At 39.2% G+C, this 72,089-nt stretch overlaps 4 protein-coding genes and 1 pseudogene across 5 annotated transcripts; 4 read left to right on the forward strand and 1 right to left on the reverse strand.

The window, feature by feature from the left end:
- Positions 1 to 23,767: 23,767 nt before the first annotated feature.
- On the forward strand, positions 23,768 to 26,312 carry LOC113345243 (epoxide hydrolase A-like). The gene is made up of 4 exons (XM_026589042.1): positions 23,768 to 23,855; positions 25,118 to 25,305; positions 25,479 to 25,714; positions 25,813 to 26,312. The coding sequence occupies exons 1-4, from the start codon at positions 23,768 to 23,770 to the stop codon at positions 26,057 to 26,059; spliced, it is 759 nt and encodes a 252-aa protein (XP_026444827.1). The 3' UTR covers positions 26,060 to 26,312.
- Positions 26,313 to 26,581: 269 nt separating this feature from the next.
- LOC113345408 lies at positions 26,582 to 28,265 on the forward strand (annotated as a pseudogene).
- Positions 28,266 to 28,393: 128 nt separating this feature from the next.
- LOC113345407 (epoxide hydrolase A-like) lies at positions 28,394 to 30,589 on the forward strand. 2 transcript variants are annotated; one of them, XM_026589182.1, is made up of 5 exons: positions 28,394 to 28,717; positions 28,801 to 28,983; positions 29,074 to 29,309; positions 29,396 to 30,249; positions 30,342 to 30,589. In XM_026589182.1, the coding sequence occupies exons 1-4, from the start codon at positions 28,430 to 28,432 to the stop codon at positions 29,694 to 29,696; spliced, it is 1,008 nt and encodes a 335-aa protein (XP_026444967.1). In that variant the 5' UTR covers positions 28,394 to 28,429; the 3' UTR covers positions 29,697 to 30,249; positions 30,342 to 30,589. The 2 variants fall into 2 exon arrangements, with proteins under 2 accessions (XP_026444967.1, XP_026444968.1); XM_026589183.1 differs by having other exon boundaries at positions 29,077 to 29,309.
- Positions 30,590 to 30,791: 202 nt separating this feature from the next.
- LOC113345244 (F-box/kelch-repeat protein At3g06240-like) lies at positions 30,792 to 31,286 on the reverse strand. Its single transcript, XM_026589043.1, has one exon. It carries the CDS (start codon positions 31,284 to 31,286, stop codon positions 30,792 to 30,794), a length of 495 nt encoding a protein of 164 aa, XP_026444828.1.
- Positions 31,287 to 44,704: 13,418 nt separating this feature from the next.
- LOC113345357 (L-type lectin-domain containing receptor kinase IX.1-like) lies at positions 44,705 to 46,954 on the forward strand. The gene has a single exon (XM_026589135.1). It carries the CDS (start codon positions 45,093 to 45,095, stop codon positions 46,785 to 46,787), a length of 1,695 nt encoding a protein of 564 aa, XP_026444920.1. The 5' UTR covers positions 44,705 to 45,092; the 3' UTR covers positions 46,788 to 46,954.
- The last annotated feature ends 25,135 nt before the right edge of the window (positions 46,955 to 72,089 follow it).

Genomic DNA, 72,089 nt, shown 5'->3' on the forward strand with positions numbered 1-72,089 from the left:
GGCATGCCGTGCCGGCCACACCTCCACGCCAAGGCATGCCAGCCGCGCCACCGTGCCAATGTCATGCCAGCCGCGCCACCGTGCTGATGGCAAACCAATTCAGCCAAGATTCTATGCCAAAGCCATGCCGGCCCCGCTGGCTGCCAAAACGAAGGGTTGCAATAATCAACGGTCACCCTTCCATCTGAGATGCAGATCTTAGCCTTCCAAGGTCGCCAGCCAACACATGGTAACCTTTGGCCCAACGCCAAAACCCTAGTTTTCTCCACGCCTAAACCGCGCCAACGCATGCCAACCATGCCACATGTGCCAATGGCATGCTGTGCCAGGCACCTTGCCGCGCCTAAACCTTATCATGCCGGCCTTCCCCTTACGGCTCCCAAAACGAAGGCGTGCGACAATCAACGGCCACCCTTCCATCTTAGATGAAAATCTTAACCGTCCAAGGTCACCAACGAACGCATGGTAACCTTTGGTCCAACGCCAAAACCCTTGTTTTGGCCACGCCTAAACAGCGCCAAGGCATGCCGACCATGCCAGATGTGCCAATGGCATGCCGTGCCAGCCACCTTACCTCGCCTAAACCATACCATGTCGGCCTTCCCCTCACGACTGCCAAAACGAAGGCGTGCGACAATTAACGACCACCTTTCCATCTTAGATGCAAATATTAGCCGTCCAAGGTCGCCAACCAACACATGGTATCCTTTGGCCCAACGCCAAAACCCTAATTTTAGCCACGCCTAAACCGCGCCAAGGCATGCCGACCATGCCACATGTTCCAATGGCATGTCGTGCCACATGTGCCAATGGCATGCCGTGCCAGCCACCTTGTCGTGCCTAAACCATACCATGCGGGCCTTCCCCTCACGGCTGCCAAAACGAAGGTGTGCGACAATCAATGGCCACCCTTCCATCTTAGATACAATTCTTGACCGTCCAAGGTCACCAACCAACGCATGGTAACCTTTGGCCCAACGCCAAAACCCTAGTTTTAGCCACGCCTAAACCGCGCCAAGGCATGCCGACCATGCCACATGTGCCAATGGCATGCCGTCCCAGCCACCTTGCAGTGCCTAAACCAGACCATGTCGGTCCTCCCCTCATGGCTGCCGAAACGAAGGCGTGCGACAATCAACGACCACCCTTCCATCTTAGATGCAAATCTTAACCGTCCAGGGTCACCAACCAACGCATGGTAACCTTTGGCCAACACCAAAATCCTAGTTTTGTCCACGCCTAAACCGCTCCAAGTCATGCCGACCATGCTACATGTGCCAATGGCATGTCGTGCCAGCTACCTTGCAGCGCTTAAATCATATCATGACGGCCTTCCCTTCACGGCTTCCAAAATGAAGGCTTGCAACAATCGACAGCCACATTTCCATCTAAGACGCAGATCTTAGCCGTCCAAGGTTACTAGCTAACGCATGGCAACCTTTTGGCTCGATGCCAAGCCCTAGTTTTGGTCGCTCCCAAACAATACCAGAAACCTAGATTTTGGGCACACCTAAACTAGGCCATATTAAAGCCACGCCGAACATACTTTCATGCCACTGGCTACCAAATGAAGGGTTGCAATAATCAACAGCTACCCTGCCTCTCAATATACAAAATCTCGACCGTCGAAGGTCACCACCGAGACGGCAATTCTCCCAAGCTCAACTTTCCAAACAACAGCAACATGCTACATGTTTTCCACGAAAACACTCGATACATCAACACATGTCACAAATTGGGGGATGCTCATTGGGTATTGGTTTTGCGGTTTACAGCGTGCGGCGTACACTACGCCCGTTTCAAGACAGTGTCATAAGGATGAGGCGGTTAGTAAATACATGGAGTAACGGTAAAACGCTTTCTTTTATGGAACATCAATTACATGCGTTACCGGTTACCACCTCCTCCCATTTACTCATCCGTTTTCCATTTCTTACGAGACCAGAGTACGTTTCACTTCGCTTACACCACCATCTCCTCCACCCATTCTTCTCCTCTTTCTTTCTTCTCCTCCACCCGACAGCTGCTGCTGCCTCTCTTGCACTCCTGCTGCTTGCTTTGCTCTCCAAGGCTCACTTCACTCCTGAGCCCAAGTCCAATTCAGTGAAACCAAAGGCTAAAGGCCCAACCAACTGAGCCCAAAGCTCAGTTCACTCCCAAAAGCCTCTGAAGCCCAGTTAAGGCCAAAGCCTAGTTCACTACTAAGCCCAACTCACAAGTGAATTGTTAAGCCCAACGCTCAAACCAGTTTCCAGAACCAAAGCCCATTTGCACTTCAAAGATAACTGAGCCCAAGCTCAGTTCATTTTATTTTTAACAAACCCACTAAGCCCAATTCATTCAAAGGGCATTCAAACCCATTAGTACTCAAGCCCAATTTAAGCCAAAAGGCTTCTAAGCCCAAAGCAAATCTAGGAACCCAATTAGCTAAACACTCCAAAACACACCCGATCTCTGTGGATCGACCCGTACTTGCACGAGCTACAACTGACGACCGTGCACTTGCGGTATTACTGTAGGCCCGCGTTTTCATCGCACCAAATTTATACGCCTTTCCGGACCCAACAAGTTTTTGGCGCCGCTGCCGGGGATAAATTCTATACCCTTTTCCAAGCCTACCAAGTTTTTGGCGCCGCTGCCGGGGATTGGTGCTGTGTTTTTCTTGTGTTTTTCTTAGCTATTTTGCATTTCACTGCATAGCATTTGCATCTGCATCTGCTTCACTTCATTTGCTGTTGGACCTGCTGTTCTGAACCTGTTCTTCCTCTGCTGGGACGCCACCAAGGAAAAGAACCAAAACCCAACTGGGTTTTTGCAACAATATCAGAGCAGCTGGGCTGTGCTAAAAAGGTAAGCCTAAACCCATTCATTGAGAGAACCCAACCTGTGGGCTTCCAAATTTTTTAATTGTGGGCTTGTAATAATTAACCCAATTTTTTGGGCTTTTTATTTTTCTATTTTGGGTTTGTAATAATTTATTTTTGGGCTTGTTGTTTAATTTGTGGGCTTGTATTTATTTTGTGTGGGCTTGTTTAAATTTTCCATTGGACTTGTATTTTGGACTCTGGGTTTAACCCAGCTGATAACCGATTGTGGGCCGCAGCCTTCCTTCCATTTCATTAGAGGCTTGCACAGTGGGCTTGCTCCCATTTCAAAAAACCAAATTTTATTTTCTTAATTTTATTTTCTTTAAAAAAAAAAAAAAAAAAAAAAAAAAAAAAAATTTGCTCCTAATTTCAAAAACCAAAACTTTTCTCCTTCTCCATTCAAAAACCAAATTTTACTTGCTCCCATTTTGACAACCAAATTTTTTCTAAAATATCCCATTAAAACCAAACTTGCCAAAAAAAAAATGTCTCCCACCAAAACCAAATTTTTCCCAAAAATCCAAACCCTTTAAAAACCAAATTCTGAGCTTTGTAACATAGTTACTTAGCTTTTGAGCCAATCATGTCTGGATATTGGTCTGCTCCTGGGATGGAAATAAAACTCTTAGAGAACTTGCTTATGGGCATCTGCCACGTTATGAACCTTCCACGGACCATGATGTCAATAGTCATAGGAATTATTATGGACATTTTCAAAGTCCCGAGCCGCAATACATGAACCCTAATGACTATTCATACATGCATCATTCGCCACAACGTGAAAATGAACATTTGCTAGTGCCTCACTCACCCAATCATCACTTATGGATCAAATAGAAGCTCGAATCACAGCTTTAGAAATGCAATCACATGAGGAATCTGTCACATCTAATTTTTTAGGCAACCTGAAATCTATGCATGTCCCGCATGTGGTAGTTTAGACCACCCTGTTGAGAATTGTCATATTTTGCATAATTTTAGGCAATCTAGAGAAAATCCAATGTATGAAATGCCCATAAATTGTGAGAATGGTAGTCATTGGGACCATAATCAATCCTTTGAGGGTTGCGATCAATTTTTAAACCCTAATGACCATGCACACATGTACCATTCACCACAATTTGAACATGAAGAATTTTGTACTCCCATGAATTTAGACTCCACCACAGAAGCTTTCAGACTCAGTGAGCAAAACTTCGATAGATCTACATCACGAATTCAGGCATATTTAGATCAGATTTTGCTTCACCTACAAAAGGGGAAATTCATGAGGAAATGTATGTTGTCCCTAATGAAGTGTCTAGTCCCATCATGTAAATGATGATTATGAACCTAATTTAGAGGAACATGAATCGACTAATGACACCACCACTTTTAATGAGGACCAATATGCATGCTACCATGATGATGATTATGATGATTATGATGATGTGTTAGAAGAACATGAAAATATTGTGGAACCTGTTGGTTCAATAACATATGGCTTCTCGCCCTCGACCTTCATGAATGTTGTTTTTTCTATACTCATGTAATTCATATGATTTTGATATTGACATGGGATTCGTACAATTATTCTGTGAAGATGAGCATGACATAGGAATAGTTGAATCTTCTGTAGACACTAATATGCATGAAAATATATTTGATGTGTCTGATTCTCTACCTAGGTCACATTGTGATATTTCTCCTGATTTGCCGATGCATGAGAATAAATTTGTTGATGATGTTGATGATTCTAAGTGTGAACTGCCAATGTGATTGATGATTGTGAGCATGATGTGACATGTGTAGATGAGTTAGAAGATTTTGATTTGATTGATAATGATATGCCTATTCTTCTACCTAAGTCACAATCTGATGGCCTTCCACCCAACCTAGATTTGGTTTGTACCAATATTGTAAAACCAATTTTTCTGAAAATTCCTAACCTAGGTTTGGAACTGTGTGCTTCCCAAGTCCTCTTGGACTATTTTGCTTCCAAATATAATACATTTGAGGAACCACAGTTGGAAATAGCATGTTTGCCCGTCCCTAGCACAGTTCATTTCGAGCTAGACCTTTTGCATGATGAACCCCCGAAACTGCGCGATTTTGTTTTCAAAACTATATCTTCTGTAAAATCCAGGTTTGGGGGTAGCTCATTTTGTTTCACAGTTTCACTTGCGTTTCTTTCCTATTATTATTGTGTGAAGCTGTTGAAATGTCTACACTTCGTCTTTTGGGTTGATCCTCAACTCTTTAGATTGTTAGTGTATGGTGAATTTTTGTGTATATAATCCAGTAGATAAAATTTTAAAAACCCTTTTGTTCCTTTTGTATATATTTTGCTAATCCAATATGATCTCGGCTGAAATATGTTGGATTTTTGCCTTGAATAACGGAGTTTTAATTCTGCTTTCGCCGAAATCGGGTATTCTCTCTCCTTTTACTCTACTCAGCATGTCCCTTTCCATATGTTGCATTTTAATTCTTTCCATATTTTGAAACATTGAGGACAATGTTTAGTTTAGGTTTGGGGGTATAGAGTAGATACCACGATAATATGCTATAATTAAAACGAACTCCTTCTTCTTTTTGAAAAAATGAAAAATTCCAAAAAAATTAAAAAATCAAAATTCAAAAAAATTAAAAAATGAAAAAATGGAGCTCATTTACCTTGAAATGTTGACTCTTGTGCAAATATGTATTTATTAGGAGTCTTAGTCTAGATATTTAGGCACCCTGATTCTAGCACAATTCACATAGTGATAAGAAATTTGCACGCGCACGATCTACCAATACATGTATGGCCTCGATCTTCAAGGTGTTGGATAGGAAGTTACGATTGCCAATCACTTTAGAATACTGAACGAAACTGACTAGCTTGTTCTTTGGTTGGTTGGGATAGAAGGTGGAGGTTACATTAAGAAAGACAACCATCGAATTTAACTGGGTGCATCAAAAAGGGCTACCTCTTGCAAAGTGTCATGTAATTTTTGTTTCTTCTTTGTTATGTATCAAAAGTGTTTCCTTGTTCAAAAAAAAAAAAAAAAAAAAAAAAAAAAAAAAATCAGAAAAATACCAAAAAAATCAAGTATTTATCAATTCCATCATCTCTTGTTCCAAAAATAAAAGAGATTTGTCAATGTAAATAAGAGTCATGTAAATAGTCATCTTTTGTTGTTTCTTTTGTAATAAGCAAGGAGGGTGTATGCCATTGATGTACAACGCGAGAATTGTGAAATACCTCCAACTCATTCACAATTCTCGTAAAGTCCGGACAGCTAGCTAGATTTCGACCTCAGTTCTTAGCCTGAGAAACTATCTCTTGGTGATTAGTAGTCATAACTTCAGATCTTTCTTTACACATGTGTAGATACACTTTACACTCTTATCACATGTCCTTATTTGTTATCAGTGCTAGGATTGTGCCTTCGATAGCTAGATTGACATCTCCATTTTGCTGTGAGCTTAACTGTTTTGCACATGTCACGTTTGATGGAATATGAGCTTATATTTTGTCCTTAGGTTTTGTAGGCACACCTCTGGTAAACCTTCACGAGACTTCAACTCGTCCACTAGGGACACTTAGTGGTTTAAAAGGCTTAGTGCATACGCTAAATGCATTCGAGAGACCAGCGACAGTGGTATAGTTAGGATTTCCTTAGTTTTGTTTTACTTGAGGACAAGTAAAATTCAGGTTTGGGGGTATTTGATGAGTGCCAAATATTGTATATATTTATCCCTTTTTGTTGGCATTTTAACTCATCTTTTGTGCATTAATTCTACATTTTATCCCATATTCTGTATTTTCATTGTTTTCAAGAATAAATATTTTTATTAATTAATTTTGCATTTTTAGGTAATAAATAAAGTTCGGATGAGTCGTGGAGCGAAAAGAGCAGAAAAGTAGTGAAAAGCCGGGAGAAATTACGCAAGGAAGCCGCGAAGAATGGTGCGCACAACCTCATTTTCTACACACAAAAGCGCCTCCGTTCTCAGCCATCAGATCAGTTCTCAGAAGCATCCGACGGTCGCTCCTTCATAGATCATCAAAATCGGATGTCTCTGCCGAGCACCACAGCGCTGAAATTCCAAGCCTTCAGATTAGATGGTAGTTGAATCCAACGGTCGCTCCATGCCTGTGCATCAAATCCCGATGATTCCGCCTTACACTACAGTACCTAACTCCATCTGGTGCCGTTAACTTCGTTGCACCTCAGAATCCGACGGTCGCTTCACACATCCTTCCATCTATCCGTTCGATTCCACTCAGAACCAATGATCCAACATCTCAGATTCGCCAACATCTAAATTTGATATCCCGCCTCACACAGTAGCAGACTATACCTATACCCTGACCCGACCCATTCTTCTCCTCTTTCTTTCTTCTCCTCCACCCGACAGTAGCTCTGCAACTGCAACTGCACCTCCCCTCTCTGCCATGCCGCTGTCGCTTACACCACCATCACCTCCACAGTTCTGTCACCTCCACAGTTCTGCCACCACCACCAGTTCCATCACTGCCACTACCATCCCCAACACCCTAGCCTAGCTATTTTCTTCATCTCACAACCTCTGAAACCCTAGGTTTTGGGGTGAGTAAAATAGCTAGAAATTAGGGGACAATAGGAGAAGGAAAGCATCAGAGAAACATCAAGAAGCATGGGTCGAGCAAATTTTGGAGTTTGGAAGCTAAATTTTGGGTAATAATTTAAACCCTAATTGTACTGTTGAGTGAGGACATTTGGGGAAAATGGGTGTAAACCCTAATTTGCTAATTTAGGTATAAATAGAACTGATGTATGAGATGTAAAACTTGTTCTTGGACTAGCCAAGTTTCCCCCTAATTGGGTTAGGTTTGATTTTAATTTCATTGTCAATTTTCATCATTTGCATATTTTTCTTCTTGTTCACTGTATTGTGTTTGATGTTGTGTAATTGTTGATGTGTTGTTAGTTTAATGCTCCTGTTCATTTTAATTGTTCCTGTTTAGTTCTAGGTGTTAGCATGTTCTAATTCACCACTAGGGTGAAGATGAAACCTTAATGCCACTGTGTAGGAGACTACAATTTTGGCCTCTCATCACTTTGCTCTCACATTGTATGTCAGGCATACATTGTAGTTAGGATACCCCTGTGATTGAAAGTGCAGCAGCCCATGTTAATTGATTATGGTCCAAACCTCAGACTAGTTATGCTCTAATCAGATAGCTAGTACCTTGGGAGGATAATTTGGTTGCAATTGGAATATCCGACTTAGTCTAGGTTAAGAGGTGGAATCAATGCCCTAGTTTGCCATCAACCTTCATTCTCATCCACAATCCATTCCATCTTCTACTGTTTAACTTTGCTTTCTTGTTTTCTTTCATTTGTTTTACTTTCACTTCTCATTTGCTTTACCTGCACTGCTGCATTACTACTTGCATTTCTGTTTTGCACTTTCTTTACTACTTGTTTGACCTGCAACTCTGTTGCATTTCTGCTTTGCATTTACTGCACTGCTGCTACAGCTCTGTTGCTACTGCACTGCTGTGCATTTTCTGTTGCTGCTGTAGCTTCTTCAGCTGCTGCTGCCTCTCTTGCACTCCTGCTGCTTGCTTTGCTCTCCAAGGCTCACTTCACTCCTGAGCCCAAGTCCAATTCAGTGAAACCAAAGGCTAAAGGCCCAACCAACTGAGCCCAAAGCTCAGTTCACTCCCAAAAGCCTCTGAAGCCCAGTTAAGGCCAAAGCCTAGTTCACTACTAAGCCCAACTCACAAGTGAATTGTTAAGCCCAACGCTCAAACCAGTTTCCAGAACCAAAGCCCATTTGCACTTCAAAGATAACTGAGCCCAAGCTCAGTTCATTTTATTTTTAACAAACCCACTAAGCCCAATTCATTCAAAGGGCATTCAAACCCATTAGTACTCAAGCCCAATTTAAGCCAAAAGGCTTCTAAGCCCAAAGCAAATCTAGGAACCCAATTAGCTAAACACTCCAAAACACACCCGATCTCTGTGGATCGACCCGTACTTGCACGAGCTACAACTGACGACCGTGCACTTGCGGTATTACTGTAGGCCCGCGTTTTCATCGCACCAAATTTATACGCCTTTCCGGACCCAACACTTGTATAAATAGGTCTTACCTATTTCGACCGAACAACAAATTCTGGTCAGGAGCATACAACACTCAGAAAACGTTTGCTAGCTTTCCCATCTGTTAGATTCCCACTTTCTGATGCAAGTCACAAGACAACTACTCTTCCAGGATCAACTATTCTGGTCTCAACACTCTCTTCACTTCCCTCCCTAAAACCAACCCTTATCCTCCTCTTTGTGACCGAAGCAAGTCTGGAACGGCCATTTCTTGGTTTAGGCCGGATTTGTACATATTGATATCTTGAATCTAAAGTACTCCCTAGCAGTACATTGTTTAGGTTTTAGACTCGTTTCTCACCCACACAACCGAAATTACCGAAATCAGCAGAAACCGTTTTCCCCCTCAAACAGCTGTAAACCGCCAACCAATACCCCATGAGCATCCCCTAGTTTGTGACATGTGTTGATGTCTTGAGTGTTTTCGTGGAAAACATGTAGCATGTTGTTGTTGTCTGGAAAGTTGAGCTTGAGAGACTTGCCGGTTCGGTGGTGACCTTTGACGGTCGAGATTTTGCATCTTAAAAGGAAAGGTAGCCGTTAGTTATTGCAACCCTTCATTTGGTAGCCAGTGGCATGAAAGCATGCTCGGTATGGCTTTAATATGGCCTTGTTTAGGCGCGGACAAAAGTTATGGTTTTGGCTTTGTCTAGGCGCGACCAAACTAGGGACAAAAGTTGTCACGTGTTAACTGGTAACCTTGGACGGCTAAGATTTGCATCTAAGATGGAAGGGTGACCGTTGATCGTCGCATGCCTTCGTTTTGGTAGCCGCATAGGGAAGGCCGAAATTGTATGGTGCGGCAAGGTGGTTGGCATGCCATTGGCATGCCTTGGCGCGGTTTGGCATGGCCAAAACTAGGGTTTTGGGCCGAAGGTTACCATGCGTTGGTTGGCGACCTTAGACGGATAAGATTTGCCTCTAAGATGGAAGGGTGTCCGTTGATCGTCGGACGCCTTCGTTTTGGTAGCCGCATAGGGAAGGCCGACATGGTATGGTGCGGCAAGGTGGTTGGCATGCCATTGGCACATATGGCATGGCATGCCTTGGCGCGGTTTGGCATGGCCAAAACTAGGGTTTTGGGCCAAAGGTTACCATGCGTTGGTTGGCGACCTTGGACGTCTAAGATTTGCATCTAAGGTGGAAAGGTGGCTGTTGATCGTTGCACTCCTTCGTTTTGGTAGCCGCATAGGGAAGGTTGTCATGATATGGCGCGGAGAGGTGGTTGGCATGCCATTGGCACATGTGGCTTTGAATGCCTTGGCACGGTTTGGCGTGGCCAAAACTAGGGTTTTGGGCCAAAGGTTATCATGCGTTGGTTTGCGACCTTGGACGGCTAAAATATTTGCATCTAAGGTGGAAGGGTGGCCGTTGATCGTCACATGACTTCGTTTTGGCAGCCGCATAGGGATGGCCGGCATGGTACGGCGCAGTGAGGTGGTTGGCATGACATTCGCACATGTGGCATGGCATGCCTTGGCACAGTTTGGCGTGGCCAAAACTAGGGTTTTGGGCCAAAGGTTACCATGCGTTGGTTGGCGACCTTGGATGGCTAAGATTTGCATCTAAGGTGGAAGGGTAGTCATTGATCGTCGCACACCTTCGTTTTGGTAGCCGCATAGGGAAGAACGGCATGGTATGGTGCGACAAGGTGGTTGGCATGCTATTGGCACATATGGCACGGCATGCCTTGGCGCGGTTTGGCGTACCATGTGTTGGTTGGCGACCTTGGACGACTAAGATTTGCATCTAAGGTGGAAGGGTGGCCGTTGATTGTCGCATGCCTTCGTTTTGGTAGACGCATAGGGAAGGCCGACACGGTATGGTGCGGCGTGGCTGGTTGGCATGCCATTGGCGCGGTTTGGCGTGGCCAAAACTAGGGTTTGGGGCCAAAGGTTACCATGTGTTGGTTGGAGACCTTGGACGGCTAAGATTTGCACCTAAGGTGGAAGGGTGGCCGTTTATCGTCGCACACCTTCGTTTTGGTAGCCGCATAGGGAAGGACGGCATGGTATGGTGCGGCGTGGCTGGCATGGCATGCCATTGGCACAGTGGTGTGGATGGCATGGTTGGTATGCCTTGGCGCGGTAGACATGCCTGGCATGGTATGCCATTGGCACAGTGGTGCGTATGGCATGGTTGGCATGCCTTGGCACGGTAGACGTAGCTGGCATGGGATGCCATTAGCACAGTGGTGCGGATGAAATGGTTGGCATGCCTTGGCGCGGTAGCATGAGAATTAGGGTTTGGCATAGATGATGTCGGTCAATGTTAAGGGTTCTGCCATGGAACATGACACATAAAAAAAAGGTACCCTGGTAATTCTTACATAGGCATGCTGATCGATTCAATAAATGTGTTAATGGTCATAGTAATGTCATGTCAGATGTGCGGTTTTACGATTTTAACCCTAAGCTAAAAACCACCATCAACATTAAGTCCCTTGCTTAGCTTGGAACGGAAGCATTACTGCGAGGTAAGCATAAGATGGTGACAGGCTAGGAAAAAATCGAAACGACAAGTCGTGAAAAGATGGTCATGAAGGTCCGACTAACCTTTTTCGAGAGGTAAGGAGCGTTCATGATCCTCGTGTCTGGCGGCCTTGCATAGATTCTATTTGTGGTGTAGACCGTGAAGTGGTGAGGTGAAGATTATCGGCTTAGTCTGGCCATGCATCACCTTGGTCGGGTTAGGGAACATCGTGACGCTGGCTTGGCGAGTTGTTGGTGTTGGAGCGGCAAGTCATGGTGCGGCACGGTGGTGCAAGGCATGACGCGGCTTGGTGAGGAAGGCATGGCGCGGACGGCTTGGCATGGAGGGGCCAAGGAAATGGCTCGGACGACTTGGCATGGTGGGGCCTACGAAAATAGTGCGGACGGCTTGGCATGGTGGGGTTAAGGCAATGGCGCGGATGTCTTGGCATGGTGGGGCCAAGGAAATGGCGCCGACGGATTGGCATGGTGGGGCCAAGGCAATGGCGCGGACGGCTTGGAAAGGCATGCGCGGACGACTTGGCACGATGGTTGTTTGTCTCTACGAGCCCGATTGCCACTTTTCCTTACTAGACTCAAATAGGAAGTCATTTCCTTATTCAAACTCCTAAGTGTTACGCCTATAAAAGGGGCCTGCCTCTTCTTTTATTTTACACCTTTGTTGTTTTTTTTTATTCTGGTCGTGTGGTAGTAGTAAAGAGGAAGAGCGAATCCCAGGTATGTCTTCCATAACTTCCTTTTAACTTGTTTTTCTTGTTTTCTTGTGTTAGTGCAAACCCTAGCCGTAGTCGTACCTTTTCATGAACTTGTAGAAATATTGTTCTTCTGTGTTGGTATGAATCCTAGCCGTATATATGCTTTTCCTGAACTTGTAGTAACATTTAGGTATGAATACCGTAGTAGTGTTAGCCGCCCCAATTACTGTGCAAAGTAGGCATGCATGAGCTAGTAACTGTCATTCCCTTCCCGTGAAAACCTAGCTTCTAGGGTTTTCTCCTTTTTCCTCGTGTGGCCGTGTGCATGGTTCCCATAGTGGGGAGCACTTTCTCGGCCGGGCGCCAACTTCTCGCTGCGGGGTACGGCCATGGCATGAGGTGGGGATGCAGGGTATGTCAGTCCTCATTTATTTGTCTATGCGTATTATGACTTTGCAACAAATTGTCTTACTTTCAGGATGGATATCCTGTGTCTGATAAAATAATTTACATGCGCTTTCCGTAATAATTTCTCTTCGTATTGTTCCATTGTAGTTATTTCGAAGGTGAAAGTAACGTGAGAGAATTTTCGTTAGGATGTCACTTTTTTCCGTACCGAAATATGTTGGAAATTCCAAGACAAACATAGACGATGAGTTCTTTACAACATCCGCCACAATTAGGAAGAATCATCCCAAGTATGTGTCGATTCTTCTGACTGGTCTAGAAAGTGAAGGAGAGGCCCGGTCGGTTCGGCCAGGAGGTGTAATAAGGTTTTTTCTTCAGAGGAAAGAGTATTCTTCTTCTCCCATCGACTTTAAAATTTGTGTGAGTCCGTTGCGTCCCTTTAAGCAATGGATGCAATTCATGATGAGACAGGAATGTTAAAAAGCCAGTTTGACCAAGGCGCAGATTATTGATGCTGTCGCGGCTTCCGCAGTACTTAAAATTAGGAAATATATTCCAGGCTTGGTTGCCTTTATTCCAGATGGTGTCCGGACACTCACACGGCCATATGCAGATGGGGTGAAATGACTATTTCCTTAGCGAGCGTGGTCGTACTGCAGAACCTTTCCGTGATAGGAAACCTCGATGTCAAATTGTCTGGAGATGAAGAAAAAATGTGCGCCGCTCTGGTTGCGAAATCAAAAGGATTTATCCAGAAAGAAAACGAGACGAGGTGCTTCTATGGATGGTGGGTATCTCAGTGGTTTCCTGATGAGTTGGAGCCAAATCAGAAGAATAGTACGCTTCATGTCGCGGCGTTCTTGTATCTTTGGTTATCCAGGGATATTTTCGATGACGGCTCTGGTAAGAAAGAGATAAGACAGGAACTTGTCAAGTTTGTCATAAAATTGGCAAAAAGTGTCGTTCTCCCTATAGGCGGCTTGTTTCTTAGTTCTCTGTACACACACTTGGATCAGCTGGTCGCAGACATGTGCCCTTCAAATGGATACATTAAAGTGGATTTGTATATTCATGTCGCATTTATCCAAGCATCGCTGTGGGAGAACTTCGCAAAGTATGTTGCGAAACCGTTGGACTTACTTCCGAGTCTTGGGGTGGCTCTAGGATACTGCGATGGTCGAATATGCTCCCAGGTTGGTTCAAACCTGGTTGGATTCCTTGAAAACTCACACACGGTCAACTTTCGCCCATGGGATCCGGTGCATGCGTCCACAACTCAGATCAATACCTTTGCTCCTGCTCCGAGCATGTCCTTGTCTTCTAATAAAGAGGATATGAGTGTTGGAGAGATGGTGTTCATGCGAAGCTGCACGCCTGGTCATGTGCCGTCATTCTTTCGGGGATTTTGTAAAGAAGTCTCTTACAATATCAATAGGGCGGCTCGGCATATGGGTTTTGACCAAGGGGTCCCACTCGTTCGTCATCTAGTTGTTCCAGAAAACTCGTTGCCAACTGTTCTCGATGCTAGTGTTCTTGTGTCGGGTTAAAGCCTCCCTTTTCTGCTCGCAGAACGAAATCCATCAACAACCTCCAAATATAACATATTCTGGCAGGATGAGTTTCTTGCTATTCATGGGTTTGTGAATGATGTGGTAGAAAACCGTCGCGGTAAGCCTTTTCGTGCGGTTTTAGCGGAGCACCCATTGCTGAGGGATCCTTCTTTAACCAAGCAAAAATCCGTTAGCCTGGACGTGTATAGTCCCTGAGTTAAGGAGCGAAGGTCTAAAAGTCGTGCAGATGGTTTCCAGTCAGATTCGGAGACTTTTCCGACTTTTAGTTCATCTAATATGCGAGCATGTATGATTTTCTCTTTGATTTTAGTTGGATTGCGTATATCCTCGTCTCTTTTCTAAGCGTCTGTCTTCGTGCCTTGCCCAGGGTCTCAGCAGCGTGAACGCCTTTACCAAACTTGCTAGTAGTCAGAAAACAACGTTTCTCGAGGAAGGAAGTGGCGGTGCTAAACCTGTCCGTGGTTTGGTGGAATCCGAGAAAGGATAAAGTTCGGAGTCTAGTGACGACGAGAATAGTTCATCCAACAGTAGCGCTGAATCTTCTTCTGGATGGTCTGAAAGCGGATCAGTGAGTCTTCTACATGTTTTTCCTTCTTCCTTATTTATTTATTCTCTTTGGAAAAGCATCTAATACGTGATATCACAGGGGGAAGTCGTTTCTGAAGATGAACCCGAGACGGAGGTTGGTGGAGATACAGCTTTGTCTCCAACTGTGGAAGCTGCACCGGGCGACCTTGAAATGGAGGTTGATCGAGGTGAAGACGTCATTGTGACTCATACAACGGAGAGCACCCCAGTGTCCGCAGGTGAAATTGTCGTTAGGAATCCCTTATCGATCGCTCATGAAGTCGCGGGCGCCACCTTCAACCCTCCATACCTAGTTCCTCATCCGGATCATGTGTTGGTCGGGGGATTTAGCGTATCAACCAAATATGCGGCGCTGTATACTAAGATATGGGAGAGCTACGTACATATCGCCACGACCAAGAAAACTACTAGTTGATTTGCGTTGGTTAAGCGTGTGGAGGAAGCCTTGTCTTCAATTGACGACATGTGCAACGTGACTGGTTGTACCGTTTCTGAGGATGTAATCTCAAGATGGAGGTTCCATCGTGACATTGCATAAATTTCGAGTTCAATGCTCCCTGGTTCGTCGAGGGTTTCTCTGAGGTTGAAAAGTTGCTGGTTGAAACAGCCGAAGGTCCTTCTGCAGATACGGTCAAACAGCAGGAAGCGGAAGTCGAAAAGTTTTCCAGGAAGCTGAAGTTGAAACGGGAGGCTCTCCAAAGTACGAAGGAGGCTTTCTCTAAGAAGAGCAAGCCGTTGTTGAAAAACTTTCCTTGAATGCATTTCTGTCTTCTGAACTTCTTATCTTAGTTTTTTTTTTTGAAAGGAAAATGAAACGCCTAGTTTACAGTTTTGATTTTCTGGATTTTTGGGTTGATAGACAAGTATAATGATGTTTTGGTTATGATTGTAAGTAACACAAACATCGCAGGAAAGATATGGAAACGTGAACATTGCGTGTCGGTGGATGACATGGGATGAAACATAACATGGCTATCGGTTTGTTCAATCCTGTGAAATCTTGAAATAGTAAACCATGTATTTTGTCTAGGAAGGACTTACTCGATTTTTTGGATCTGCTAACGAAAAATGAGTCAGGTGGAAGTCCAGGTTTTGTGGGAAGCACCGCGATTGCAGAAAGTCCCCAGTCGTCCCCGAGTCACTTGGTAATCGAGTCGTCCATCCCTGGGCGGATTGTTTGATTTTGATCTCTGGGAAGTCCCCAGTCGCCCCTTACCGTGTCATGACTGGTAATCGGGTTGTCTGGTAGTTGAGTCGTCCAATCCTGAGCGGATCGTTTGATTCTACCGTCGTGACGTCTGGGTCGAAATATGAGATCGAGGATTGAAAGTTGACATTATAACCTAAAGATCAATCTCCCACTGTGGTTGCCAATTGTTTGAGGGTGAAAACGATTTCTGCTGATTTTGGTAATTTCGGGTGTGTGGGTGAGAAACGAGTTTAAACCCTAAACAATGTACTGCAAAGGGAGTAATTTATATTCGAGTGATCAATCTGTACAAATCCGACCTGAACCAAGAAATAGTCGTTCCAGACTTGCTTCGGTCACAAAGTGAAGGAGAAGGGTTGGTTTTGGGGAGGGAAGCGAAGAGAGTGTTGAGACCAGAATAGTTGATTCTGGAAGAGTAATTGTTTCATGACTTGTATCATAAAGTGGGAATCTAAAATATGGAAAGCTAGCAAATATTTTCTGAGTGTTGTATCCTCCTGACCTGAACTTGTTGTTCGGTGGAAATAGGTAAGACCTATTTATATAAGTCGAAGTGAAACGTACTCTGGTCTCATTAAGAAATGGAAAACGGGTGAGTAAACAAGAGGAGGTGGTAACCGGTAATACCTGGAATTGATGTTCCATAAAAGAAATCAGTTCACCATTACCTCCTGTATTTACTAACCGCCTCATCCTTATGACACTGTCTTATAACGGGCGTAGTGTACGCCGCACGCTGTAAACCGCCAAACCAATACCCCATGAGCATCCCCAAATTTGGGACATGTGTTGATGTCTCGAGTGTTTCCGTGGAAAACATGTAGCATGTTTTTGTTGTCTGGCAAGTTGAGCTTGGGAGACTTGCCGGCTCGGTGGTGACCTTCGACGGTCAATATTTTGCATCTTAAGGGGAAAGGTAGCCGTTGATTATATCAACCCTTCGGTTGGTAGTCAGTGGCATGAAAGCATGCTCGGTATGGCTTTAATATAGCCTAATTTAGGTGCGGCCAAAAGTTAGGGTTTGGCTTTGTTTAGCGCGACCAAACTAGGGACAAAAATTGCCATGCGTTAGGCGGTAACCTTGGACGGCTAATATTTGTATCTAAGGTTGAAGGGTGGCTGCTGATCGTCGCACGCCTTCGTTTTGGTAGCCACATAGGGAAGGACGGCATGGTATGGTGCGGCAAGGTGGTTGGCATTCCATTGGCACATGTGGCATGGCATGCCTTGGCGCGGTTTGGTGTCCAAAACTAGGATTTTGGGCCAAAGGTTACCATGTGTTGGTTGGCGACTTTGGACGGCTAAGATTTTCCTTTAAGGTGGAAGGGTATCTGTTGATCTCCGCACTCCTTCGTTTTGGTAGCCGCATAGGGAAGGCCGGCATGGTATGGCGCGGAGAGGTGGTTTGCATGCCATTGGTACATGTGGCATGGCATGCCTTGGCACAGTTTGGCGTGGCCAAAACTAGGGTTTTGGTCCAAAGGTTACCATGCGTTGGTTGGCGACCTTGGACGGCTAAGATTTGCATCTAAGGTGGAAGGATGGTCGTTGATCGTCGCATGCCTTCGTTTTGGTAGCCGCATAGGGGAGGACGACATGGTATGGTGCGGCAAGGTGGTTGGAATGCCAATGGCACATGTGGCATGGCATGTCTTGGCATGTCCAAAACTAGGGTTTTGGGCCAAAGGTTACCATGCGTTGGTTGGCGATCTTGGACGGCTAAGGTTTGCATCTAAGGTGGAAGTGTGGTCGTTGATCGTCGCATGCCTTCATTTTGGTAGCCACATAGGGAAGGCCGACATAGTATGGTGTGGAGTGGATGGTTGGAATGTCATTGGCACATGTGGCATGGCATGCCTTGGCACGGTTTGGCGTGGCCAAAACTAGGGTTTTGGTCCAAAGGTTACCATGCGTTGGTTGGTGACCTTGGACGGCTAAGATTTGCATCTAAGGTGGAAGGGTGGCCGTTGATCGCCACACGCCTTCGTTTTGGTAGCCTCATAGGGAAGGCCGGCATGGTATGGTGCGGCGTGGCTGGCATGGCATGCCATTGGCACAGTGGTGTGGTTGGCATGGTTGGCATGCCTTGGCGCGGTAGACGTGGCTGGCATGGCATTCCATTAGCACAGAGGTGCGGCTGGCATGGTTGGCATGCCTTGGCGCGGTAGACGTGGCTGGCATGGCATGCCATTTGCACAGTGGTGCGGCTAGCATGGTTGGCATACCTTGGCGCGGTAGAAGTGGTTGGCATGGCATGCCATTGGCACAGTGGTGCGGCTGACATGGTTGGCATGCCTTGGCGCGGTAGACGTGGCTGGCATGGCATGCCATTGGCACAGTGGTGCGGCTGACATGGTTGGCATACCTTGGCGCGGTAGCATGAGAATTAGGGTTTGGCATAGATGATGTCGGTCAATGTTAAGGGTTCTGCCATGGAACATGACACATAAAAAAAAGGTACCCTGGTAATTCTTACGTAGGAATGCTGATCGATTCAATAAATGTGCTAATGGTCATAGTGAAGTCATGTCAGATGTGCGGTTTTACGATTTTAACCCTAATCTAAAAACCACCATCAACACCTGCAAATTCCAAAGGTTTTTCCACCGAAAAATAATATCCTCCTCGTCATTATTATTTTGATTGATGAGATAGTTGTAAATATTTTTTGCCAAAAAAATCCAAGAATTAAGGTGTTTCCATCTAATTCAATCTCTCTTGTTTTTATTCGGGAAAATTGCTAAAATTTTATCCTTAACTTCTGGTGGAAAATACTCCTCAATTTTTTCAATGTCCCAGGAACAGTCATTATTTAAGAGCTCATGGACCTTTTGAGGCAGAGGATCAGTGCTATCACTTGGTTGAGTTACTATATGTGTGTTGTGTACTTCTCATATCTTCGTACTTGCTCCATCTTCACTTGCCATACATAGTTTCCTTTTATAATATTGAGACCTTTCTGAATGCTTGTCCAAATCCACGAGAGTTCATAGTTTCTGGTTGGTTGAAAAGGATTTGAGTTATAAAAATATTTCGCTTCTAATAGTTTTACCCACAATTGATCTTTTTCTGTCAGTATTCTGCTTGCTAGTTTCTTTGTGAGGGCTATATTGAAGTTGTGGGGATTCTTAATTCCTAAACTGCCTTGCGATTTTGGTTTACACATGCCTTTCCACGCTTTTATATAACCCCATTTTCCTTTTGACTTATCTTTATTCCACCAAAAATCTCTTTGAATTTTGTCAAGCTTATCCAAAGTTTCTTTTGGAAGTGCCAGCATCTGCATTTGGTATGCTGGGAAGACTGTAGAATAGATTGGATTAAGACTGTTCTCCATGCTTGTGATAACAACTTTTCTTTCCAACCTTGGAGAGTATTGTAACACCTTTGAAGTAGAGGTTCAAAATTCTCTTTTCTATTGTTATCTATGAAGAGTAGGGGTACCAAGATATCTGTCCTTTTTTTGTCATCAGATGAACATTTAGGATTTTTGCAATTATCTTACCATGTTTTGGGTGGATTTTAGGTCTAAAATATATCCCAGATTTTTGTAAATTTACAATTTTCCCTATAATTTAACAAATTTGGATAAAATATCCAATAATTTTTTTTGCTTCCCCTAAGTCTGCTTTGGTAAAAAGAAAGCAGTAATCTGCAAAGAATAGGTGTGATATAGAAGGGGCATGGTTGTTTATTTTAATCCCCGAGATTTTATTTTCTTCTGTGGCTTTATCAAGGAGTCTTGAGAGGACCTCCATGAAAATAAGGAAAAGATAAGGGGATAGAGGGTCTCCCTATCTTAAACCCCTAGAAGTGGAGAAATTTGGGCCCGAGGAACCATTTAAAATGATAAAATAAGAGGTTGTGGATATTCATTGAGAAATGAGATTTACCCAGCAATCACTAAACCCAAAAGAAATTAAGGATTTCTTAATAAACGACTACTCCACTCTGTCAAAAGCTTTTGATAGGTCGATCTTGAGAGCTAGGAACCCCCTTTTTTTCTTTGACGTTTTCATCGAGTGAATCAGTTCTTGGGAAATGATGATATTGTCTGTTATCTGTCTACCTGGAAGAAATGAAGATTGGTTCGGGGAGATTATCCTATTTAAGATAGGTTTTCACGAGAATTTTTGAGATGAGTTTATAAATAGTATTATTGAGGCTGATGGGTCGAAAATCTGCTGGGGTTTGGGGAGTTGAGATTTTTTGCATGAGATTAATGAAGGAATGGTTAAAATCCTTTTCCATAATTCTAGTCCTGAAGAAGTCCTCTTTAGAGATAATTATATCCGGGACCAAGGTGTCTTAGTTAGCTTTGAGAAATCCCGGTTGGAATCCGTCGGGACCTGGAGCACCCCAAGGGTTCATGTTGGAGAGAGTTGTCCAGATTTCTTCTTTTGAAGAAATTTAGGTTAAAATTAAGTTTTCCGAATCAGAAACACAAAGATGTATAACTTTGGCTAGGTATACATTGTAATTCTGCATTTGGGAAGTGAATTTGGGTAAAATGACTGATTAAGAGAGAGTTTATTTGGTTCCGATCAGAAATCTAGATCCCTGAAGGTTCTATGAAAGAATGAATTGCATTAATTTTTTTCATATTTGAAGAACATGCATGAAAATATTCAGTATTTTGGTCATATTCTTTGAAGAATTTATCTCTTGAGAGTTTATGGTAATAATCGTTTCTAATTTCGTACCATTTTCCTAGCTCAACTAGGAGATTTTTGAGGATATCTATCTTGTAGGAAATGTTTCCAGAGTTATGAATGTCATTTATTTTTCTTATTAATTGTTTTTATATTTTTATGGATATTTCCGAAAACATCATAATTCCATTGGGCTAGATCCGAGGAAAGAGATTTCAAGTTTGAAGCAAGGTTTTTGGGCGAAGAGGTGGAAGAGTATAGAATCCAAGATGCTTAAACAACCTTTGAGAGGGAAGGATGGGATATCCAAGACCTAAGGTATCTAAAAGGCTTATGAAGTCTAAGTATTTCCGGGTTGGAGTCCAGAAGGATAGGAGTGTGGCCGGAGCCCACTCTGGTTTAGGTGACTTACCTTTGTATTTCAGAATAATTGAATCCATTGATAAGATATTAAGGCCCTATCAATCCTTTCGCATATATTAGCATCTCCGATTTTGTTGTTCGACCATGTGAAAGGAGAACCTTCATAACCCGTGTCTTGGAGCCACAGAGAGTCTATTATATGTCTGAAGAATGTTTTACTGCTTGAGCTTGTATTATTTCCACCTTGATTTTCTCCTGGATCCAAAAGTTATATTCAAGTCTCCAATTAAGGCCCATGGTTTTTGAACTTGTCCCGCTAAGTTCTGAATATGAGACCATTGGGCTATTTTTTCTTCTGCGTCAACTGCACCATAAGTACATGTTATTTCTAATTCTTTATCACCACATATTGCTTCAAAATGACAGACATTAAGATGAGCCGAAACTAATTTTAATTCTACATCATTATGCCAGGCAATTGCTAACCCCTTAGCTATTCCCACCGACGGAATTATGAACCAGTCATGGAATTTAGATTTTTTCATAAAAAGATCCATTTTATCGAGTGGGTCCTTTGTTTCATAGAGAAAAATAATATCTGGTTTATAAAAATTACACAAATGATCCAGATGATCTCTAGTAATTGGAATTCCAATGCCTGTACATTCCATGAGAGAGTCTTCATGGAAGAGCTGAAAGAGAAACAAAGAAAATATAGCAAAAGATTTTCAAAAGCACTGTTGAAATTAGAGCAAAATAAAACAACAAATTTGAAAAAACAGAATCACACAGAATAGACAGAGATTGCACTAGAGGGCAACTGCCAAGAGGAAATAAAAATAAAGGAGTGAAACTGGCTTGGGAAGAAGGTGGAGTGCTTAAACCCAGTAAAAGCAATAGACATTGACCCTCTGAGAATGATGAAACATACTAGGAAGGTTGGAAAATGTAAAGGGACAAAGTCTTAGTGCCGCTAAATTTAATCAGAATGAAAAGAAATTTGGTTATTAGAATGAAAGCAGGAAAGTAAAGGAAAGAAATAATGGAAAAAATCATAATTACAAGTTCAAAACCACTCCAATATCCAATTCACAAACCAAATTCAGGGATATAAAGTGTCGGGGAGATAATATATCTGATCAACACAAATTCAAAGGAAATTGATCTAATTTTATAAGGCTACACAGGGCCAGATGGATGCAGAAAGAGAGCCAGCGAAAAAAAGCAATAGAGTAAACTTAAAAGAATTGCAATGCTGAAAAACAGGATAACACAGGAAAGGAACTAACTGATATGAACAAGTAAAAACAGTTTAACTATCTAGGCACAGACTACAACAGAAAGATAAGTACAGAAAAAAAAAAAAGTGCAACTAAAAAAAATAAGTAGAAGGACTGAATTAAAACAAGTACTAAGCAAAAAAAAATGACAGATAAAAGGGGCTTATCAGCTCTGATGGCTTTGAATCCATGGATTCTTAGCTTCAGTTCTGTTGTTGCATCGAGATCAGTGTTAAGATAGACTAAGTCTTCATTATTTTTCTCTTGGTTGTGTCCATTTGAAGAATCTTCTTTAAACCATTGATGATGATAGTTCTTCAAAGATATCTCAGATTCATATTTTTTAATTTCTCTAATTTCCACGTGTCTTGGATTAGGAGGAGATAAAGTCAGTTCTAGGCCATCTAATCTTGGCCTTTTTGGTACAGGTAGAGATTGTCCCAATGGAAGTAACTTTGCATCAAATTCCAGGCCAGTTTCTTAAGTCAGTTGTGCGAACTGTGTTGTTCTGCTGCTGAGATGATGAAGCTTCATCCCATGAGCCAATTGCAGAAGTGAAAGGATTTCCAGGCCTATCTCTCTTCTGAATGACTTTACACATATAAGTATCTATGTTAAAACTAGCATCAACATCATTATAAGAAGATGGATTTATATCCACCTGAGTAGCACTATTAACAGATGAATGATTTGGATATTAATTGCATTAATCCACTCTGGTTTTCCTTGTCATATTCTAACTGAGAAAGGTAACCATTGCAAGTTACCTCAGTTACAGTTTGCTCTACAAAAGAATTGGTAAGTCTTTATTCAGATAATTTCATATTAGCTTGAACCATCACTAGATGTATTTGTTCCTGCTGCAAAACCACTTTTTTCTGCATTGCTAGCAAAACTGCATCTGCATGTGCTTGGTTAACATCAGATTGGTGTTGAGCTAATTCAGCTTGTAAGTAGTTTATCATTTTATGCCAAATCGAATCACAGTATTCACAGAAGCTGCAATGGAATTTATGGAATTCAAAGTAAATTGGGTTAACAAAGCCCAATTCATTTTCTACATTAACAGTAAACCTGAGGCTCTGTTCGAACCTAATGCTTGCCCTGACTGTGATTAAAGAGCTCCCATTACTTTTCCTTACTGGATAAGAGAAAGATAAAATCTCCCCCATGCAAGATAAGTATCTTCTGAGGTTATCATCACTTGTGACCTGAGATGGTGATAAGTTACTAATAGTTATGAAGAACATCTCCATTGTTGGGTACTAGTCTTGTAGATTATCAGTAGCTTCCCATTTTTTGATACAAAATAGGTCCTCAAATACTCTTGTTGTAGCCAGGTTTAAGACCCTCTGCATCTCATAATCATGATGAAATCTTATGATAGAGATCCACTCACTAGTTTTTCTGACTGAAAGTCCCCCATGAATCTCCCATTGATATAACTGTACATTTTGACATCCCAGCAGTTTCTTTCTACTGTTTCAGCAAAGGTTCCTATCAGGCAATCAATCCATGAGAGATGAGTGTTTTGAAATCTATTTGGAATGATTTCATTGAGGTTGAATTGCCTCCCATTAATCAGATTCAGGGATTATTGAAGATGGTTGGTAAGTTGAGAGACATCACCATGCCAGACTACAAACATGATGATACATAGGCACACAACAAAAGCTACAGGGTATTGAATGAGGAATTGGCTAGATAGTGAAATTATTAGGTTGAGGAGATTTCTAAACATGAGGGAGTTGCTTGTGCTTAATTACTAACCATGCTTCAGAAAAAAGAAAATAAAAGAAAAAAACTACTAACCAGAATTTCGGGCAGCGCAAATATATTTATATACGAGAGATCGACCGGTTCTCTTATACAATGACTCAATTAAGCCGTATGTTTTATATGGGCTGATACCAAGACTACCAAAGGATATGATTTGTACGATCTGACGATCAAGATTTATTAGGATTTTGTTTTTCCAATATGCAATGGTACAAGATAGGCTAAGAATGATATTTTTTTTTTTTTTGATAAATTTAAGAACGATATTTTAGTGTATAGCAATTTGACTTCATGATAAAAGTTTAATTTTTGCATTTTCAGTTTAATTAGCTTGTAAGCTTGAAATCAGTTTCCAATTTGATTTTTTATAAAATCTTAGTTTGGGAAATATTCTACGAGAGAATAAATTACGATTGCCATGTTCGGCCTAATTAGCTTGCTTCAAATGAATTTGATCATATGTGAATATGATGTCATAAAATCTTATTATTTTTTTAAATAGTATATACTTAGGTCTGTAGTTGTTTCGTAGGCGTTAAACATTTCTTACGCAGTAATCACCTTTCATTTAGTCAAAACCATCCCCCAATGTACTTGTCGCTTGGGAATCCGGAACGGTAAACATCAAAAGTGCCGCCTAACCAATGATGGTTCAAATTATCGTACCGACGAAAATCACACCAGAAATGTGTTAAACCCTCGATTGCGCGAAAGTCCCAGTGCCATTCGTCACCTTTATAGAGCGAACGTTGACCTAGATCGTCATTTTTTGACCTGCAATGCATATCCAACGAAATATTATCATCGTCGATATCATTCTGTATTTCAACTGTCGTCAACGATAAACATTTGGAAACCAGAACTGAAAACAATAGCAGCAACAACAAACTTGTATTGCCATGGCTACTACCCATTGTCTCTGTTTGAATAAGTTTTTGAAAGTGAAGGTTTTTTCTATGACCCCTTTGGAGAGCGTAGGAGATGCATTTATACCAGAACGATGTTACCATTAATTTTTTTAATTGATGCTGTATATATACATTGAATAAGATTTTATGCTTAATCTGATAGTATTTTCCTTTAATTATCAAAGTTGCCATTCTAGAGAGTTGGCATGACTGGGGAGCGATTATGAGCTGGTATCTCTGTTTTTTTAGACCAGATAAGGTTAAAGCTTTGGTGAATTTAAGTGTTGCATTCACTCCTAGAAACCCTAAGTATAAGCCAATTGAGACCATGAGAGCTGCTTATGGTGATGATTACTACATGATTAGATTTCAGGTACTACACGGATTTCAGATTTGTTCTTTCATTTTGCTTGCAGAATTTTTGAGTTGTTGAAAATGAAATGAATTTCAGTATCAAAATTGCAGTACCCTGACAATCATTTCCTTCCTATTCTTCGTGTTGTGTACTCTGATTCATGTCTTCGAATTTTTTTTTCGTGTTCGTAGGAGCCTGGAGAGATGGAAGCTGAGTGTGCTAGTAGTGGTACTAAAACTGTCCTCACAAAGATACTTAGTTACATTAATCCAGCTCCACTTATGGTACCTAAGGACAAAGGGTTCGCGTCTGATCATCCAGCTACACTGCCGCCGTGGTTAACGGAGGAAGACGTTTGTTATTACACTAGTAAATTTGAAAAATCAGGCTTCACCGGACCATTCAACTATTACAGAAATATGAATGTGTATGCTGCAATTTTCATCTTTGAAAGATTTTTTATACAGGTTTAATTCGCTGTCCTTTGAACTAATCTTTCTTCTGCTTCGGGTTGTTAAATTGCAGAAACTGGGAATTGACTACACCTTGGACAAGGGTACCGGTGAAGGTACCAGTCAAGTTTATGGTAGGAGACCAAGATTTGAGCTATCATATTCCGGGTGTGAAGGAATACATACACAGCGGTAGAATGAGAAAAGATGTACCGTTTCTGCAACAAGTAGTTGTACTTGAAGGGGTTGGCCACTTTATAATGGAGGAAAGGGCAGATGAAATCAGCAACCATATCATTGATTTCTTACAGAGATTCTGAGGTTTGCAGCTTTCATCTTGTCGAAATGAGTTCTGCCTTAATTCACTCTTGTTTGATCGCCCGGTTTCATTTCCAGGTAATAAAGAACTTGTCCATGTATCCCTCTCGTTAATTCTAGCGCAATATATATCAGTTATGTGTAATAGCACTCTCTGAGCATATATGATATATATAAATGGACAAAGATTTCGGAATTTATCTTGTGGAAACTATATCCTATTATTTTTCTCTTTAAAGGAAAACACTATACCATTACAGAGAAACAGAAAAAGAAAAAATTACTTCATTGGTTGCTTTTTCTTAAGGTAGTGAAATACAGCTTAATCATTCATGCTATTCGTGTGGCCCGAAAGAAATTTGGGAAAACGTTATATTCTACCTGTCTACACCATAGGCCATGAGAGATGTCAAGTCGACATCTTTGTGTCCATTATTGTACAGACTTTTTTCCTGAACAAACCCCAGTACAAGTATCTATACCCACCACTTAACTGTGTGTCAGTGAGGGAGAAGAGAGAGAGCATAAAGCAGAAAAAGAAACATGGAACAGGCGTAAGTCTCACAAGAATTCTCTCTGAGCCATTTTAAAGAAATGAACTCTTTGTGTGGGTGTGCTTCGTGGAAAACGCCACCCTAGATACTTCCTCGTTACAAAAGACATTGGAATTCTGTGTATATAGAACACATCGCAACTCATTCGACAACACAGGGAGATCCAGAGAGAAATTAGAGTTTCGGAAAATGGAGGATATGGGGATAAACCACAGAACAGTTGATGTAAATGGAATAAAGATGCATGTAGCAGAAAAAGGGCAAGGTCCAGTAGTACTACTAGTTCATGGATTTCCATCACTTTGGTATTCATGGAGACACCAAATTCTCGCTTTAGCTGCTTCTGGTTACAGAGCTATAGCTCCTGATTTACGCGGTTACGGCGATACTGATGCACCTACTTCTGCACAGTCTTATACATGTTTCCACATAGTTGGTGATCTTGTTGCCCTCATTGACACCCTGGGTCAAGAAAAGGTCAACATTTAAAATACCTGTATAATTTTTCCCTTAAAATTATTCACTTTTTCGTCGTGCCGTTAATCAGATTGTCTCTTTGATGTTTTCTTTGTTGCAGGTGTTTGTAGTAGGACATGATTGGGGTGCCATTATGAGTTGGTACCTTTGCTTGTTTAGGCCAGACAGGGTTGAGGCGCTGGTGAACCTAAGTGTCGCTTTTACTCCTCGAAGCCCTTTGCATAGACCAATTGAAACTTTACGAGCTATCTATGGTGATGACTACTATATAATCCGTTTTCAGGTTCTATTCTATTTTCTCAACTTGCTCCAAATCAATGTTGTTATCACTTTAATTGTGGTTGAATTTTATTCGAAAACTTGAAAGCTGTGTTGCATACTATATTTTGCTTATTTTCATTCCCTTTTATGTCTTAGGAGCCTGGAGAGATGGAAAGAGAATTCGCCCATGTTGGCACTGAAACTGTCCTTAGGAAATTTCTAAGCTACCATAGTCCAGCTCCTGTTAAGATACCCAGAGAGAAAGGGTTCGCACCTGAAGGTCCAATTGCCTTGCCTTCATGGTTATCCGAAGAAGACATTCGCTACTACACTGATAAATACGAAAAAAACAGGCTTCACTGGAGGAATTAACTATTACAGAAATCTAAATGTGTATGTACCTACAAACTTAAGCCATTCTAGCAGTCAACTTTTGTCTGCTGTAGTTTCAATTTATCTTTTTTCTTGGCAGGAACTGGGAACTGACTGCACCATGGACTGGAGCACAAGTAACAGTACCAGTTAAGTTTATTGTGGGAGACCAGGATCTAAGCTATCATATTCCAGGTGTGAAGGAATACGTGCAAAGTGGTTTAATGAAAAAAGACGTACCATTTCTGCAAGAAACAGTCGTACTTAAAGGAGTTGGTCATTTCATCATGGAAGAACGGGCAGATGAAATCAGCGGCCATATTATCAATTTCCTAAAGAAGTTCAAAAAATGTGCAGGTGTGTCTAATCCAGTCGGCTCCTGTTCTCTATTATAATTTCGCTCCTGATGCAGTTCAAGTGCTAGTCTTAAGCATTCATCACAATAAAGCATGTAAAAGTTCTTGCTGAATTGTATTATTGTTGAATGTTGTCGATTACATCGAAAAGATCTTTTGTTTATACAATGAAAACAACAAAATGAGAAGAAACAGAAAGTGCATTGAATATGTCAGAAAAAAACAGAATAAAGCACAATTACAAATCCATCCTATTTTAACTGGATAAATCATCATCAATCCATTCAACTACAAGAACAATCACACAGAACAAAGACTTAGATCTAGAGAAGGAAGAGTGTATTGTCTGAAGATGGAGGATACGGGGATAAACCACAGAATGGTTGATGTAAATGGAATCAATATGCATATAGCAGAGAAAGGTCAAGGTCCAGTGGTACTACTAGTTCATGGATTTCCATCACTTTGGTATTCATGGAGACATCAAATTCTCTCTTTAGCTGCTTCTGGTTACAAAGCTGTAGCTCCTGATTTACGCGGCTATGGTGATACTGATGCACCCATTTCTCCACAAACTTATACCTGTTTTCACATAGTTGATGATCTTGTTGCTCTAATTGACATACTTGGTCAAGACAAGGTTAGGATTTTGAAAAGTACCCATACAATTTTTCCTGAAATTACAAATTCATGAATTTGGAGAAATTTTTGTTGTTGCTGTAGGTGTTTGTGGTAGGACATGACTGGGGTGCAGTTATGAGTTGGTACCTTTGCTTATTTAGGCCAGACAAGGTTAAAGCATTAGTGAACTTAAGTGTCGCCTTTACTCCTCGATTCCCTTTTGTCAGGCCACTTACGGTCTTACGAGCTATATATGGCGATGAGTACTATATGCTCCGGTTTCAGGTTCTTTTCTTCAATTTCCTAAATTTGATTCATCTGGCGGTCGGGAAGCTTTATGTTGTGTACTATGTTTCACTTGCTTTCATGTCTTAGGAGCCTGGGGAGATGGAAGCTGAATTTGCACGTGTCGGCACTGAAACAGTACTCAGGAAGTTTTTGAGCTACCACACTCCAGCTCCTCTTAAGATACCTAGAGACAAAGGGTTTGCACCCGAAGGCCAACCGACATTGCCTTCATGGTTATCCGAGGAAGACATTCAGTATTACACAAGTAGATACGAAAAGTCAGGCTTCACTGGAGGATTCAACTATTACAGAAACATAAATGTGTACGTACTGACAAAGTTCAGACATTCTTGATTGTGATATCAAATTTAAATAGACTAATCATTTTTCTCCGCTCGTTAATTGGCAGAAACTGGGAATTGACCGCACAATGGACAGGGGCACAGGTAAAGGTACCTGTTAAGTTTATGGTAGGAGATCAGGATTTGTGCTATCATATGGTAGGTATGAAGGCATATATCCACAGTGGTTTAATGAAGCGAGATGTACCATTTCTGCAAGAGGTAGTCGTGCTCAAAGGAGTTGGTCACTTCATCATGGAAGAACGAGCAGACGAAATCAGTGGCCATATGATCATCAATAATGGGGAAGTCACTGTTTCTGTTTCTGTCTCGTCTTCTTCATCTTCTCTTGCTAATCAGTCCAAGTAAAGCTGGTTTTGGTGTTGGTGTTGGGGTTGGCATTGGTGGGGGTGGAGCAGGAAGAGGCGGTGTGGAGGAGGAGGATATGGTAGTGGTGCAGGAGGAGGATATGGTAGTGGTGGAGGAAGTGGGGGTGGAGGTGGAGGTGGTGGTGGTGTTTGGGTTGGTGGAGTTATAAATCCTACTACTCCTACTCCAAGTATTACTCCAAATGCAAACCCACCAGAATCATCAGAGTCATCAAATGCAAACCTGAAATTAGCTTACAATGTTCTGCAAACATGGAAATCAGCAATCACTGATGACCCATCAGGAATTTTGAAAACATGGGTTGGTTCTAATGTATGTTCATACAAAGGGATATTCTGCTCAGAAAATGGTGATGACTACCAAGGATACATCTCTAGTTCAACAAGCAGTCTTGTTGTTGCAGGAATAGATATCAATCATGCTAATCTTCTCTGGGTTTTCAAAAACTAGAGAAAATCTATCTGTAATTGATGAGCTTCTTATGATGTGGAATTTGTCTGATACTGATAATGTTTTAGATGAGCTTGAAGAGGTTTGTTTAGTTTTCTAAATTTGTTTGTTTAAGTTCTTGAATTGAATTTCTGGGTAATTAACTGAAATGGGTATTTTGAAATTGTAATGCAGGCTTTACTTGTTTCTGATTTTGGTCCTAAAATCACATTTAAGATTGTTGATAGTTTAAGGGAGGATATTTTAAGTGGGAAGCTCAAATCTGGTTCTGAGATTAAGGTAAGGTACAGATGTTGTTGTTTTTTGATTGTTTATTAGGAATTAGGATGATGGCGAGTTTGGAACTCGGTCGGGGCAAGGTGCTATTGGTTTTTTAATTGTACCATATTATAATTATAATTCTGACTCATCCAATTGTTAGTTTGCAAGCTTCTAATTGTCATCTATGTTATTCTTGGTAGTTTAGTGCTCTCTCTAAGCATACTTCGCGAGTCTCAGTGTAGGTTCGTAAGATACTCTCATTTATATTGGCACATGTAAGCATTAACCGTCCAGCTGGCAAAATCAAAATATATATACAACTCTTGAAAACTCTCCATGTCTATCCTTTGCAAGTCTCAGTATTCAAGGAATACACTCTTCGGTAATGGAGAAACTTTTAGTCCAAGATTTTCCCACTCCATACTCTTGCATCATCCATACATCTACCCGGACATGAAAAACTAAACATGGACACTCTCCCAGTTCTCCCACACTTACATGGAACATATCTTCTTCTGGATACGGGATAGGTGAAATTGGCATTGCTACCTCCTTGAATCCTTCACTGACAACATCAAAACAGACCAGTATATAGGAGTCTTTTCCAAAGGTATGCGCAAGCCAATGAAGAGCTCCATTAAAGAGCAGGCCAAAATATAATGCTCCTTGATAATCAAGATGGTAAGGTATGCTTTTAGTGATTTTCCACGAATTTGATACTGATGTATAGACATCAACATGAGAACACTCTGAATCCCAGTCAATCACAACCCTGACCAATTTGTAATCGTCAGCTTTGTAATCATAACCGCATCCATACCCACATATGTCATCCTTACTGTTTACTTCTCTTGCCATGGGTATGCTCTTGTATACTTTTGCTGACGGATTCCAAATAAAATATTCTTCACCCAATCTACTTGAACGACTTATCCAAACCTTGTCATTATACGCAGACAAAAAATCAACTTCACAATCTTGAAATATATTAGTGTAATCCATCCGATTAATAAATTCACACATTGTTGTTGGTGATGTTGACAATGGCAATAGAGTTGATACTGACTTGTAATCTATGGTATAAATTTTTTTTGTGTTCATGCTCATAAAACATAATATTAGTGTTGTTTTTTACTCTCTCCGTTTCTAAAAAATAGGCAGGTTTTCTCTTTTGGGTATGTCACAAAAATAGGCTTGTTTCCGTATGTGGAAAGTCAAATGTGATGATTTTACTACTATATTCATAGAGGGATCACTTCTCTCTCCATTTTCTCTCCTAATACAAAAAAAAGGGACCACTTCTCTCTCCTCTTTCTCTAATAAGAAATAATGAGTGGGAACCAAAGGATAGATTAAGAAAAAACATGTAAAAGTGACTCCAATGATTAGTTTTCTTTATTTTTGTGAAAATCAAACAAGCCTATTTTTTTAGAAACGGAGGGAATATGTTACTAAGCTCATGATGCATGCTATGAAAACTAGGGGTATCAATTAAGGTACGCACCTTAATCACGAAAGAGACTTCCCTGGTAGCCTTAAGAAGATTTCTTGGAGGATCTCTTCGGGGAAGTAATTTGACATTGTTGCAGGCAATTGCCACTTTCGTTTTCAACTTCCGGTAGTGTGAGAAGAGAAGGAAGAAGAAAATAGGGTTTTCAAGAAAGTTGTAAAACCCTTGACGAACAGAACTTTTTCTTGTTTTGGTAAAGGAAAGGTTATACTAAAAAGTTAATATATTAAAAAGAAAATTTTCTAGAACAGCCCTGTAAACAAGAAAAAGAAAAAAGAAAAACTTTTTGGAATTAGCCTCATTGTCCTTGCCCAGGCAGGGTACAAGGTTTAAATTGAGGTTTGAAGCCCAAGTCATAGTTCTGTAGTACTCCCAGTCTCCCACAATATTTTATTGACCGGAGGATTGTCAAAAGATATTCATTCGACCGAGGATTGTCACAACTAACGCAATTAATTTTGGGGATTTTGAAAGAGTGTAGGGAGTTTGAGATAGTTTGGTGTTTTGAGTTTAGGGAGTTTGGGAGACTTTTCCAGAATCTCTAATCTTTTAAGAGATTGGTAGTGAGACAAAAATACACTATAAACTCCCCAAAACAACCATTTCCCTAGATTCTAGCGTTTTACTACTAACAAGGAGTTCAAGAGTTTCTTTCAAACTTCCCCACGACTAAAGGGGTTTTCTAAAGAGGTTGGGAGACTCTTCTAAATTCTCCCACGATTAACGGGGATTTTGAGAGACTATGTGATCTTATATTTAGAGTATGTGATCTTATCCCAATAGGTAAAGTTTTATTAGGAATCATATAGCCATAATATCTTTATTAAAAGAGTGAATGAAAACTAATAGAAAAGATAGTAAATAGATTTGTTTCTTTATATATAGATAATATTTTAGATTTTGGATTGGATTTATGTTAAAAATGTTTCATAATTATAAAAAATTAAACGTTTGTAAACAGAACGGATAGACAAAAAAGACATAGGGAATACTAACTTTTATACCTCAATTCATGATGTATAACCGGAGGAAACGGATTTACATGAACCACTTCTTGTTTGTATCCATTGATGGTATAGTTGTAGAAAACCTAATATTCACAAAGAACTAAATCAAAACCAAGAAAATTATAGTGTCAAGACAAAAAAAGTATAACAGTTCGATACGGTTAATTACCTATGTCAACGGGGGTGAATAATTATTCTTATTGAGCTTATGAAGGTTACAAGTTGCTAGCTAAATAATGATTCTCACAGGGTGATCACTTTTCTGTCATATTTCTCCTTAAGCCAAGCATTATACATGGTAAGCGATTTCGCTTCGCTATAGTTTAATTGTAGCGAATCCAACTATTATGGTCTTCGATATCGCTTTACAGTAGCGATATCCCTTAACTATACTTTAAAGTTGATTACATCTGATGCGGATTATAGCTAAGGGAAATCACATGGAAACTTCCTTTTCACTTTACCGAAACGCGGTTTCCGTGTGATTTCCAACATATACTCAGTATCTATTTCTAGTTTTCACTCATTTACCCAAAAATTTCTCTTTTTCGCTTTTTTTATTTACTAAAACTCTTTTTTTACCTATCATATCTCTTTCTTTTCTCTTAATTAATTGTCATTTAACCTAGGGCTGTCAATGGGTACCCATTACCCAGACGAAACCGGACCCGCTAGATTCGGGTCCGGTTCTGGGTCCTAGAGTTGGACCCATTAGCAACTTAGGACCCGACGGGTAATTATTCGATTGGACCCGATTGTTAATGGGTCCAAACGGGTAATACCCGGCGGGTACCCGGTTATTTATCATTTTATTCATCTTTTTAGTAAAATTATAAGTATTTTGCTAGTTTCGACTTTGATTTATTTTATTTTTTTCATTTTTTCCTTACATTTAATCTTTATTTAGCACATTAATAAAGAAATAATAATAAATTTTTATAAAAATAATATAGATTCGAGTTAAAAAAAGAAAGAAATTAAGTTTTTAAGATTTTTTTTTATGCTTTTTTTAATACCCAATGGGTACCCAAAACCGGCGGGTACCCGGGACTTTAAACGGGTCCGGTTCTGGGTCCACAAATTTAGGAATCGGAATCGGAACCGACCTTTATAAGTAGGGTCCGGGTCTAGTGATACCCGGGAGGATCCGGACCCATTGACAACCCTAATTTACCTTATACAAATATTCAACGGTAAAATATTTAGAAAAAAAGAAGAAGAACGAAACTAAGTTCCCGCTTTGCACTATTTGCAGTGTTGTTTAGCTAAAGGATGCCTTTTTTCCATAGTGAGATGACATTTGGGCGCATTTCGATACGTTTCAAATAAGGGATAGTTAAGGGATATCCCTTACCATTGGGCTTGGCCTTACTCTTTCACTTACAAGACCTCCTTCTTTATAAAGCTTAGCCTGGTATTTATAGGCGAAGTGCTCATACAACCATACTATGGTGTTAAATATATGTATCAATGTTGTTGATCCTCTGTCGTGTGATGAGACTTGATTCTCCGACGTGTTATTCCCGATATGATGATTGTCCCGACACGAACTTTGAGTGCATTCCAAGTCTTCGCCTTCCGAAGGACATATTATTATGGTATTCTGATCACTCCAAACGTGCCTTGTCAGTAGATTTAATGTATGGTATTATCTTCCCATTTACTTTCCATGTATTTCTCTCTTGGATTGATTTGGTAGATATCTTGATTATTGTGTTGGACCTTAGGAGAGGATCTGGTACTTCGCTCTTATCTTATCTCGGTAACTCGACTCCTTAGATGTTGCCTTGTGTCTTTGGATATTTTACCACTACAGATGGAACTAGTAACAACGAAACATCAAATGTCAGATGAATTTAGCAATACTGAAAAGTGATTGAGTAGGATTGAATACATAATTTGACACATGAAGGCAGATCCCACCTTCTCAACAAATTGTCCTTACACAATAGTCCGCAGGTACTCCTCAAGAATGAGAGATGCTATGTCCCTCCTCCCCCATCTACATAACAGAAATGTGTCCTGGATAGAATTACCCGATATAGACTGTATAAGCACAATATAATCTAATGCTCCTCCTCCCCCATATGTCGAGTGATGAGACTTGATCTACCGACGTGTTATTCCCGATAATCTCTCAACTTCTCCCAATATGATAATTGTCCCGACACGAACTTTGAGTGCATTTCAAGTCTTCGCCTTCCGAAGGACATATTATTATGGTATTATGATAACTCCACACGTGCCTTGTTAGTAGATTTTAATGCATGGTCTTATCTTCCCATTTACTTTCCATGTCTTTCTCTCATGGATTGATGTGGTAGATATCTTGATTATTGTGTTGGACCTTAGGAGAGTATCTGGTACTTCCCTCTTATCTTATCTCGGTAACTCGACTCCTTGTTAGAGCATTGCTCGGTCGAACTCGCATTCGTTGCTATCTCAAGCATGTTTTTCAATGTTAATGATCAAAACTATAAGTCTTGATTTCTAGTCTATTATAGCTAAGTCTCGGACAAGGATATAATGTGTAGTTGAGCTCAAAGACTTCATGGCGATTCATCATACAAGTATAAGAACTACTTAAGGAACTGGTGGAAATTCTCGACAAAAAGGTATGTGAAGACTTGAACTTATCTATCACTCAAAAGTCTATCTACTCTATCTCTTACTCTTTGAGACGAGAAGTCGTATGCTATATATATAGACTTGGATTATACACATTTGGTATTTCGAGACGAGTATACCTCTCCTATCTATATCTCGAAATATGTGTTGGTAAGCTTTTCGCTTCGATCAAGTTTATCTTTACCATGTGACGAAAGTCATGATATGTTTCAATCATCTTGAAAATTGCTTTGACGAGAAATGGTGTAACAACTATATAACGTCCTCTAAGAATGTGTCAATGATTGAAATGAGAGTTTAGATTACATAACCAATGGTGGACATAAGCATTTTGTGGAAACACATTTATGTATAAGTCATATTCCTTGAACCAAAGTTTGCGAACTTTGTTGATCAAGAGAACCGGAAGAATGGCGTGAGCCAAGTCCGCGAACTCAGTCCGTGAACTGCCGAAGTTCTCAAACCCGAGAATTTCTACTGGAGTTGACAAACTACTTGCGTGAAGCTAAGTCCACGAACTCAGTCCGCGAACCCAGTCCGCGAACCGACGAAGTTCTCATACCCGAGAATTTCTACTGGAGTTTGTAAACTCTGCCCGGTAACTTAAGTCCGCGAACCTAGTCTGCGAACTTGAGAAGGTTATATATCTGAAGATGATTTCTGAACTTAACTTAAAAAGACTAAGGAATGCAGTTTGCAAACCGTGGCTATAAAAGTTCATGAACCGATTCAAGTGAATCAAATCATCTTTGCTTCAATTGTGTCTTGTGTAGTACATAAAATTTCCTCGCAATTGAACAACTCTCTAACTAGTTCATTTGAAGTCATTTGAACTAGTTATGGTGAAGAAGAACATGGTTGATATGAAATTCTCATATGTCTAACCTTTTAGTTAACTATTGTTGAACCAACAAGTGCATACGTTTGGGTACGGTTAACAAACCTAGAAGTGTGCATTGTCAAGTGTGTGTAACAAGCTAAGTTTTCGATCTAACGGTTGAGAAATATTATCTTGAATCTAAATCAGGTTTTCATGTAACAGTGAATATTGAATGCTTTGTTACTAAGCTAACATTGATTTCAAACCCTGATTTGAAAGACTATATAAAGGAGACATCTAGAATTGTGCAAAACTAATCCCCACACCTTACGTGGGATACTAGTTTGTGTGCTAGAGTCGATTCTCCTTTAACCTTTGGTTTTCTTCTTCTAAAACCAGGTTAACGCCTTAAAGACTTCATTGGGATTGTGAAGCCGGACCGATACTACTTTTATCGTAGTTGTGTGATCTGATCTTGCATCTTCTATCGCACGAGTACAATCAGATTGATTAGCTTGATATTGATATCTCTGATAGGCAAGATATAAAAAGTAATCACAAACATCTTCGTATCATTGTTTGTGATTCCACAACATCTTGTTTCGCTACCATACGATTAAGATTATTGTGAGGTGATTGATAACTCTAGGCTGTTCTTCATGAATATAAGACCGGATTATCAATTGGTTCCCGTTCACCTTGATTATTATCAAAATACGCAACAAAACCTTTAGGGTTTATCTGTGGGAGACAGATTGATCCTTTGGTAGACTTGTCTGTGTGAGACAGATTTGTTTATTGTCAAAGCTTGCGATTTTGGGTCGTAGAAAATCTTAGTTGAGGGTGAGATCGGCTAAGGGAATCAAGTGTGCAGTATCCTGCTGGGATCATAGGTGTAGGAGCATAATTGTACCTTAGATCAGTAGGATATTAATTGGGGTTCAACTACAGTCCAGTCCGAAGTTAGCTTGGAGTAGGCTAGTGTCTGTAGCGGCTTAATACAGTGTGTGTTCAATATGGACTAGGTCCCGGGGTTTTTCTGCATTTGCGGTTTCCTTGTTAACAAAATTTCTGGTGTCTGTGTTATTTCAATTTCCGCATTATATTGTTTTATCTTTATAATTGAAATAATACAGGTTGTGCGTTAGATCATCAATTAGAGTAATCCAACCTTTGGTTGTTGATTGCCATTGATTGATCCTTGGATATTGGTCTTTGGTACCATCCAAGTTATTCCTTGTGTTTGATTAAAGACTCGCTCATTTCTATTAGCTTGAGTAAATAAAAACAACAGAGAGATATTATATCCTTGAGATACTTTTACCTAGATTGAGTCTGACTGTCTAGTTGATTCTCTAGAAAGTATTTCAGATTTAGTCCATACAGATTGCTAAGCGAAATATTGGGTGGTGTTGTTAGACCCCCTCTTTTTCAATTGGTATCAGAGCAGGCAAACACATTCAAGACCTTACAAGTCTGTGTTTGTAGCGATCTGACTCTATGGACGATAAAATCTCTATGAGCGCTTCACCAGGAATAAAACACAATCTCAGAGAATGTTCTAAAACCCCTGTCCTTTTCAAAAGGAATATTGATAAAACTCTGAGATATACCTTATGGTAAAATGCAATGCATGAAGAGTTAACTCAGTTCCAAGGACAAGAAGTATGTAATGTTATATCTTGTCCTCCAAATGAAAAGGTAAAAATTCTTGATCATAATTCTGTTCAAACCTTTGCATTCAATGTTGTTTCCGACACAAGTGAAACTTCTAGCTTGTCTTAGGCTGATGAATGTTGCTTTAATGGTGATTGTTTTGACAAACCATTAATGACAGAAAGAATCAAAGAATTTGAGAAAAGAAGCCTTAGATGTGACATACATCTTTCGTCAGCATTTACCGCTAATGATTCTGTAAAGGAAAAATCTTTAAGTGTCAACGAGTTGAATACATCTGATGGATGTGATGAACCCTCAGCTCTTGCAATCGAAACATCCTCATACTCGAGTCCTGATTCAGAATTTGAGTGTGACACAAAGATTTCTGAATTCTTGAATAGAGAGGTTCTTCAAGAAAATCTTCAATTAAAAGCTTCATTGAAGAAACTAGAATCATTAATCCAGGTGAAAACTCTTGAGATAGATCGTCTCAATGATGAACTCACCAGAACCATTGCTCTAAAGGAAAAAGAGATTAACACTCTTAAAGATGATCTACAAAGATTGTCTGGAAGATCTGACAAAATTTCAGCAATGCTATTTGGTCAGAAGTCCTTTGGAAACACAAATGGTTTAGGATTTAAAGACAAAACTGCTGGCATTGTCAAACCTACTGCTTCTATTAATCATGGATTAAAGGTTGAAAGTTGTGATAAACAGAAGGTACTTCGACAAGACAAAGGATCTATGATGTGTTTGTTATGTAGAAATGCAAATCATGTTCAAAGCACGTGCAAAAGAACATGAAAAAGATGAATCTGGATAATCAACAGGGAACTCATAAAGCCAGTGCTTCCAGATTCAGAAGAGGTAGGAAATTTTTTTACACAACAAACCTTGGTAAACCACTATGTGGAAAACAAGGGGAGCGTTTGGATCATAACGTCTCTGTCTAGTTCCAGAGACGTTCGCATCCTCATCTTTAACTTGAGAAAATGGATTGTTGCGTCTTTTTGGCTCAGGTATTGTATTTATTTTTGTTAAGAAAATATTCTTCTAACAATATAGATAATGGATCAGTAAACTACAGAAGACTTGTTCTTCTAGGGTTTAGACGTTCATAAGTCTGTCTTTATTCTTTTGTAGACCTTCTTCTTCCTAAAAGTACAGTTTCATGGCTCCTGTAACTAGAGGTACTACAAGAAGGGATGCAATCGAGGCAGCAAAAGTGTATTTGTGTAAAGGAATTTCCTCCTCAAGGCTGAAGAAAGTGAATGCTACAAACATTGGAAAAGGTTCTTCCTCTAACTGTCTCTTATCTATTTGTCATTCTGATAATGATGTTAGAGGCATGGTCAAAGTTTTTATCAACAAGAGAAATAATTTAAAATCTCAAATTGTTACCTCTTTGGAAAAAATAACTCACTATGAACAAGTGTTGTCTCTAACCAAGAACACCTTGCGTGATCTAAAAGGAGAACTCAGTGAGTTAACTGATATTTTTGAAGACTTAGAGGAATTGAATGATCCCATAATCAACGGGTTCTTTAATAATGAGAAGGAACTCTCAGTAGAGGCCTTGAGAAATCTCTATGTTGCCTAGTATGTCTTCTTTTTGGTTTAGTTGGAAGAATAACTAGTGGATAGCAATGATTGTGAATACACATAGCTATTATTTTTTCATCTTCTTGTTCTTTTTTAGGTTTGTTGGCTTAAATTCTAAAAAATATTTGGAGGATGATGTTTTGCAGTATTTAATCTTTATGATTTGTTATTGCAATTTGTTATGAGATATTGGTGATTACGTTCGTGAACTATGTTTGTCCCATACTTTGTCAAAAGTAAAGTCGTTCATGTTCGGTATTCACGTACTGGTAAAAGAATGAATGGACTTTTGAAAAATACAAAAGTTAAGCCTATACTGTCAATCTTTGATGGAAGATAGGTTAAAATCTTTTGTTTTCAAGGATTATGTCTATAATTGTCATTATGTAAATAGTGATTCAAGATAGAATGAATCCTTGTGTATTCCACAATATTGATCATCCCTGATACATATTTTATGTATTACTGTGAGGCTCCTTAATGCATCTTATGTTGAGCACTATATAACCAAGTTGTTTTATTAGCTTAGTTGGTGTTCCGTGAGATATGTTATGTCGAGCATATTGAACTAAATTAATCACCGTGTTTGGTTATTTAATTATTGCTCCGTAAGTTTTCTTATGTCGAGAAAAACAAATGACCTGGTACATCTTCTTCAGGTATAATTAACAAACCCTAACATTTCCCATAATTTCATTTTGTTTTTATTCATGTATCCTGGTTTACTTGTCTAATGATTTAATTGAAAGGGTTCAAATCATATAATTTTAGGTATATATTTGTGAAATTGCAAATGAGATATGGATAAATAGGGAATATCAGGGTGCATTTCTCTACTTTGGGTTTGTAATTTTTAAGTTAATCTTGTCAAGTGTGGTAAAAAAGTGTTGGTCTGTGAGTTTTTTGCCTTTTGTTGAAATGGGGGTTTGTTGTTTGGCTATGTGTAGTGTCTGAATATTGGTTGTTTTAATGTTCTAACTCTGGTGTTTTTAACTTGTTTTTTTCATTTCAGATGGATGCAAATGTAACTCAAAGTCAAGCTGCAACTGAAGTTGGTTCCTCTATTCACCCAACATCTTAACCTGTACCTTCTGCTGATGCTCAGCAAGCTGCTCAGGGAGATCCAAATGAAGCTACAACTCCTGTTGTTGATGTAGCCAAGAAGCCGAAATCCAGTTCAAAAGCTTGGAAGGATTTTATAAAATTAGATGAGGAATGGGCACAGTGTAAGCATTGTCCCAAGAAATTAAAATCCGGTAGTCAAAAGAATGGTACGTCTGGGTTATGGAAACACTTGAGGCATTGCACCCAGAATCCTAATAAGAACAAGGTGGAAGGACAACAATTATTGATGTTTGAACCCCACAGGCCAGGTGAGGATAGTAAATTGATTGCATCTAATTTCAGTCAAGAATCATGCATAAAGGCTCTTGTTATGTTTATCATTGTTGATGAGAATCCATTCAGAATTGTTGAAGGTGAAGGGTTTAGGGCCTTCTGTCAAATGTTGGAGCCTAGATTCAAAATTCCGAGTCGTATGACCATTTATAAGGATTTGTAACAACTCTATCTCGATGAGAAAGTTCTTCTGAAACGTTACTTTGCATCTACCAAAATGAGGGTGTCCTTGACAACTGACACATGGACTTCACCTAACAATTATAACTACATATGCGTAACTGTTCATTTTATTGATCAAAATTGGAAGTTACAAAAGAGGATCATCTTGTTTTGTTAAATTGAAGGTCACACAGGCAGTGATATTGTTCAAATGTTAGAAAGATGTTTATTGGATTGGGGTCTAGAGGATGTGTTTGGGGTTACTCTAGACAACGCTAGTGCTAATACGAAGGCAATTGAATATTTGAAGCAAAGTGTGATTGGTTGGACTTCATCTCCAGTTAGAGCCGAATATTTGCACGTAAGTTAGTTTTTCAATGTAATTCTGTAACTTTTCAATGCATATGTTTAATCCAATGTATGTGTACATTTCATTTCTGATTTGTTCACTTCACTCTTACCAGGTCAGATGTGCAGCTCATGTTCTTGCCATTGTGACAAGAGATGCAGTCAGACTCTACAATAAGTCGATATGTAGGATCAGGTCAGTTATCAAATATGTAACTAGATCTCCTGCTAGGTTGAATAGGTTTAAAACTTGTTGTGGATCAGAAAAGATTGAATATAAGCAAGGTTTGATCTTGGATGTGAAACGTAGATGGAATAGTACTTATTTAATGTTAGAAGATGCTGAAAAGTATGAAAAGGTTTTCAAAAGGTTAAAAGCATGATAGGGACTTTAGACAGAAGTACATATTTGAAAAATCAAGGAAAGATGCTTTACCTGATACTGATAATTATGACATGGAAATTGATAATGCTTTTGAGGATTACTCTAGTTCTGAATCTGAGGGGGAAGTTTAGGATGATTGTAATAAAAAGGGGAAGAAAAAGACTAACATCAAGAACAAAAATCCTCGTCAACATGCTCCATATGAAGAGGATTGGAAATATGCTAGAGGTCTTCTGAAGTGCTTAAAGATATTTTTTGATGCTACTGTTAGATTTTCTGCCTCCAAAACTGTTACAACTCCTGGTTTCTTCTGGGAAGTGGTACTCATCCATGAAAAGTTAGTTGAGTTTAGAGATAATGCAACTAATGATCCATTTATTGCTCGTATGGCTGATATTATGTTTACAAAGTACAATTTTTATTGGGGTGCTTATGAAAAGATGAATTCTGTCTTGTTTTTCGCTCAACTGTTGGACCCAAGATAGAAGGAGAAGGGTTTAGAATTTGCTCTTCAGTGTTTATATGAGCAATACCTTGTTAGGGTTAATACAGTTATGAGACAGGTCAAGAGGGACTTTAAGATACTCTTTGAAGAATACAAGTATTTTCATTCAATTAAAGAGGAGGTGGCAAGTTCATCTAGTAGTGTTGTAGTTGAGAACTCAGTTATTGCTCCAAATGGTGGTCGACTTGCTACTCTTCAGTCAAGGAAGAAAAGGCACAAGAAGAACCAATCAGCTGCGGAGGCAACAATAACAGAGTTGGATATTTACTTAATGGAAGTGTTTGATGAGTCTGAATCGGATGGGAACAATACAGGCAGGCCTAGTTTTGATATTCTGGCTTGGTGGCAGGCTAACAGTAGCAGGTATAAGATACTTTCATGTATTGCAAAGTATATATTAGCCATGCCAGTGTCTTCGATTGCTTCCGAATCAGCTTTTAGCACCGGAAAGCGTGTGCTTAGTCCGTGGAGAAGTTCTTTATCTCCAAGAACAGTTGAGGCTTTGCTCTGTTGTCAAAGATGGTTAACCAAACCCATTGATTTTGATCTTTTAGCTGATTATGTACCAGATGGTAACTCCAAGGATGAGGAAGGTAATATAAACTTTTCTTTGTTTGATTACTATTTCAGTATTCATGTGTTTGTTCGATAATACTTTGCTGATTACTCCCTGTTCTTTCTGAACAAGAATATTACCATTGGGTTTTAAGTCTTACTCTCCATGCCTTATGTTATTCGTTGACAATCAAAGACCCACATTCACACCTGATAAAGCTTAAAAAGTCAATGTATTTTTTTTATTATTGTCCTTTAACAGAGATTTCAACTCATGACTTTTATGCATAAACTGAAATATAAATTGTTGTTACAGATATCTTGGGTGTGGTTCAACTGTCAGAGGTCTTGGATGCTTGATGCTTGGAGATGGAGTTCGTTTTTTGTCACACCAAACTTATGAAAGTGGTCAATTGCCAAAGCCAAACTGCCGAAATGCTGTTTTTTTTCTTTGCTTTCTGTTTTTTCTACTTGAACTTTTAAACATTTGATGTTGTTGAACTTAGAAGTTTAAAGATTTTTCTTAAAGTATGTATGAATTCAGGTCTTAAGACGCTTAAGTCTTAACAGTTAAAGTTTTTAAACTTAGAACTTTCAAGATTTTTTGCTTTGCTTTCTTGTTTTTTTTTACATATGCAGTAACCACTACGCAGATAAGCTACACATAAAGAACCGGTCTCGTCCCGTACCGAGTTAAACAAGTACAGGTCCCGTACCGTACTGTACAGGTACAAGATACCGGTACTGGCCATAGGGAGGTACAAGTACTGAGCTAGGCAAAAACCCGTACCGTCCCTTCCCATGTGCATCCCTAATTGAATATATATATATATATATATATATATATATAGTGAATTATTAATTGATATTTCATACGGGGTCTACATAAGTAATCAAAAATGTATTAATTCATAATTTTAGCGAATTATTAACTTGGCACGTTATCCCCGACTCGAAACCGGCTAAAAATATTAATAACGGGCCACCTACATCAGCTGATCATCCCCGTTCCACAAAGGTTTCATGCGCTCCAGGAGGTCCCAGGTTCGAGTCCCCAATGGCGCAATATTACATAGTTTGACATGGATGGTAGAGTTAGCATGCCCCTCTTGCGATATAATCGAAGCCCCCTATCCGCTTCGGCTCCCTTAGCATGGTTTCTCATGAGGCTCGCTGGTAGGCTAGCACGACAACCTGTTTAACTAATGTAGTGGTTCGCTCTCGGAGCTTAGCTTGTTAGGCTTCCAACTAGTTAATGTAATAATACTCTTTATCCAATAATAATTTATGAGAGTTTATTAAATAATCAAGTATTAATTAATGGAGTTTCTAACGTATGCAGCAGCTTTTCACGTGTTCGGCCAGTATATTCTCAACACTGCCATGCATTGAAAGCCGCCATATACAGACCAGACCCTCTACCAGCAATAATACAAACTGCAATTTGATTGCAAACACAAACAAGTGGTAACACAAAGGGCCATCTTGATTAAGACCATTATTTTCTTCTTAAATTAAAATGCATCGTCGTATTATCACCAGTTATTCTGAAGATTGAAGAACAGCAATTTGAGCCTCCCACATATTATCACCAAAAGCTTGATTTTTCAAATAAAGGACAGATTTCAAGTTCGCCTTTTCTAAGACAATTCTCTCGGAAGATTTTTCATACGTACAACAAACTGGAAGTCTAATGACGTCAACCTGTCCTGTTCCTACTTCTTGCTAGTCCTCAGCATATGCTTCGAGTTGAAAATTCAACGCATACTTATCTTTCCATGGAAATTCACTGTCCTGTTCTAACTTCTTCTTATGGTACCTTTCAGTTTGTTACGCTAAAAAGACGCCCTCAAGGTTATATTTTGGTTTCTCTAGTTCGTGCATGCCTACTACTACTGATTCCAGCCAATCATCACTATTATCAGCCAACCTATACAAATTTGGGATCCATCCACCGGAAGGGTTGCAGGTTTCAGTACACGCTTCTCCTTGGTGATAGAGACCGTAAATGATACTGAATTTGGTGGTCACGGTGATGGCGTCACTTTTTTCCTGGCCCCTTTTAGATCTAAGGTTTCTCCAATGTTTGGCGGTGGATTTCTTGGCCTAATGAGTTCACGCGCAGCTGATCAGGAATCGGAAGAGTATACATTTGTTGCAGTTGAGTTGGACACTCATAAAAACGAGTGGGATCCATGTTCTAGTCATGTTGGTTTCAACGTTAACTCGGTGGTATCGGTGGATACCAAGGCATTTCAAAATGGTAGTATGAGGAATGGAAAACACGTTATTAATGCTTGGCTAAGCTACAACTCGACTACAAAAAACTTGTCTGCTTCCTTAACTTATGCTGAAAATCCCGTTATCAATCGAAACTCTACTTTGTCTCATACAATTGATCTAAGCAAGTACCTGCCGGAGACGGTTAGAGTTGGGTTCTCGGCTGCCAGTACCGGAACGATTTTAGAGAACCATAAAATCCTTTCCTGGCAATTCAATTCCACCTTCAGAAAAGGAAACGGTGTTAACAGTTTGGTGGTGGGGCTTATTGTTGGTTTGGATGCTTTCGGCTGTTCGATTGGTTTCGCTATATTTATCTGGTGGAGCATAAAGAGGCGCCGCGCAAGGAACTCTCATCTTGATGCAGCGAATTCTGATTCATCTATGGATGATGCATTTGAGAAAGGAACAGGCCCGAAAAGGTTCTTATATAGCGAACTTGTTGATGCGACAAATAACTTCCACGAGGCAGGGAAACTTGGAGAGGGAGGATTTGGAGGCGTTTACAGAGGGTTCTTAAGCGGTGTAAACTTGAATGTCGCTGTCAAGAGGATATCAAAAGGATCACAACAAGGAAGAAGGGAATATCAATCAGAAGTCAGGATAATTAGTAAACTGCGACACAGAAATTTGGTTCAGCTCATAGGTTGGAGCCACCAACGAAATGAATTGCTTCTTGTGTACGAATTCATGCCAAACCGCAGCCTCGATAAGCATCTTTTCCGAGGAGTTCTAAATTGGGAAGCCAGGTACAAAATAGCTCTTGGTTTAGCTTCTGCGCTGCTATATCTACATGAATTATGGGAACAATGTGTACTTCACAGAGATATTAAAGCAAGTAATGTCATGCTGGATTCAGATTTCAATGCTAAACTCGGCGATTTCGGTTTAGCTCGGCTGGTTGATCATCATTTAGGTTCTCAAACGACAGCCTTAGCCGGAACTCTGGGCTACTTAGCCCCAGAATGTACATATACAAGTAAATCAAGCAAAGAATCCGATGTTTATAGTTTCGGGATCGTTGCGCTGGAGATTGCCTGCGGTAGGAAGCCGGTTGAACAAAACAAGGAAAACTTGGTAGATTGGGTTTGGGAACTCTATGGAAATGGTAAGATTGTTGAAGCGGCCGATGAAAGGCTAAATATGGATTTTGATGGACAAGAAATGGAACGTTTGTTGATTTTAGGATTATGGTGTGCGCATCCGGATCCTACAACTAGACCTTCCATTAGGCAAGTGATGAGTCTTCTGAACCATGAATCCCCATTGGTGAATCTTCCAACAAAGCTGCCTCTTCCGGTATATAATTATCCTTATGCACCCCGAGTGGATATGTGCAAGCTTGCTTTTGCTTCAGCTTGTGGTGATTACTCGAATTCGCAGACAAATGGTAGCCAATGTGGATGCAGTAAATGTTCAAAAGCCAATTCGTCTCAGATGTTGACGAAGACTTCTGCTGGTTCTTCCACATCAGAATCTCCCGTACATCCTTGTTAGACCTGATTGATACACGCTAATGTTCTAAACTCACTGTGTTTGCAGCTAGAGTTTGGGATGAAATTTACATAAAATTTCAGTAAACTTATCATTTATGACTACTGTGCGATGCACAAAATGTTGTATAAATTGGCAGAAAGATGAGAATTTAGTAATTCATGGATCAAGATTTTAAAATGTTTTAATTAGTATGCGGATGCTGAGGTATCTAATAATAATTCCTTCGCAGCAGCAGTGTCAAGCAACAATCAAGGTGACTTTGTAGGTGCTGGTACTGGGATGAAGAAGTCGATCCCTTTTATGATGAAGGTGACTTTGTTAAGCAATAATAATTCTCGGCGCCGAATAAAAAGTCTCCCATGTACTGGTCTACCCCTCCTGTCTGACTCTTACCAACAGTCGAGGAGGACCATTAACCTTGTTAAAGGCCTTCGTCTTTTGTCAAAAAAAAAACAACCCTTATCTTATTATTCTTTTTACTAAGCAGAAAACAAAACAAATGGTAACCACTCATATTAACATTCCTTACTACAGCTCTCCCTACCAAATCATTGCTTAGCAACCGGAAAACTGAAGCACGAGGAGAAGTGATCCGTTTCCCCTCAATCTTCATTGCAACACCTGACTTTGTGTCACACCTGTAAATGCTCCAACTAATTTTTCGCCCAGGTATAACCCGATAATACAGTGGTTCAGTGATCTTTTATCACCCACTCGTATTTCAGCCTTATAAGTTTGCACCAATACAAACAGCCAACTTCACTGAGTTATGCAATAGAAGACTTAACTTAGACTATTTCTACCAAACAATGTAGCCCATACTACAAAGAAGTTCCTTCCATGTTTATGCTTCACAGAAATTAGGGAGTAACTTCGAATCAACAGTATACAAAAGGCAAACGTATAAGCCAACAAACTCAATTTATTAGCTTAAGGGGAAGATACAAAACTCGTCCAACCAATGGACTCTATAAACTCAATGTAATTTATATACTACAATGTGGTTCCTCAACACTTGAACTATTAAACAACTCTCAAATGCAAGGGTTCCCTGGTTATTTATAATGCCAAAAACCAAGGCCAATACGTTTGCAACTCTGTTGCACGCCCCATGAACATCCATCAGTACATGGCAGTTCCCAAACCGTCTGACTTACTTTTTAACTGCTAGCTTTGGTGGTGGCTTGCACAATGGCGCCGCACCTGTCTCAAACGGTTAGGCTATGCCAAACTCGGTTACAAAGCTCCTTTATGACCGTATCTAACTTTCTCTTTCACTTTGGCATGCGTGTGATGCACACACACTCGCAACTGACAGCTTGAACTCAAATCCGGCAATCATTACGCTGCACTAACTTTGGCCCATGCCAATGCTCGTCAATGATTGTGCTTTACTCACTCTTGGCCTCTGCCAAGTCTTCGGCAATAGTTGCGCTATATTCATCTCGTAATGCACTTAGCTCATTTGGATGCCAACATCCAAATATCATACGAATTGAGTCTTGACATGCTTAGTTCAACTTCATGCTTCATATGCATCACTTGCATTCCTATGGCCTGAGCAATTGATACCAATGGTGCGTTTGGCGCCGCCATTGTTGCATATGCATAGTCCAATCCTTGGCCAAATCTCGGGACCATGCTAAAGTCATTGCATGACTTTGCATATCATCCTTTATTCTTTCCTTGAGCTGGGATAACTATGAATAAGGATATGCAACACTATAGCATAATATTGCATGTGCTAAGTAGCCTTTCTTGTCTCAGCCATGTTGGTGCTACATCGTCGGCATGTGCAGCTCCATCTTCCAGGCTACATTCTCAGTAACGCGCAACTGTTGCGCTTAACTGTTGGGCCATGTCATAGACCTTCCCCACCCAATCCATTCAACGTCCTCGTTGAATGCTACATAAGTTCATCTGAGCCACTCTCAGAAATCAGCAACTTTTTTTGGCCTTCAACCTTGCCAAACATCTCTGCCTAGTACTTTATGCCGCCACTTAGTTTGTTTTCCTTTCCATTGAGCCAATGAATTCCAGCTTTATTGTTGCATCATCGGTTATGCTTCAATCTCCACTTCATTCATATCTCAACACCCAAATGCTCTTGGGATCTGTTGCCATGCACTTTCAGAACTCCTATGAAATTCAGCAGTACTCCCTTAGCTAAACCCTAAGCTAATTGTCCACTTCTGATTGCATCAGCATCACAAATCTTTTTTTTCCAGTCATTTTGTGCTTAAGTGTACACGCCAAACAGCCAACATATCATCCTGATATGCATAACTTAGCTTACTGCCTTCAACTCCGACTGACATTGCACTCTTGCAATCCAACAGGCCTTACTGTAGACTAAGTATTCTTCAATCATTTTTGCAACACTCTTGTGCAAACTCGACTGAAATGCATGACATTAGCCATGACTTAAGATACCATGGGCTCTCCACCACTTTACTGGACAGGGTTCCTCTTCACGCGCCTTTGAAACTAACAAGGCCTCACTTGTTCTTTCAAACTGCTACGCTTTAATGTAGCAGAAAAACAACATCATGCTCTTCCTAACTATGAGTTACTCTTAACTCATATGCTTGATGGACTTACATCTTCATTCTTGCTGCGTGACTCCATGCTATCACTGCCAAATACTGTCGCACTTCTACGTAACTCTCCCAACATCAAACTCTCCTATGACACCAACTTCACTTCTTCTTTCTTCGTTTTGCTTTCAGCGTTTCTTATTGTATACTTTGGATAAGTATACTTGTAGTGCTTCCCCAATGAACAAGATTTACATTAAGCAAAAAGAGACAAGGTTTTTGCTTAAACACCACCTTCATTCATTATACTAGCCTTACATAAGAAACATTAGGGACTCATTCTCATTTACACCACTGGCCAACACTCGGCCTTACTGAAAGAAAGCAACTAAACCAAAGTAAATAAACCAACAAAAGTGTGTCATCTTCTAAGACCATAAGATCAGCAATACCCAACTTAAACTTCAAACAGAAACAACAAATAGATAACATGCCAAAGTCTCTATATTTCAGCAATCTTACAGGTTCGGGCACTTGCAAACAGCAACGCAAGGCCCCTGCTTCATACTTCTATCAATCACGGGTAACAAGGGATGCTAAGATCCATAGGATATATAAATTCCTCATGAATCTCCGCCAATCTTTATTCAAAAGACTTTACAGGTGCAAACTCACTTGCCCAGCCTTTGTCTCGCCTCATATCATATGGAATGATGTTCCTTACACCTTTCACGAAACAAGGTGTACTAGGACTTTGTATGAAAATTCCTCCAAGGTGAGGCATAACTGTTTCCTTTGCTTCTTTGAAAAAGTTGTTACCAAGGATCATCTCAAAGTCATTGAGATGCATCACCATTACACTGACTTGGCCACGCCATTTTCCAACTTCAACATTCACCACTGCCATCCCCTTGATAGGTTTGTCTACATGATTCAATGTCTTCATGCAGTGATCAGATTGATACACCTCAAACCCAAGTACTCTTCCTTCGACAAGCTCATCACAGTATGCGACGTACCTGTATCTTCCATGCCCCAGATACGATGGTTGTGAATGCCAACTTCCACATAAATCTGGCCAACGCTACTCAGCCCATGCTGTGTTGCTGCCTTTTGTGCTACTATGTTGCATAGTTGAATAGGATTAACATGCTCTACTTCATCAGTTTCAATCTTTTCTCTACTTCCCTCAGTGATTGCAGACAATTTTTCTTTCTTTGGACAATCACGCGCAAGGTGAGGACCCTTGCATAAGAAACATCCACCAGCTCTGTTCTTCGCAGCCAAACTATCATCCCTTTGATAACTTTTCTCCTTGTCCTCAGAACTTTTCTTATTCTCCTTTTCCTTACACTTCTGGTTCTTCTTATCCTTGCCCTTCCTATTAGCATCAGTTGAGGTATTGACTGACCTAAAATCAGCAAGGTTGTCCACTATTGCAATGGCTGAAGGTAGGTATTTGGCACCCTTCCTTCTCACTTCAGCCTGAGCCCACGGTTGCAAACCAGATGTAAAATTAAATAACTTGTCATCCTCAGACATGTTGTGAATGTCTAGCATCAGAGATGAGAACACTTTCACGTATTCTCGTGGTGTACCGATATGCCTCAGCTTACGCAAACTCTCTATGGATAGCCAATCAGAATTGCTTGGTAAGAATTGACTCTTCAATTCTTCTTTCATGACATCCCATGTCACAATACATGGACGACCAGCAGTAAGGTCATCATTAGTTCTAGTTCTCCACCACAACTTCGCATCACCTTCCAGGTACATGCTAACGAGAGTAACCTTTTGTTCTTCCGGGGTTCTGGCGGCCTTGAATTATTGGTCCATGTCCCACATGAAATTATCCAATGCCTTCGCATCTCTTGCGCCAGAAAACCCCTTAGGTTCTGGGACTTTAATATTCGTAAAGTTACTGCCACTACCACCCGCAGTAGCTTGATCCGAAACAATTGTACTCCCCATTATCCTTAAAGCGCTTAACTCATCAGTTAGCTCTTTCAAGGCACCTGTGAATATGGTCTTAACAGCAGTGATTTGGCCTTCCAAATCAGCATGCTTCTTAGTTGCTTCTTGGTTTGACTCCAGCATATCAGCAACGTACTCATCAAGAGCCTGAATGCGAGCCAATACCATTGCATTATAATTGGCATTTTTAGGATGTCACACCTCATCGCCAATCTTGTCTTCCAAGTCTGCTAACCTATTAGTTAAGGCATCCAACGTACTCTTCTTCCCATCCATTATCTCTAGCAACTTTAGCAACTAAACTCGAGAAAAACAGAGAAAATCTTCCAAAAACAAAGCCAAAACAGAGCAATATGTGCTCTGATACCCGAATTGTCACACCTACAAATTCTCCAAGCAATTTTTCCCACAAGTATAACCCGACAATACAGTGGTTCAGTGATCTTTTATCACCCACTCGTTTTTCATCCATATAAGTTTGCACCAATGCAAACAGCCAACTTCACTGAGTTATGCAACAGAAGACTTAACTTAGACTATTTCTACCAAACAATGTAGCCCATACTACAAAAAAGTTCCTTCCATGTTTATGCTTCACAGAAATTAGGGAGTAACTTCGAATCAACAATATACAAAAGGCAAACGTATAAGCCAACAAACTCAATTTATTAGCTTAAGGGGAAGATACAAAACTCGTCCAACCAACGGACTCTATAAACTCAATGGACTTTATATACTGCAATGTGGTTCCTCAACACTTGAACTATTAAACAACTCTCAAATGCAAGGGTTCCCTGGTTATTTATAATGCCAAAAACCAGGGCCAATACGTTTGCAACTCTGTTGCACGCCCCATGAACATCCATCAGTACATGGCAGTTCCCAAACCGTCTGATTTACTTTTTAACTGCTAGATTTGGTGGTGGCTTGCACAATGGCGCCGCACCTGTCTCAAACGGTTAGGCTATGCCAAAATCGGTTACAAAGCTCCTTTATGACCGTATCTAACTTTATCTTTCACTTTGTCATGCGTGTGATGCACACACACTCGCAACTGACAGCTTGAACTCAAATCCGCAATCATTATGCTGCACTAACTTTGGCCCATGCAAATGCTCGTCAATGATTGTGCTTTACTCACTCTTGGCCTCTGCCAAGTCTTCGGCAATGGTTGCGCTATATTCATCTCGTAATGCACTTAGCTCATTTGGATGACAACATCCAAATATCATGCCAATTAATTCTTGACTTTCTTAGTTCAACTTCATGCTTCATATGCATTACTTGCATTCCTCTGGCCTGAGAAATTGATACCAATGGCGCGTTTGTCCCCGCCATTGTTGCATATGCATAGTCCAATCCTTGGCCAAAGCTCAGGACCATGCCAAAGTTATTCCATGACTTTCCATATCATTCTTTATTCCTTCCTTGAGAAGGGATAACTCTGAATAAGGATATGCAACACTATCGCATAATATTGCATGTGTTAAGTAGCCTTTATTGTCTCAGCCATGTTAGCGCTACATCGTCGGCATGTTCAGCTTCATCTGTCAGGCTACATTCTCAGTAATGCGCAACTATTTCGGTTAACTATTGCGCCACGTCATACTTCGCTAGGTAGTCTGCAACATAATTTGCCTCTCTATATCATTGGCCTATTACAATATCATCAAAACTCGGCATGAGTTCTTCAATATCTTTGATCAAACTCCTCATCACCCATGGCGTTGGCGTCTCTCTTTTGCATAATTGCACTGTTTCCACCTCTAGCTTTTTTATGAAAACTTTTTTTCCAGCAACAAGACTTCTCTTATTTCCCACACCTCTACAATATTATTGTCATTTTTGAATATATGTCTTGAAAAGTAAGCTTGAAAGCCACCATTAACATCTCTTATGATCCCCTTAATTCCTGCATCCTTGGTATTATTTGATGCTCCATCACAATTAATCTTGCCAAAACTATGCCTTGAAAAAATTTAAGGAACTACAATGTCTTCGGTTCTGTACATTTCCTGCTCAAGGTTTCCCCTAGCATTGAGAAACTCCCTGAAACTTTTTAAGGCTCTAGCAAGAACACTAGAAGGGATAAACACTCTGTTGTTGAATATCCATTCATTCCTACCTTTCCAAATGGACCAGCGGATAAATGGAAAAATATTTAACCAATTAACCCTCTATTTTTCCTTTAAACCTGCAAAAATCTTTTGGATTAGTTGGGTTAATATAATTTTTTATCTTCTTCCATAAAGGAGCCACTGCTTTGCAACCAAAGAACAAATGATAAGAAGTTTCAAAATCATTGTCACATAAACAACATCCAGGTATATACTTATGGTAAAGAGACTCATTTAGATTGATTCTATAATGAAAAAGAAGCCACAAGAAATATTTTATTTACTGTGGACATTTGAGTTTCCAAAGAAATATCTAATTCAGATCAGGCAAAACATTGCTCATCTTATTGGAGATGAGAAAGTTATAAGTGTCTCGAACAGTACTATCTCTGTTCTTACTATGAGACCACACAACCTGATCCTCACACTTATCACTGCCAATGCTAATGGCCTTAATTTCTTCAGCCACTCTCTCGGAAAGGAAACCATCTATTACAGTTGAATCCCAAGTCTTAGAATCAAAGTTAATAATATCCTTGAGTCTTGACCAATAAGTCAGGCACATTCTGATTTGTAACCTCAGCTATGACAGAAAGGGGTAAGTTAGACACCCAAGGATCATTCCAAATACTCACATTACTGCCATATCCTATGCTCCATCCAAGACTAGATTTCACAGCATCTCTCCCTTTGAGAATGCTCCTCCAACTAACATAGGCTCTGTTTTTTTTTTCCACAATTCCAAAAATTAGAATCCGAGTAATAATTAGCTTTAACAGTTTGGTGACCTCCGATTCAGGATTATCATAAATTCTCCAGGCCATTTTTAACAAAAGAGATAAATTATTCAACTCTAAGTCTCTCACACCTAAACCACCAAAGTCCAAATGCCTACAAACTTTCTCCAACCCAACTTTATTAATACTTCTGTTATCCTTATCACCCCCTCCCACACCATACACACAAACACATACACACATACGCGTGTGCATACACACACACATACAATGAATTGTTGTTATCTCCATCGATCTTAGTAATCAGGATTTTGGGAAGTTTATGCATACACATAATGTGATTGGAAACAAGATCCAACATAGACTTGATCAAGGTTGTTTTACCTGCAGGGTTCAAAGTTTTTGACTTCCAACCCTGCATTCTGTTAGCTAATTTATCAGTAAGATGAAGGTAAGTATTAGTACCAACTCTTCCCCATTGCAATGGGATTCCGAGATACTTACCTGGATCCTTTGCCACTTGAACCTTAAGAGCTCTTGTCAATCTTTTAGAAAAGATTCTCCCCAAATTTGCAGAGGTAAGCAAGGTTGACTTAACATCACTAATCATCTACAAAGACCAGCTGCAAAATTTATCAAGAATAGTTCTTAGATTGCAAGAATTCTCATACGAGGCTTTGAGAAAAATAATGCAATCATCTGCATAAAGAAAATAAGTGATTATCCCCCCCTCCCCCGCAATAGAAATACCAGAAAGATCTCTATCCTATATTCCTTTTTGAATTATCCTTGATAGAGTCTCAAGATATATTATAAATAAGAACGGGGATAATGGATCCCCCTGTCTAAGCCCATTTCTCGGTATAAAATACTCACTAGGAGATCCATTTATAAGAACCTAAAAAGAAACTGAAGAAACACACAGTTTAATCCAGTGAATAAAAGTGTTATCAAAACCCAGACAACTCAAAACTTTAAAAATAAAGGGCCAACTGACTCTATCATAAGCTTTGTCAGAGTCAAGCTTTAACGCCATCCACCATTTTTCTCATTTCTTATGCGTAAATGAGTGTATAATATCATTACAAATAATAGCAGAATCAAAAATAGATATTCCTGTCACAAATGCATGCTGACTAGTAAAAATAAACTTAGAAAGCAAGGGTCTAAGTCTGTTATCAATGATTTTAATGATAATTTTCATAGTGAAGTTGCATAAATTAGTTGGTCTATAACCTTTAATAGTACCATGACTACTGTATTTAGGAATGACAGGTATAAAAATTCTATTAAGTTTAAAGTCCAAATAATCTTTTTGGAAAAAGTCAGTAACCACTTGAATGACACTGTCTCCTACCTGATCCCAATATTTGGCAAAAAAAAAAAAAAAAAAGCCTTGCAGACCATCCGGTCCAGGGGACTTATAGGCACCTAACTGTTTCATTGTTTTTTTAATTTCATTTTCACTAACATTCCTAATCAAGTTCAAATTCTCAGAAGCGGAAATGACCGGGGAAAACAAACATTCAATACTTTCATTATCATAAACATTGCTACTACTAAACAAATTAAAGAAATGATCTACAATGTGATTTTCAACCAGAGTAGAAGTGTGGAAAAACTTACTGTTTAAATCCCCTTCCAATAGCCAACTAACTCTAGACTTCTTCTTCTAAAACATTTCTTTCATCGTGAGAAAATTTAGACAGGTACACAAATAGTTAGTCATAATAACCTTATTAGCATCAGATGGGATCCTATGGAAGTCACATTGAGCCTTAGTTAGATCATCCAAAGCATTCTCAATATTCCTAGACAAATTACCAAAGACTTCCTTATTTCATTTTCTAGAATCAGTTTGGAATCTATCAACACACCTGAAAAAACTCTGATCATGTCTATTTGTTTCACTAGGTTGCCAAACATTTTTGTACACTTACACAAACCTATCATCTTTAGTCCACGTGAACTTTAATTTATATGGTTTATGTCTAAACTTTCTTTTAGGTTCTATATCAATTAAGAGCACCCTATGGTCTGAATTGAAATAAGGTAAATGCAATACCTGAGCATTGGGAAACCTATTACACCACATAGTATTTTCCATCACCCTGTCCAATCTCTCCTTGATGTTTTCCAGGCATACACGATTATTATTCCATGTGACGGAGCAGAAAATTACGCCGGGGCGCCTGGACACGTAGGCCATAATTTCCCCTATGTGCCATGATGATGCTACTTATCCGGCCTTAAAACTAGGAAAATGCACGTTCATTTTTCCTTGCAAGCATGCTCGTGGAGCATGATGCAGCTAAATTATCTTCCACACAGTTCTAACTGACCCTTGTTCTGCAAAGGGTTTATTAAGAAAACAAAAACTTTCCTAAAACGGAAACAAAACAACCTTTTGAGGCCCCAAACGATGGAATTTGGGTAAAATTCCAAGACCGTGGTGTATCACGTCTTGATCGTTGGTCCGCTTCCGATCAATTTAGACCCATCTTGAGCTAAATTACGACACTCCGGTTTTTAGCCTCTAGATAGACTGTAGCTTGCTCATCGGCATCCACTTTTCTTTCTCGTGCCAATGGTGCATCTATCAGGCTCATGACGTACTTTCCTTAGGATTATGCAAGCTCCTCTAACTTGCATATTGATGTATCTAACTTTCTTGGTCATGCCCAATTCGCAGTTGATGCATATGCCAATTCTGTGTAGCTTGATAGGTAGTATGAACATCTAGTGAATGGTATGCAACTACCCTCATCAAGTGTGGCCACAATCATCTCTTGCATCGCAATACCGATCCATATGATATGAGAGGCCAATGTGCCGCAATCATCTCGCAATTAGATGATATGAGCGACAAAGTACTGGACCGACAATGATGCAACTCATTGCGGATGCCTACGTACCCTTCGCTACTTTAAATGGATCAAGCACTGACCGTAGTTCATCCTCAAAGGGACAACAACTTAATCCAACTCGTTCGCAAGGCCGTGACAAAGTAACAATGGTAATGGCCTAGTCCATATAGGCCGTTCCGCCAATATGCACAATGATTGTGCATTACCGGATCCGCGGCATGGCATAGTGATGCTTAAGCATCAAATGTCCTATATTCAAGGTTACATAGCTACAAATGGGGCTTATGCATCATTTGTACTCTTTTGGCTAAGCTATGAAGCTTACTTGGAACATAGTCCGCATATGCACCTTCTACCAACTACCCCTCCATATATATATTTACTTGACATTTCTACAAATTTGGAAAGGGGAGAGGATTGACATGACTGTTTCACTATTCATGGTTATTGCTATGTTTTTCTGATTAACCGTCAATGTTTACTGAGTTTCTGTTCTGTAATGCACAATAATTGCACACCACTCGTTCTGGCTGTTGCACTATGATTGCGCACCACTCGTTCTGACTATTGCACAATAATTGCGCAACATTCACTCTACCAGCTCGCTCTGGCATCAACAATTCTCATGCAATATTGGCACTATGCCAATGTTCCCTTTACCAGGTAACAAAATATTTGAATGAAGCTTCATTTAAGGCCATGGCACATCTTTAGGCATGCGCCATGCTAAAAACACGGGGTGTTACATCATTCACCCCTTTAAAGAATTTCTTCCCCGAAATTCAAAACAAAAACTATTGTGGACAAGCTCTTAGGTTTGGATTCCTGAGAAAGATTCTCATACCAGATGCTCAGAAATCATGCAAGATTTCTTCAGTTCATTATGGAACATTAATTAGGACCTTCTGAGTAAATGTCCCATCAGTGTTTTGGAACCCGGAACGGACCAGTAACCGGTGACTCAGTCGTTTTTTCGGTCTGGATCAACACTGACCCAGTGATTTTGTATAAAACTACTTTATTTCTTGTGAACCGGGTAACCCGGATGATCCAACCAGCGAACCTTTCAACCCAGTCCGTTCTTAACTGATTTGACCCAGCAAATGTCTCAAGTCCAGATTTTTTTTTAATTTGATTTCTTTTTGAAACTTCAATCAAGTAATCAAACATTTAATTTAACTATTTAGACATTCAATCAAGCCATTAATCATCCATATTTCCATTAACCAACAGGAAGAAAGCTTCATAAAAATATTAAAAAAACATCATCATGATGAAATATCTAAGATTTTATCAATAAATCTTCAATTTGTGAATCTTCCATAAAACAAACAAATCGATGTTGTAAATCTTCCATAAAACTCACAAATATTAGACGTTTACAGCCGGTGTGATAAGAGGAAAGATGCACAGAGTATATCTTCACTTTCTCCATGTTATAAATCTTCTATAACGTGTGGATTTGAAACCTAGAACCCTTGATGGAAGTATGATAAATAGAACCCATGACGAAGGAAAATATAGATCTTACAAAAACTAAAAGAGAGGGGACATTTTAGTTTCTTCGTTAAGTCATGGATGTAAGTGAGACCGAGAGAGATGGGAATACGTGGAAGAAGAGGAGAGATAAAAAATTAACTACGTTATTAGGTCGAGAAGTGCAACGGGAAAAGAAAAAATATTTTAATAAGTGCACGAACTCCTCTATTCATGGCAAACATCAGTTTATTCTTGACATTTAGATCTTTCCATTAGCCTCGTTACTTCTTACGTGCTTATGTATATTTGGCCCAGTGATCCGGTTTGAACCACTGGTTAAACCACTTGACCCTTAACCCAGTAATTTTTCAGGTTCGATGGTCGGGCCGCTTTCAGAACATTGCGTCCCATACCGCATACTCAGAATCCAAAAATAGTCCACAACGTTACCAAGAATCTCAATTGTCCAGTTACCAAAAGATATTCTAACCGGGTACCCTAAGGGGTGTCCCATACCACCACTCAAGAATCCCTAAAGTTTACAAGTTGAAAGGTATCATCGAAATGACATGCAAAATCTTAACACAGCACTGTTTGAAACTGTAGATGGAGAAAAACGATTTGCTGGTTTTTAGGGAAGTGAAGAGACGAGCGTGTTGTCGAGACTCCTCAACCGAGCAAACTGTTCAACCTCACACAGATGCACTGCAAAGGGAGTGCTTAGATTCGAGAGATCAATCTGTAGGACTCCGGCCTAAAGCAAGTCAATGGCCGTTCCAGAGTCAATTCGGTCGCAAAGAGAGAGATGGGTTGATCTGTAGGAGGAAAGCTTAGAATTGTGTTGGATCAATGATGATCAAGGATTTTGGATGTGTTGAAGGTTTCTGCAAGTTTTCTGTGAACTGGTGAGTTCGAATAAGTTCTGGTAGATTGATGAATTCTTGAAAGTAATTGCTCGAGAAATTCTGTGTAGACGAATGTTGTTGTTTCAATCATGGATTCAAAGACTTATTTATATTGTCAGAATAGTAAACACCTTGATCCCTGTAAGTATGAAGGTTTCTTGAGTGAAAGAGTGGGAAAGTGGGAAATCGTGGTGAAACCAGTTCCAGGTCGTGCAGAGACTTGGTTAACCGTCCACCCACTACTTTGCTAACTCCTTCAACCGTTTGCATTACTTAGTCACATTTCTCATTGTGAATGAATCCACGTGCCGTAGGCCTCCATACCAAAACCCTAATTGGTATCCCCCATGTGACGTGATTGATGTCTCACGAATCGTGGAGTTTACATGACAAACGTGTATTTAATTAGTCAATTATTGACTGTTTAGACAATAAGTCTAGGTTTTGTTGAATTGAGCATGATTGATGAATGCTCAGTGATTCATGAATATAACATGTATGTTGAGACGTATAGTTCTTTAAATGATGTTGACATTACACGTATTAGCAAATATTGTAAATTCGACGATGAATTACTGATAGTTGGATAAATATTCAAGCAACTGAGCAAGTATTGCTCAATTCGACGAATCACTGAATATTGATAGTTGGATCAATATTCGAGCGACTGAGCAAGTATTGCTCAATTCGACGAATTGCTGATAAATTACTGAATATTGATAGTTAGATCAATATTCGAGCAACTCAGCAAGTATTGCTCAATTCGACGAATTATTATTGGTGACGTGACCCAATAAAATATTAATTAAAATATTGGTAGATTACCGAATATTATATGAATCAACATAAACTTATTAGTGTTTGAATCTTGCTCAGAATGATGATTTGTGGAGTGTTTATTCGAAACCCTAATTTTTGGTCAATTGTACATCAATTGATGAATCGCTGAAAATAGGACATGAGTGATAAAGGGACCGACCACATGGGATAATGGACGTCCATGTGGCGCCCAAGTGCTCGAGTGAGCATGCACCAGGGGTTGGTGAAAGAATGATGATTAGATGCCGGTTTCATCATTTACTGAAATAGTGCTCGATTGAGCATTAAGTTATAAAACCTAATTGTGGAAAAGTGAGGGACCGACCAAGAGGGCATGATACCAGCCCTTGGTGGTTGTGGGACCAGCTGATGGTCGTTTGAGCAAACTCCAAGTTGGTTGGAAAGAGTTTGGACCCAGTATGAGCAATTGCGCAAATTAGGTCAAAATTATGAAAACTTGTGGGACCGAATCGTTGCAAGCCTTACAGCTTCCCTTGGTCGGTCAAGGGAGCATGCCCGTGTCACCATAATGTCCGAATCTCAGTCCTGAGAGTTTCAGTATTTTCTGGTGTGCGTTTGAGCAATATGTTGGATTTTCAGAAGAGTTTGATCTTTGACTTAAATTCTTGATTTTGCTCGTTTCATCAATTTTTGAGAGTATTAAAATGACGGTATTTTCGTGAAGAGCCTACTCGGTCATGTGACCATTTGACTTTTTCATGATTTGAGCAATATTTGAGAAAATACAAAGAAACCATGATTTTTGCTCAAACTGAGGAGTTTCATGAGATGAGTAAAATTATATTTATGAAAGACTAGGGATTGTAAGGTGTTGGACCGGCCACGGCTAGGGCATGGCCGACCGGCCAGGTAGTCCGGGACACCTTTCCCTGTTTTATATTATTATTTTTCATGAAACCGTGAAACTATGGAGAAACCATGAGTTTTGTTGAAACGGAGGAGGTTCATGAGATTAGGGAAATAATAATTATGAAAGACAAGGGATTGCAAGGTGTGGGACCGTCCACGGACAGGGCATGGCGGTCCGGCTAGGTTTCCTGGTCCAGCGATACCTTTTCCTATTTTATATTATTATTTCTCATGAAACCATGAAAATATGGAGAAACCGTGAGTTCTGCTCAAACAAGGAAAGTTGCTAGAATGAAAGAGTTTTCACGAGTTCATGAAAAATAACAAAATAATGGAAGAGGCATGGGACCGACCACGGCTAGGGCACGGTCGGCCAGCCGGTGGGCCGGTCCATGAGCGCTTCGTTATTATTTTAATATTATTATTCTCTCTCTTGTTTTGTGTAGGATTCCTCGTTTATCCATATTTTTGAATGCTCGTGCGTGCATTCGGGTGCTCGCTCATGCATCATTGTCGAGTACACTTTCACCATTTGGGGATTACTCAGTGATGGTCCAGATGCCCGGTTGTTGAGTATTTATTACTAATTTATGAAATTCAGTGGAGAATGATTCATGAAACTGAGTAATAAAGGTAAGTAGTTATTTATTATCACTTCATTAGATCATCCGTTGATTTGACCATGAATTCGGAATAATAAAATGAGCATTATCATTCCATGGGATCGTGGATTTGACGATAGAATCGGAGTAATAAAATTATCTATTCTCATTCCATGAGATCAGCTGTGGATTCGATCATGAAACCAGATTAATGAGATAAGATAATTATCTATTACCATTCCATGAGATCAAGCCGTGGATTCGACCATGGAATCGGAGTAATGAGATAAATTAGATTATCTTCTAGGAATACAGTGGTGAATGTCACGGTAGAATTAATCTATTGCAGAAGGGATATTAGCCAGTTAAAGCGTCATACCCATTCTGAGAGGTGCATAGTCAGGGATCAGCGAGTGTTGCTGACAACCTGAAGGCGTTAATGCTCTCAATCTTACGGAGAACCGCCTGAATCTATGCACAGTATCTCTACATAGTCAAGGAACAATGAGTGTTACCGACGTCCTGAATGCGTTAATGCTCTTAATCTTATGGAGAACCGTCCAATCGTTCTTCTATATAGAGGGGGGTCTCTCTCATGTAGTCAGGGAACAACGAGTATCACCGACGTTCTGAAGGCGTTAATGCTCTCAATCTTGCGGAGAACCGCCCAATCATGTTATTCTACATAGAGGGCATGATGAAACGCGAGGCATCGAACGGTCAGCTAGTGGAGGCTTTTCGAGAAACATATTCATCATGGCTCGTAAAATATGAATCGTCACATGCCTGAAAGCCGTGTCAGAAACATGCAGTATCATGATTTTACATTTTTGACCTTTGTTGAAAATCCACCATCTACATTAAGTCCCCTGCTTAGTGAGGGACAGTCATGTTCCACGGTAAGCATTAAATGGTGATTTTTAGTCGACGAGATCAGTGTCTGAACTCAGTTGTACAAAGGTATTTTCAGGATCTCCGATTTTCTCCAATGGTGTCATGTACGAGCAAATGTTCAGGTGAGGACTCTCATAGTATGATAGAGCGTCATTCCGTGAACACGGAGAGATGAGGCACTGCTGATTTGGCCGGTCGTTCGGATTTTGGTAGGTTTAGCGTTTGCGGGCCCGACCCAAAATGGAAATCCTTATTTTAGGAACAAACGTCCGTTCGTTTGTTAGTTTAAGAAACAAACAAAATAGGCCTGAGTCTAATTATAAAAATTTTGTCTATGAGCTTTCATGAAAACCATTTTTTTTAGTATGTGAGTTTTCACAAAATGGAATAGACTCTCGTTTCAAAGGTGGATGCTCGTACGAGAGAAAAAAAAAATTTAATAGACATGCGTCTGTTAGTAATAAAATTTTGTCTATGAGCTTTCATGAAATTTTTTACTTTTTGAAGATATACTCTCGTTTCAAAGACGGATGCTCGCACGAGGGAGCAAATATATATTTTCAAATTTACGTGAGTTTCACGTTAAAAATATTTTTTGTAAAATCAATGTTTTGATTTTGAACAAATGTTGAAAGTAGACAATCATACATGGCGAAATAATGTTTGTATGTGAGTTTTCACAATTATAAAATGGACATCTGTCCAATTTTTGAAAAACCAGTGAATGTTCACACAGTGAAAATTTATGTGAAATCAAATTTTGATTTTCAACAATTGCTAGAAATAAACAATTTTTGATGAAATATTGTTTGTATGAATTTACTGACCTGATAGTGTTTATGCACAATAACCAATGAGTGTTCACTCGATGGGAGTCGTTGTTTAGACACCCTAATTTTGCACTCGTGAATGTGGCCGCAAAGTCGTATCCTGAATAATCTCTGTGTTCAAATCTAATATGAGTGCAAACAAGGGTAATAGTCCAAGTCCAAAGCTACCCAAACTCAAAGGATGACCCAATTAGTTATTTGTCTGCTCATTTTAGTCGCAAGTGGGGAATTCATTTCATAAAGCCCAGCACCCCATTAGTACCTTACTAGTCCCCAAAATCCACCAAGTTCTGACCAGTTCAAATATCCACCAAGCACCAACCATCATTTAGGTCCACCTAGTTCATGTCCGTTTTTATCCATCGACTAAGCCCCATAACTTGGCCGTCGATCCTAAGCAATATGTCAACATACTAGTATTTCCACGTTTTTTCCTTCGAACTAAGATCTTATCAGGTTTAAATGAAATCTTTTACATTTTGATAATGATATTGAATAATATTTAGAATAAGAGACATAATATTTTTAAAATGGGAAATGATATTTAGATTTTTAACGTGATCAAAGTCAATGAATTCTACGGTTATAATTAATGGAGAAACAATATAAATAGGGAGCTAGTTTTGGTGTCAAGAGAGAGGAAAAATTCTGTAGAAATCTGTAGGTGGAAAATTTTAGAGTTAAAGGTGATATTATTAATAATCAAAGTAATTGTTGATGTTTGGAGACGATACACGGCATCATTGTTGGATTCGTTTATTAAGCTAAGTAATATTATAATCTTCCACTTGTAAAAACAGGTTAGTGTTCCGGAGAAGATGATAGGAGAAAATGGAATTTTGGGTCTGAGTTTACAGTCGCAAACTGCTGCTCTTCTTTGGATTTAGGTGATTTTTTGAGGTTCCCACACAAACAACTGTGGTACCCAAAAATATCATTGAAAGTTTTGTTTCTTACTTGGACTCTTTTGCTACTCGGTGCTCCTACCTTAGACTACTTACAGAAAGCTGGTAAAGTAAATGATAGTGAGTGCTTGCTATGTCATTCAGAACAAGAATCTAATAATCATCTTTTCCTGCATTGCTCGGAAATAAGGAAGATTTGGCATTATTTTCTGGACAGTTTTGGAGCAAAATGGGTCTTTGCAGAAGATGTTAAAACTAATTTGTGGGAGTGGTCCAACAAAAATAGCACAAACATTGTAAAAAAGGTTTGGGGGCTGCTCCCCTTTGCCATCTGGTGGATTATATGGGGGGAACGAAACGGCAGGCTTTATAGAAATACAAGAAGCAATGCAGATCAGTTAATAATTTCAGTCAAATGCACTTTGTTCAATTGGTTAGTGCATACAAAGCTTTTTAATTATTCTTTAAGCTCTTTAATCTGTAATTGTGAGCGGCAATTAGCTCTCTTTTGTTATATTTTTTTTTTGTACCCATTAACCTCTCATCTTTTCGTTGAGATTTAATTTTTAATCAAATTTTTCCTTTTTATGTCAAAAAAAAAAAAAACAGGTTAGTGTTAGCTAGTATTATCAAATCCATTATATTCGTACGCAGCTGGATAGATGGTTTGTTTCAACTATAAGTTTTATTTTACATATATATAAAGGATCTTTGAACAAACATGATAATCACATCATAAGCATAGTTGTGTTAGGAAGGATACCTGATGCCATTTGGTTGAATCCAAGATGTCCAGCAACAACACACGTAAAACATAATACAGTGAGAACACCCTTAAAACAGTATACTTTGAGAAGCACTTAGTTTCTAGAAATTTTGGTTTCTCCTTCTTGACCCTTTTGTGTAATGAAATAATAATTTTTCATGAACCAAATTCTGATGGTAATAGAGTTCCTTTTATAGGTAGAAGGAGGACCAAGGTTCATAGGATTTAGAATTTACATTTAATCTCGACCGTCCATCAAGGAAGAGAGAATATGAAAGGACCCCAATATTTGTAACTAAAATGTTTAGCCACATTCTAAATTAACCAAAGATATCATATGGCCCAACAAGATATTTCTAATGTAGAAATATTCTTACATTCTCCCACTGGTCCATGTGATAATCTATTTAACGGTTAATCTTAGAAAAACATAAGCGCGCATAATTGCTAAACAAATATAATGATTAAGCGTAATACCTCAGCCAAGTAAATTACTTATGCGAGTCATGGAGGTGGCACGTTGTCTTGTTATCAACATGTTCCCTTCCATGTACCACAACACAAGCAAATTACTTAATCAGGCCTTAAATAGGGATATCATAATGGTCCAGTAATGTCTTCAAAAGAAAACAATTTCTGTAACATTCGTCCAATAACATAAAAGTATACTAAAGTGGATACAGAAATAAGTTCAGAACAATAACAATAATAAGATCTCAATAAGTGTTCAAACATAAGCAAAAGTCTAAGTGAAACTAATTATTTGTTACTCCCTCAAGACCCATGTTTCCAACATGTTCCAGAAAGGTCTTGGGAGGTAACACCTTCGTAAATGCATCTTCAATCATAAGTTTTGTGCCTATGTGTTCAATGAACAACTTTTTCATCTAAACAGCTTGTTTCACGCATAGGTACTTTAGATCCATGTGTCTTGAACCCTTAGTATATCTAGCGTGCTTCGAAAAGAATACTGTTGCGGCATTATCACAGTAAAGTTTCACAGGTGCGGAGGCAAAATTTAGGTCTCCAAACATTGAGATGAAATTCCGCAGCCATGAACAGTGATTTGTAGCCTCATAACATGCTACAAATTCAGCTTCCATTGTTGAGCCAGTGAGAATAGACTCTTTTGCACTTTTCCATGATATTGCTCCTCCAGCTAATAGAAAAAGATATCCAAAAGTGCTCTTCGAGTATCATTACATCCCATGAAATCGGAATCTGAATATCCAACCAACTCAAACTGATCTGACTTCGTAAATGTGAGACGATGATCCTTCGTTCCTTGTAGGTACCTTAAAACTTTCTTTGCAGCTTTCCAGTGTTCCATTCCAGGATTCACAAGGTATCTTCCCAGCATACCAACTATATAGCTGATATCTGGTCGTGTGCAAACTTGAGCATACATTAAACTTCCCACCACAGAAGCATAAGGTATTTTATCCATTTTCTTACGTTCCAGTTCATTCTTAGGACAAAGATTGAGGCCAAACTTGTCTCCTTTAGAAACCGGAACTATACTTGGCTTACATGCACTCATCTCAAATCTCCCTAGAATTCTTTCGATATATGCTTTCTGTGAGATTGATAATGTTCCAAGTGATCTATCACGAGATATTTCTATCCCAATCACATAAGAAGCTTCACCCATATCTTTCATTTCAAAATTCTTTGATAGATATTCCTTAGTTTCATGCATAAGGCCAAGATCACTACTCGCAAGTAGTATGTCATCTACATAATACCAAAAATATGAACTTCCTCCCACTGATTTCGAGGTATATGCATGGATCTACAACATTTTCTTCAAAACCAAATTTTCGAATGGTTTCGTTGAATTTTAGATACCACTGCCTGGAGGCTTGCTTAAGTCCATAAATTGATTTCTTAAGTTTGCAGACCATGTGTTCCTGTCCTTCTAAGACAAAACCTTCAGGTTGACACATGTAAATATCTTCCTCAAGCTCACCATTAAGAAAAGTTGTTTTCACATCCATTTGATGTAACTCAAGGTCATATTGAGCTACTAATGCCAGAATAATTCTGAGCGAGTCTTTCTTTGACACGGGAGAAAAAGTCTCTTTGTAATCAATGCCATCTTTTTGAGTGAAACCTTTGGCTACAAGTCTAGCTTTATAACATTGAATATTTCCATTAGCATCGAGTTTGGTCTTAAAGACCCATTTATAGCCGATTGCTTTGTGCCCTTCATGCAATTCAACGTATTCCCAGACTCCATTATCATCCATCAATTTTTTCTCTACTTTCGTAGCATTAATCCATTTATCAGAATTACTACACTTGATAGCTTGTGAATAAGAAACTGGTCTTTCATAATCCCTAAATCAAAATCCGATTCTTGTAGATAAACCACATAATCATCAGAAATGGCCCTTTTCCGTTCTCTATGAGATCTTCTTAAGGCTGGTTCTTCTGATTGTTCTACAATATCTTCATTGGCAATGGTTTCATCATGAAGCTCCGGTACCGTTATTTGTGTTGCTCCCTCATTAATCGGTTCAACAACCGGAGGAGTCACAATATCTGTAGAAACCTGAGGTAAAGGGATTATTACTCTGATTTCTTGAACAGATTTTTCTTGCACCGGTGTACTCACACTAACTTCGCCATCCTTAATGAATTTTGCATTTCCAGTTTCAATAATTCTCATACTATGGTTAGGACAATAAATAATATACCCCTTGGATTTTTCAGGTAAACCAATAAAGTGACTGCTAACAGTTTTCATATCCAATTTCTTTTCTTTGGGATTATAAACTTTCGCTTCTGCTGAACAACCCCAAACTTGTAGGTGTTTTAAACTAGGTTTCCAGCCCTTCCAAATTTCAAAAGGAGTCTTTAGAACTGCTTTGCTTGGAACTCTATTTAAAATATACACAGCATAACGACGAGCATACATCCACAAACTTAAGGGTAAACTCGCATGACTAATCATGCTTCTAACCATTTCCATTATAGTACGATTTCGCCTTTCTGCTACACCATTCTGCCAAGGTGAACCTGGCGTTGTGTATTGAGCAACAATTCCAAGATTTTGAAGAAGTAAAGCGAAAGGTCCAGGATGTTGTCCTGTTTCGTCATACCTTCCATAATATTCTCCACCCTATCAGACCTAATGATTTTCACCTTCTTTTCTAATTGCCTCTCAACTTCGGTAATGAATTGCTCTACAGCATTCACAGCTTGAGATTTATCATGCAATAAGTAAAGATAACAGTAACGTGAAAAATCATCAATAAAGGTGATAAAATATTTTTCTCCGCCAAAAGTTGGAACGTCGAAGGGTCCACAAATATATGTATGTATTATTTCAAGGAGTTCTGAACTTTTTGTGGCAACTTTCTTTGTGTGTTTTGTCATCATGCCTTTAATACAATCCACACAACTTTTATAATCGGTAAAATCAAGGTTCTGTAGAATCCCATCTTTTACCAATCGTTGAAGCTTTTCACGAGATATATGTCCCAACTTCTTATGCTACAAGAATGAGGAATTACCCTAAACATGTTCAGTTGTATCATTATGATGCATGGTTAAATAGGTTCCAGGTATTGATGATGAAGACAAATTTAACTTATAAAGACCATCAGAAAGATAACCAGAACCAATAACTTTAAAATCTTTAAACAAAATAAAACATCCATTGGCAAATTGAAATTTAAAACCTTGTCTATCTGGTTGAGAAACTGAAATTAAATTGCGAGAAATAGTTGGAACATAAAGAGTGTTTTCCAAATCAAGAAAGTATCCATGATCTAGAATCAGACGATAAGTGCCTATAGCATTAATTGGGGCTTTATTGCCATTGCCCATAAAAAGGAAGTTTTCATTCTGGTTTGTGATTTGGGTTGAAAGGTATCCCTGCATCGAATTAGAAACATGAACATTAGCATCAGAATCAAACCACCATGATAAAGAAGATTCTTTAATAGTCAAATTTGTTTCAAAATAACTTACGAATCCCAAAGGATTACCTTTCTTTTCGAACCATTTTTGACGCTTAATGCAATCCTTATGAAAATGACCAGGTTTCTTACAAAAACGACACTTATTGTCATCTTGCTTTTCCTTCTTCTTTTCAGGTTGACCAGAATTATTCTGTGGTGCTCCCTTATTGCCCTTTGCAGGCTTACGCTTATTGTTCACTCCTCGGTTGACAAAATGCGCTTGATTAAGACCTTTCTGGTTTAGCCTAGCTTCCTCTTGAACCAACATGTTTGCCAATTCATTTGCAGTCCACTTTTCCTTAATAGTGTTGTAATGCACTTGAAAAGCAGCATATTGGGGTGTGAGCGAGTTGAGAATGAATTGGACAAGAAAGTTCTCATCCACAGTTAATTTCATCTCAGTAAGCTTAACATCAATGCTACGCATTTCTATCACGTGCTGGTGCATTGACCTGACACCGGTATACTTCATGGTTGTCAGATCAGCCATCAACTTCCCAGCTAGAAACTTATCCGCTGTCTTAAAGCGTTCCTTTACGATTTCCATAAATTCCTTAGCATTTTTAGGTTCGGGAAGCGATCCTTTAATGTTTGCATCAATGTGCATTCGCATCAGCTGTATGCTCAGCCTGTCACTTCTCTCCCACTTTTTCAAGAGATCCTTATCTTCAGGGGTACTCTTATCATTCATAATTGACTTTTTAATTAGGAGAGCAAGGTCAATATCCTGCACACCCAAAGTGAACTCAACATTCTCTTTCCATTCTGAGAAGTTGGTTCCATTGAAGAATGGGATAGAAGAAGTATATGAATGCAAAGACTTAGAACTAGAAGCTGTAAAATATGACAAAGATACACAAAGTCAAATTCACATATATACAAATTAAGAAACTCATGTGGGTAGAATCTTAATAAAACAACAATCATGTCATAAAGTCATAAAACATTAGCACATATATAAGCAAGAAAATACAAACATCTGTGAACGTTATGCCTTTCATGGTTACATACATAATCATAATATTTATTCAAACATGTGAATTAGAGTTACCTGTGGGTAACTTTTCATTCTAATATGTATGACTAAATAGCTAATTTCTTTATGTTTATATATACAAACACTTGAACAAACATCTCATGTGGGTGATAGTTATTCTTATGTGATTGCACAAAACGATGTTGACTTACAATGACATAATAACAAAACATAATACTTTAGTATCACTGTGGTGATAGCTAAAGAGTATGATTCAAACATTTTTTTTTTGTTTTTTTTTAATGAAACGGTCAAAGTCAGTCATGGAAGTCAAACAGACACTTAAAGTCAAAGTCAACAGCAGAAGTCAAACGGTCATTCAAAGTCAAAATCAGTCATGCGGAAGTCAAACGGTCATTCAAAATCAGTCAACATAGTTTACGTCTGGCCTTTGAAAACATTTCCCATAATCTATTGGGCCAAGCCCAAGTAATCTAACAACACGTAATAGTGAGCCCATATACACATTCTTTCAAAATCAGAAACCTTTCATTTTCATAATTGTTTCAATTTTACATAACTGTAGCGGCATACGTTACGAGTATTTTACAAACGTTTCGTGTAATTTACGCATGAATTAAACAAAACAAATAATCTTTTTCTTTTTTTTTTACATCATCATGTTATACCACATCAAGCAAAAATTATACATAATCATATCATTTTCAATCGGATGAAACAACACATCAAATCTTTCATATATGTTATAAATCCAATAATTATAGAAACATATCAAGCTATTACAGGTGAACCCATATATTATAATTAACAGGATCTAAAACCAAAAAAATGGCCGCATGATTTATTTGCTCAATCAATAAAAAATTGAATATCAATCAAGTAAGAAGAAAATATATATATATATATATATATATATTCATATTTATAAATAATACATATATAAACATGATTATCAGTAATCAAACATACATAATATGTATTGATATAAACACAACAATTGCAGACAACATCATGGAAAATCATGGAGTTCTAACCAGGCTCGATGCCAAATATAAGTTTTATTTTATATATATATATAAAGGATCTTTGAACAAACATGATAATCACATCATAAGCATAGTTTTGTTAGGAAGGATACCTGATGTCATTTGGTTGAATCCAAGATGTCCAGCAACAACACCTGTAAAATAGAATACAGTGAGAACACCCTTAAAACAGTATACCTTGAGAAGCTCTTAGTTTCTAGAACTTTTGGTTTCTCCTTCTTGACCCTTTTGTGTAATGAAATAATAATTTTTCATGAACCAAATTCTGATGGTAATAGAGTTCCTTTTATAGGTAGAAGGAGGACCAAGATTCATAGGATTTAGAATTTACATTTAATCTCGACCGTCCATCAAGGAAGAGAGAATATGAAAGGACCCCAATATTTGTAACCAAAATATTTAGCCACATTCTAAATTAACCAAAAATATCATATGGCCCAACAAGATATTTCTAATGTAGAAATATTCTTACATCAACTTCACTCCATATATCATCATCTGTTAGAGTTTCTCTTTAAATTATTATTATTTGGACTAATGGTTCTCTTTTGTTTTATTTGATCCAAAGATCGGTACAGTGACCTTCCAATTTGTTGGATTACAATGGAGTAAGGGTACTGTTTGATAACATAGTTTGGTACAGACGTTAGATACATATAGTGCTTGGTTTGGATTTTTATTCGGACTGTTCACTTTATCTTTCGTTTCTATTCATGATGATTTAGTTTTACCGATTGTTTGCGTTCATAATCCTGTTTAGGCTTTAGTTTCCATTTATAATTTATGAGACAAAAAAAATTCGATAGTAATAATAATAGTTGATAGTTAATGATAATAATAGTGATAGTATTTTCCGATAATAATAATAATTTTTTTTGCAGATTTTGATTTAATTATTATATCGGTATCTAATAATTTTGTGTTTTGCAGATGGTAATCGTACAAAGTTAATTAATTTATTTTATTTTATTTATACGTTTTTTATTATC

Source organism: Papaver somniferum, unplaced genomic scaffold (genome assembly GCF_003573695.1).
Source record: "Papaver somniferum cultivar HN1 unplaced genomic scaffold, ASM357369v1 unplaced-scaffold_81, whole genome shotgun sequence".
NCBI lineage: Eukaryota > Viridiplantae > Streptophyta > Magnoliopsida > Ranunculales > Papaveraceae > Papaver > Papaver somniferum.

Excerpts from the sequence above, each read along its gene's own strand:
- LOC113345243 (XM_026589042.1), top strand. The coding sequence starts at position 23,768 with ATGAGTGTTTTGAAATCTATTTGGAATGATTTCATTGAGGTTGAATTG. Across the intron at positions 23,856-25,117 it reads GGGATTATTGAAGATGGTTG|TTGCCATTCTAGAGAGTTGG; the intron begins GTAAGTTGAGAG and ends TAATTATCAAAG. Across the intron at positions 25,306-25,478 it reads ACTACATGATTAGATTTCAG|GAGCCTGGAGAGATGGAAGC; the intron begins GTACTACACGGA and ends TCGTGTTCGTAG.
- LOC113345244 (XM_026589043.1), bottom strand. The coding sequence starts at position 31,286 with ATGGCAAGAGAAGTAAACAGTAAGGATGACATATGTGGGTATGGATGC.
- LOC113345407 (XM_026589182.1), top strand. The coding sequence starts at position 28,430 with ATGGAGGATACGGGGATAAACCACAGAATGGTTGATGTAAATGGAATC. Across the intron at positions 28,984-29,073 it reads ACTATATGCTCCGGTTTCAG|GAGCCTGGGGAGATGGAAGC; the intron begins GTTCTTTTCTTC and ends TTCATGTCTTAG. Across the intron at positions 29,310-29,395 it reads TATTACAGAAACATAAATGT|AAACTGGGAATTGACCGCAC; the intron begins GTACGTACTGAC and ends GTTAATTGGCAG.
- LOC113345357 (XM_026589135.1), top strand. The coding sequence starts at position 45,093 with ATGTTTGGCGGTGGATTTCTTGGCCTAATGAGTTCACGCGCAGCTGAT.